This window comes from Symphalangus syndactylus, chromosome 7 (assembly GCF_028878055.3).
Source record: "Symphalangus syndactylus isolate Jambi chromosome 7, NHGRI_mSymSyn1-v2.1_pri, whole genome shotgun sequence".
In the NCBI taxonomy this organism is placed as follows: domain Eukaryota; kingdom Metazoa; phylum Chordata; class Mammalia; order Primates; family Hylobatidae; genus Symphalangus; species Symphalangus syndactylus.
Window position 1 is genome coordinate 107,887,995 of NC_072429.2, and position 72,089 is coordinate 107,960,083.

The window sequence follows — 72,089 nt, forward strand, 5'->3', positions numbered from 1 at the left end:
TTCCTTTACGGCTTTTCATAGCTTAGTAGCTCATTTATTTTCAGCACAGACTAATATTCTATTGTCTGAATGTACCACCATTTATTTATTCATTCACCTACTGAAAGAAATCTTGGTTGCTTCCAAATTTTGACAATTATAAATAAAGCTACTATAAATACCTGCACGCAAATTTTGGGGAACGTTAAGTTTTTAATTCCTTTGGGTAAATACCAAGGAGCATGATTTCTGGATCGTACGGTATGAGGATGTTTAGTTTTGTAAGAAACTGTCAAACTGTTTTCCAAAGTACCTATATCATTTTACATTCCCTCCCACAATGAATAAGATTTTCTGTTGTGCCACACCCTCGTGAGCATTTGGTGTTGTCAGTGTTCTGGAATTTGGACATTCTAACAGGTAGGTAGTGGCATCTCACTGTTGTTTTCATTTGCATTTCCCTGATGATGTATGATGTGGAGCATCTTTACATATGCTATTTACCATCTGTATATCTTTTGTTGGTGAGATGTCTGTTCAGGTTTTTTTGGAGCCCCCTTTTTTTTTTTTTTTTTTTTTTTTTTTTTTTGAGAAGGAGTCTCACTCTTTCACCCGGGCTGAAGTGCAGTGGCGCGATCTCGGCTCACTGCAGGCTCTGCCCCCTGGGGTTCACGCCATTCTCCTGCCTCAGCCTCCTGCGTAGCTGGGACTACAGGCACCCGCCACCTCGCCCGGCTAATTTTTTGTATTTTTAGTAGAGACGGGGTTTCACTGTGTTAGCCAGGATGGTCTCGATCTCCTGACCTCATGATCCGCCCGCCTCAGCCTCCCAAAGTGCTGGGATTACAGGCGTAAGCCACCGCGCCCGGCCTTGGAGCCCATTTTTAATTGGGTTTTTTGTGTTCTTATTGTTTAGTTTTAAGAATTCTTTGTATATTATGGACAATATACTTTTTTTTTTTTTGAGACAGAGTCTCGCTCTGTCACTCAGGCTAGAGTGCAGTGGTGCAATCTCAGCTCACTGCAGCCTCTGCCTCCTGAGTTCAAGCAATTCTCATGCCTCAGCCTCCCAAACAGCTGACATTACAGGTGCGTGCCACCATGCATGGCTAATTTTTGTATTTTTAGTAGAGATGGGGTTTTGCCATGTTGGCCAGGCTGGTCTTGAACTCCTGACCTCAGGTGATCCGCCCACCTTGGCCTTCCAAAGTGCTAGGATTACAGGTGTGAGCCACTGCTCCCAGCCTATTATGGACTATATTCTTTTATCAGGTATGTCTTTTGCAAATATTTTCTCCCTGTCTGTGGCTTGTCTTTTCATACTCCTGACAGTGACTCTTGCAGCACAGAAACTTTTAATTTTAATGAGGCTCAGGTTGTCAACTCTTTCATGGATCGTGCCTTTGATGCTGCAACTAAAACGTCATCACCAAACCTAAGGTCATCTAGGTTTTCTCCTATGTTATCTTCTAGATTTTATACATTTGCATTGTACACCTAAGTCTGTGTTCCATTTTGAGTTTTTGTGAAACTCAATTTGTGAAACTTCACAATTTTTGTGAAGGGTGTAAAGTTTGTGTCCACATTAATTTTTTTCACATTCAATTATCTCCTTAAGTTTGTAACAGTAAAATGTTTAAGTTTTGTCTTTAGAGGCCAAGAGACAAGGCTTTATTTTTGTTACCTTCAACTAAGCAGTGTCTGTACATGCCTCTGTCATCACAATGATCGCACTCTGGCTTAATGATCTCATTTACCAGTTTGTAAGTGGACAATGACAACAGTTGTCCCCTGAAACCCACAAATTACTACAAGGCCTTGGCAAATTACAAACATAATAATGGCTAACACTTACTGAACAGTTACTATGTGTCAGTCCTTGATGTAAATGCTTTAAATGTATTAGCACATTTTCTCCTCACACCAATACCATTAGGTGAGTTCTTATTATCTTCATGTTACAGATGAGAAGCTTGAGTTTCAGGGAGGTTGAGCAACTTGCCCAAGGTCACACAGCTAGTAAATAAAAAAGGCCAACGCCTGAGTATTATGAGACACACGAAGTCAAGGCTAAATGAATAAATGAATGAAAAGAGATAACATTTACTAAATTCTTACTCTGTGCTAAACATAATTCTAGGAGTGTTATGTCTGTTATCATTTTTATTCTTCACAATATTTGTATGAGGTGGGTGCAATCATTACCCTCTTATTTCTTTCAGAGGAGGAAACTGAGCAAAGAGAGTTTAAATTTACCCCAAATCACAAAACTAGTAAGTGATGGGGCCAGGATTAGAATTGACTCCCAAAGTCACGTTTTTATGTGTTGAATGAATAAATAGTTGTTAAAAAATGAATTATAATACAACTTAGTAGGGAATCACACATCTAAAAAAGTTTTCATAGGAATCACAACCCTACAAAAATAACTAATCTCAGAAAATGTCTGACACAACTTTCAAGCAGCAATAAAAAGTATGGTTAGTGGTCTCCACTATGAAATTCTCCAAATAGATGTATGCGTGGCCTAACTGGAGATAATATTTTGGTGCAGCCTTTCTTTTTGTGGCTGGTATCTCTAAAGAAAAAATCCATTTGATTTGGCCTCTCTTGGGAAAACAGATTTGAAAGATTTTTTAATCAATCATGTACAAATAGAAAGTAAATCATCATAGAAAAACAATAGATAATTTTCAAATTTCTTCACAAATAGAACATTCCTATCCTATATCCTCCACACTTCCCTCTTTAAAAATATTCCTCAGCTCCAATCTTCCCTGAAGGAGCAGAAGCCAGAAATAAATGGAAGCAGTTAAATGAGGAGAGAAAACAAAAAGCATCATTAAAAAAAAAAAAAAAAAAAAAAAAAAAAAACTTTGTATTTTCATCGACAGCACTGAGAGGGCAGTTCTCTGCTACCCAACAGCTGCATAATGTTCAACAAAATTTTGCCTGTCTGGATTTATGAAGTATAAAAAATGGCCATCATAAGATCTGAAAATGATGAGACTAGTCCTGAAATCACCATCTCAACATTTAGAAACTGCAGTGGAAAGAAAATAAAAATGATTAAATTTTTTGTGGCAGAAGGTGTCGGCAGGCAGAGCACAAGCAGCCATTTCCACAGGGAAGCATTCGTTATAAGTGCGCCATAGATGGCGGCCAGGAGCAGGCGGCTGGGGCAGATGGGTGAAAGAAAGCTTGCATTACTTTGGTGCCTGCAGAAGAAAGGAAGGATGGTTATATCCTCACTCTAAGTTACATTGGCGCTTTCCATGAATATCAGATCTTGCTACCGCAGTTAGTCCGAGGATGATCAAGCATCTTCCACAGTGAACAGAGGCACTCTGTGGATAATAATTACGCCTATGAGTGAGCACCCCACGTTAAGAACAATTCTGTTTAGCTGATATATATTCTCTTATTTAATCTCAAAAAACTCTGAGTAGGTACTATTACCAACTTCATTGTACACATGAGGACACCAAGACACAGATAATTTAATTATCCACATTAAAACAGGTAGAAAAGTCTGGGATTAAAAGAGAGACAATCTGACTCCAGATACCATAGATACCACCCCTCCCTTTTTTTTTTTTTTTTTTTTTTTTGAGACAGGGTCTTTCTCTGTTGCCAAGGCTAGAGAGCAGTGACACAATCATAGCTCACTGCAGCCTCAATCTCCTAGGCTCAAGCAATCCTCTTTCCTCAGTCTCCTTAGTACCTGGTATGTCCGGAATTGGTGGGCTCTTGGTCTCACTGACTTCAAGAATGAAGCCGCAGACCCTCGTGTTGAGTGTTACAGTTCTTAAAGATGCTGTGTCCGGAGTTTGTGCCTTCAGATGTTCAGATGTGTCCAGAGTTTCTTCCTTCTGGTGGGCTGGTGGTCTCGCTGGTGTCAGGAGTGAAGCTGCAGACCTTCACGGTAAGTGTTAGAGATCGTAAAGGCAGTGCGGACCCAAACAGTGGGCAGCAGCAAGATTTAGTGCAAAGAGCAAAAGAACACAACTTCCACAGTGTGGAAGGGGTCCGGAGAGGGTTGCCACTGCTGGCTCAGAGAGCCTGCTTTTATTCCCTTATCTGACCCCACCCACATCCTGCTGATTGGTCCATTTTACAGAGAGCTGATTGGCCCATTTTGACAGGGTGCTGATTGGTGCGTCTACAAACCTTGAGCTAGACACAAGAGTGCTGACTGGTGCATTTACAATCCTTTGGCTAGACACAAAAGTTCTCCAAGTCCCCACTAGATTAGCTAGACACAGAGCACTGATTGGTGCATTTACAAACCTTGAACTAGACGCAGAGTACTGATTGGTGCATTCACAATCCGTTAGCTAGACACAGAGTGCTGATTGGTGCATTTATGATCCTTTAACTAGACACAAAAATTCTCCAAGTCCCCACCAGATTAGCTAGACATAGAGCACAGAATGATGCATTTACAAACCTTTAGCTAGACACAGAGTGCTGATTGGTGCATTTACAAACCTCTAGCTAGACACAGAGTGCTGATTGGTGCATTTACAATCCTTTAGCTAGACAGAAAAGTTCTCCAAGGCCCCCACCCGACCCAGAAGCGCAGCTGGCTTCACATCTCAGTGGCAATGGCCGCAGGACTTTCCGGCCCTAGCCCGGGCACTCTGGCAGCCCAGAGGGAGCTCGTCCCCCGATCAAGCCCAGCAGGCTCCCGCCGGGCCGCGCTGAGTGCGGGGCCACCAAGCCGGCGCCCACCAGGAACATGCATTGGCCGGCGAGCACCAGTGGCGCAGCCCCGGCTCCTGCCTGCGCCTCTCCCTCCACACCTCCCCGGGAGCAGAGGGAGCCAGCTCCGGCCCAGGCCAGCCCCAGAGAGGGGCCCCCACAGCCTGGCGGCGGGCTGAAGGGCTCCTCGAGCGCGTCCAGAGCAAACTCCCAGGCCGAGGAGGCACCAAGAGCGAGGGAGGGCTGCTAGCTCGTTGTCACCTCTCACTGGGACTACAGACGTATGCCACTACATCTGGCTAATTTTTTTAATGTTTTGTAGATACGGGGTCTTGAAATGTTTCCCAGGTTGGTCTCAAACTCCTGACCTCAAACGATCCTTCTGCCTCAGCCTCCCGTCTTGCTGAGATTAAAAGTGTGAACCACCACGCCCAGCTGAAATCCACCCTTTTAACATTCTATGCCAGAGGAGTGCAAACAGCAAGAGGCTGACCAAATCAGTCCACTGCCTGTTATTCCAGTGACCCAGGAGCTAAGAATAGTTTTTACACTACTTGTTGGGGGGAAAAATAAAAAGGAGATTTTGTGACACATGAAAATCATATAGGTTTCACATTTCATTGTTAATACGTAAAGTTTCATTGGAACACACTGTCTATGAATGCTTCTGTGCTACAGTGGCAGAACCGAGTAGTTACAACAGGTGGAGGGCCTGCAAAACCAACAATATTTCTTCTCTGGCTCATTACAGGAAAAGTTTTCTGAGGCCTTGTTTGTGCAATACTGAGCAAGGGGCTGAGAAGGATATTTCAAATATGCACTACCCGAGTGATGATCTGTCCTTCCACTGATGTCCAGGTGAACCTTCCATTCCACCTACTTCCATCGATCTCATTTTCATATCTTTGCTCTTGTGTGATAATGTGGCACAACAAATTTCTGACCCACCACTGATTAGTTAGCTTATTTTGTCTTGAAACATATGGAGAGAAATATAACTATGATACACCAGCAAAGATGAATGAAGGCATTATGCAAAATTGAATTAGAAAGCCAAGTTTCCCAAGTACAGTTATTGTGACTTGAAAAAATATTCAGACCATTGTTCAAGGTGGAAAGGGGGCATAAACATCCAAAATTTTTCTCTAATTAGATATCTCTCATCAAAGAATAAAAGGTTAAGCTCTTGCCCACAGAAGGCAGTCTCTTCAGCTGATCTAGTCACTTAACTGTCTTCACTGTAGCTCAGCAATTCTCATCTGAGAATAAGAAAATGCAAGTGAGTCACTCTTGCTGAAGACACCTGTGTGCATAAAACAGCAATCAACAAGCAAAAGGGAAAGGTAATTGGGAAAGTAGTGCTTCAGCTTCCCAGATGGCTGTATTTTAAATATTTTAATAAATAAATTAAGTCCACGTTTAATTTAAACATTAGTTTGATAAAAAATTCAGCTGAATACTTCATGCCTGGCTTTTATCTCCCGGAAATCGCTATAGCAACAGCACAGGAGCCTGACTCAGCATTTCCTTAACCACAGTTAAGTGGGTAACCAATCAAAGATGTGAACTCGATGAAAAGACCATAAAATATACATCATTAAACTGGTAAAGCTCTGGTTTTCTCTTGAATTAATATGCATTCCATAAGAACAGGAAGCTAGTGGGTAAATATGATTATCTCCAAAGAGGAAATACTACCCTGTGCTCTCAAGGGGACTCATCTGAATATGTACAGTGGATTTAAAGGTCGACAAGAGCTTGATTCTTTGACATCATGTGGGTTTTTCTCTCTGTTCCTTTATGCAGCTCAACCTCCACAGACTCTCTACTAGCTAGCGGCATTAAGTCTTCAATACAAAAGGTTTTTCCATGATGGAGTAAAGCAGCAAAGGAGAAGTCAAATAGAGCAGACTTGTAGGCTGCCAGTAATGTAGGTAGTGCAGTTTTACAGATGTGATGACATCCCAGGGGCACAACCGGAGGGTCTAACTTCACATTCTTGATCCAGAATATAGCTAAGTCAATCAAGAGAAGAAACTGGCTTCCCTTATGGTTCCTTCAAAATAATTACATAGAAGATATGGTATAGCATGACTGTGAGCTATCTGAACCTTTGATGGCTTTTTCCCTTGGGTCTCAAGAAGAGTCTAAGATGCCCTCAAAATCAAACATTTAAAAATCGAACAACTTCATTTTATAGATGACGAAACTGAGGCTGTAAGAATGGAAGTACATGTCCAGGTTCATCCAGCTGATTTATGGGAGAGTGATGTTTTTATGGAGCCTCCAAGTGTTTCATTTCCATTACATTTACCACCCTGCCTCCCTGCTCTTCCTAGCATGGAGCCAATTGTTTCAAAAGTTGACGCTGGAACACTATACATTCTACTGAACTCTGGGTTGCCAAAAGCTAGCATTGCTTTTTGAAACACATTGTTAAAAACATGTGTCTAGAATGGGAGAAGACATTCCCATGGCTTGTTCTGTCCTGGAGAGGTGGTGAACACTCAATGTAATATAATCGAGACAAGTGAGGCAAGTTTAAAGTTGCTGCCTATGGCATCACCCTTGAAAGGCAGTGAATCAATCAGTAGAAAGTGTTTTGATCTTTGAAGTACAGTAACACTTTAGGTAAGCTAATTCAGCAGAATCTATTAGAAAAAGGCATAATATGGTAGACATTTTCTTTTCAACTACAATAGTATTCCATTATACATACTCAATAGATTCTAGGAGAAAACAGTTGTTTTGGCAGGGTTCAGCATTTCTTCAGTTATTAGGATGTTGTAGAAAAATAGGGAATGTTTATTTGCAAGGTCACTCTCATTACTAGGAAATATGGTAGTAGGGGCTAAGCTGGAACAAACCCACAGTTGCATAAATATGCCCTGCCCTTCCACACCTTCACTTTATTGCACACATTCCTTCCACAGCCTGAAAAAAAATCTCACTTTTCTTTCTACTTTCAAGATTCAAGTCAAGGACTGGCTCTTCCAGGAGCTTTTTTGATCTTCCAAACCAAGTTGGTGGCTGCTCATGTACAACTGAAGAACTCGCTGCATTTCTTCATATTTCTATCACTGAACTTACAAGGTTATATTGTGACTCATATTTTGTGTTTGCTTCTGTCTCCCATTAGACTATAAACTATTTGAGAACAAAGGACTCAATTTTATTTACCATTGCTCCCCATAATACTTAGAATATGCAGGTGCAGCCGGGCACAGTGGCTCACGCCTGTAATCCCAGCACTTTGGGAGGCCAAGGCGGGCAGATCACGAGGTCAGGAGATCAAGACCATCCTGGCTAACACGGTGAAACCCCATCTCTACCAAAAATATAAAAAATTAGCTGGATGTGGTGGCATGTGCCTGTGGTCCCAGCTACTAGGGAGGCTGAGGCAGGAGAATTGCTTAAACCTGGGAGGCAGAGGTTGCAGTGAGCCGAGATCACGCCACTGCACTCCAGCCTGGGCAACAGAGTGAGACTCCATCTCAAACAACAACAAAATAATACGTAGGTGCACGGTAAATGTTCATTATTTAAAATGATGTTTTGTGAATGATACTAATTTTTTTACGGCGGGCACATTCCAGCAGTTCACCAATCTCCTTCCTAAACGCATGCCCTTGAAGACTTTGATATTTTATTCTTTCACATACATTGACATTATTCTTTCATTCTTAAATGGACTAAATCATTTTGCTAAAATTCGGAAGTAGCCTGAATGCTGAAGCTGGCTGTGATTGCCCAGCAGGTTGAAGGTCTCCAAAAGTAGTGCACTTTGCTAGGGATGCTGGGGTGCTGAGAGTTGCACATGTGTTCTTCATCATAGTGGTTTTCAAGCTCTTTTGACCCAGATCCACAGTAAGATATACATATTACATTATAACCATGTAGTTCATAGCTTTAGAGCCAGGCTTCTGGGTTTGTGCCCTGGATCTAGAATTTACCAACTCTCTGTCCATGGGAAGTTGTTTAACCCCTTGGTTTACTCATTTGCAAGTTTGGGTTGGTAATAAGATCTATCTCTTAGGATTGTTATGAGTATTCACTGAGTTACTATACATAAAGTTCTGACAACAATGTTGGGCACTACCTCAGTGTCAATCATTATATTATTCCTTATTTGCATAAGTGAAACTAGAAGTTTATAAAATAATACTCATATTATCTGAAATCTGAAAAAAAAGCATTTGTCATAAAACTTTAAATTGATTTTACAACCCAACATTGAGTCTCAACCTTCAAGTTGAAAATAACAATGCTTATCAATTTCTTATCAAATTTCCAATTTGAAATTAATAATGCTTATCCTTCTCTCTTAGTATATTCATTTTGCTGGAGTTTCGTAAAAACTTGTTTTGCTATAGAATGGGCATAGAGACTATAAAATTTCAGTGAGAAAGAGACAATAAGAGTGGGTGCTTTCATCTCCCTGACTTATTTCAAGGATTTGATGAGCAAAAAAGGAGTTATGGAGTTGGGTGCGATGGCTCATGCCTGTAATTCCAGTACTTTGGGAGGTTTAGGTGGGGGGATCGCTTAAAGCCAATAGTTTGAAACTAGCCTGGGCTACATAGTGAGACCTTGTCTCTACACAAAGTAAAAAATTAGCTGGGCCTGGTGGCGCATGCCTGTAAGTCCAAGTTACTCAGGAAGCTGAGGTGGGAAGATCACTTGAGCCCAGGAGTTTAAGGCTGCAGTGAGCTATGATCACACCACTACATTCCAGCCTGGGCAACAGAGTGAGATCTTGTTTCAAAAAAAAAAAAAAAGTTACCCTATTCATTTCCTTCATCATTGAATAGATTTGAATTCTGTCTTTTCCCTGTCAGTTCTCTGCAATACAATGAGCATGTATCTTCCTGTAGATAGCCCTACCACTTCCTGAAACCATTTATGACGTGGGTACAACTTCAGAAGGCTATGCCTCAAAAACCAGAAGAATTAGAAAACAGTTATTTTCTTCTACTATAATTATAGTAACTGCTAACATTTACTCAGTACCTTCCTTGTGTGAGCTTAGTTCTAATAATTTTAATTCATATTATTCTACTTAATCCTAGAAAAAAATACACAACCCTATGAGATAGCTACTATTATTATTTACTTTACAATGGAAGAAATTGGGGTACAGAAAAGCTAAATGACTTACCAAAGTCCCACAGACAGCAGGAAGTGCTCTAGGACTGATTAATGACCAGTCAGCCTGAATCAGTGTACACACAACTATTCTATGGATTATATTTTAAGTCAATCACTTCGGGAAACCAATTCACTCATTTATACAACATTTTGTACTATACACAAACCACTTTATTTGTGTAGCAATGTGCTCTGTTACATGCTGGAGAACACACAAAATACATTAAGGAAAGTTTGCCCTAAACACAAAGAGTTACTTTCTGCTTTGAATTCTATATATGTAGTCCTTATGTAGATTTGTATGAAAACAAATTTGAGTTTTCTGAACTATAATTTCAAATGGCCCGGATAGCCTTTTGGGTGAAAAAACAATCTGATGTATAGAAGTGCAGAGTGACTCTTTGGGACACAGTAGAACAAATTAGTTAAGTGTATAGATTTTGGTGGCTTTTAATTCCTGCTCTGCTACTCATCAGCTATATAGTGTTGAAGAAATGCTTAAGTTTAATATCTCAATTTCCTTATCTGAAATATGGACAATAATAATTCCTTTGTGGTGTCATTATCAGACTTAAAAGTATAGTGCTGGCCGGACACGGTGGCTCATGCCTGTAACCAGCACTTTGAGAGACTGAGATGAGCAGATCACAAGGTCAGGAAATCGAGACCATCCTGGCTAACACAATGAAGCCCTGTCTCTACTAAAAATACAAAAAATTAGCCAGGCATGGTGGCACGGGCCTGTAATCCCAGCTACTTGGCAGGCTGAGGCAGGAGAATCGTTTGAACCCAGGAGACGGACGTTGCAGTGAGCCAAGATTGCACTGCTGCACTCCAGCCTGGGTGACAGAGCAAGACTCTGTCTCAAAAAAAAAAAAAAAAAAAAAGTATAATGCATATACAGTGCTTAATAAGTGCTCAATAATCAACAGCTGTTCTTGATCATAATCATTATTAGAGATAATATTAACCAAAAATAGAACAAAAAAAAAAGAGTTGACAAAGTATGCTAACATCTTAAAAAATCACAGTCTTTCTGTATTGCATCTTTACAAATGTTATCTTTTTAAATACAAGTATATTAGTAAAAGATAAGTTGAGATCTGTATCTTAAATCAAAATAGATGCCAGATGAATTAAAGAATTAAATTTTAAAATGAAATTGTTGAAATATTAGGAAATAAGATTTGAGGTCTGTAGTGATAGAAGATTAAAATTTTACACTATGTAATAGTAAAAAGCTCCATATTTAAAAAGACAATGATATAAAACCACAGATACATTTAATAGATAATTTAATGGATATATCTTTTATATAATGAGTTCAAATAAATAAGAAAAACACTAGCTTCAAAAGGTAAACATGTACAAATACGTCACATAAAAATATTTCTAAAGCATTAAGAAATGTGAAGATAAGTTGATTTCAATATTATTTTGTCTATTCAACAAAGATATATTTAAGAAGGGAACGTTTTGTGCAGGAAAGGATACAGCATATGAGGAAATAAATATAAGTAGCCACATGATAGATTCAAACCTAACCCCACTGATAACTACATTAAGTGAAAATGATTTAAACACTCTGATTAAAAGTCACATGTTATAAGATTGAGTGAAAAAGTAATATTCAACTATATGTGATTACAAGAAACCCATTTAGAGTAAATATACAGAAAGGTAAAAGGATAGAAAGGAATACAAATGAAGAAACTAATTATAAGTAAGCTAGAGTGACTATACAAATATCAGATAAATAAACTTTAAAAGAAGTTGTATTAGGGATAAAGAGGGACATTTCATAATAGTAAAGGGGACAATTAATCAAGGAGACATTGAATAACAGAGTTCCACAGGACATGGTTCAAGAAGTGACAGAAGTGAAAATAAGAAATAGGAAACTCCACAATTATCTTTGGATACCTCTGCATGATATCTCTGTAATTGATAAAACAGAAAAATCAATAGCAATATAGAATACTTAGCCCTACAATCCATCTTGAACTAATCGACATTACAGAATGCTCTACTCAACCAAAGCAGAACACATGGAGCATTCACAAAGATAGACTATATGATAGTCTATAAAATAAATCTTCATAAGTGGAAAAGGACTGACATCATGCAGAGTATATCTTTTGTCCACAATAGAATTAAAGTTGAAATCAATAACAAAACCCTATATGGAAAATCTGCAAACATATGAAAGTTAAACAGCACACTTCTAAAGACTATAAAAGGAAAACTGGAAAACATATTTAACTGAATGAAAATAAAAATACAACATATCAAAATTAATGGAACTTAAAGTAATATTGGGAGGGAAATGTATAGTGCTAAATGCTTACATTTTAAAAAGAGTTATAAATCAGTGATCTAAGCTTTCACCATAAGAAGCAAATTGGAGGGTGATCAGGGGAGGGAGAGGATCAGGAAAGATAACTATTGGGTACTAGGCTTAATAGCTGGGTGATGAAATAATCTGTACAACAAACCCCTGTTTACCTATGCAACAAACCTCCACTTGTACCCCTGAGCTTAAAAGTTAAAAAAAAAAATACTGTCCCTTTAAAATAATTATTTCTCATATATTTTCTACATGTATGCATAATAAACCATGTCTTCCTCATTTTATATTTGTGTGTTTTGTGAACCAAATATTTTATAATTATCTATTTTTTAAAAGGAGCAAATTGAAGCCAAAGAAGAAGAGAAATAATAATGATAATACAGAAAATAGTAAACAAACTAAAGGTTGATCATTTGTAAATGTCAATAAAATAAATAAACCTATAGCTAGACTTATCATGAAAATAAGGAGATTGCATGAATTGCCAATAGAAAGAATAAGAGTGAACATCACTATACACTGAGAAGATATTATAAAGAGGGAAATGTTCTGAAAATTTAATGCAAATAAACAACATTAGCTAAAGAGGATAAATTCATTGAAAGACAAAGTAATCAAAACTACTTAAGAAGACATAAATAACATGAATAGCTCCAAATAAAAATCACCTTTCTAATTAAAAAACATTTCAACAAAGAAAACTCCATGCTCATATGACTTCACTGATGAACTCTACCAGATATTTAAAGAGGAAATAATACTAATCCTATAAAAAATATTTCAAAATATATAGGAAGTGGGAAGACTTATCAACTTATTTTATCAGGTCAGTGTTGACTTGTTACAAAAAACAGACAAAGACATTATAAGAAAAGAGCTACCTGAAACTGGGTAATTTATAAAGAAAAGAAGTTTAACTGACTCACAGTTCCATATGGCTGGGGAGGCCTCAGGAAACTTACAATCATGGAGGAAGGTGAAGGGGAAGCATGCACCTTCTTCACAAGGTGGCAGGACAAAGAGAGTGAGAGGCAAAGTGCCACACTTTTAAGCCATCAGATCTCATGAGAACTCACTTACTATCATGAAAACAGCATGGGGTAAATCCATCCCCATGATCTAATCATCCCCCACCAGGTCCCTCCCCTAACCTATGGAATTACAATTTGACATGAGATTTGTGTGGAGACACAGAGCTAAACCATATTATTCTGTGCCTGGCCCCTCCCAAATCTCATGTCCTTCTCACATTGCAAAATACAACTATCCCCTCCCAACAGTCTCCAAAAGTCTTAACTCATTCCAACATTAAATCAAAAGTCCAAGTCCAAACTCTCGTCAGAGATAAGGCAAGCCCCTTCTGCCTATGAGCCTGTATAATCAAAAACAAGTTAGTTACTTCCAAGATACAATGGGGATACAGGCATTGGGTAAATGCTCTTGTTCCAAATGGGAGAAATTGGCCAAAACAAAGAGGCTACAGGCCCCGTGCAAGTGTAAAATCCAGAAGGACAGCCATTAAATCTTAAAGCTCCAAAATAATCTCCTTTGACTCCATGTCTCACATCCAGGGAATGCTGATGCAAGAGGTGGGTTCCCAAGGCCTTGGGCAGATCCACCCCTATGGCTCTACAGGGTACAGCCTCCGCAGCTGCCTTCATGGGCTGGCATTGAGTGTCTGTGGCTTTTCCAGGTGCACAGTGCAAGCTATCAGTGGATCTATCATTCCAGGGTCTGGAGGACGGTGGTCCTCTTCTAACAGCTCCACTAGGCAGTACCCCAGTGGGGACTCTGTATGGGGGCTCCAACCCCACATTTCACCTCTGCACTGCTCTAGTACAGGCTCTCCATGAAGGCTCTGCCCCTGCAGCAGACTTCTGCCTGGATATTCAGGCATTTCCACAGTCCTCTGAAATCTAGGTAGAGGTTTCCAAACCTCAGTTCTGGCCTTCTGCACACCTGCAGGCCCAACATCACATGGAAGCTGCCAAGACTTTACATACTGATTCCAGTGACCAAATCTTTGCCATGGTTTCTGTGTCTGAATCTTAACTCACTCAATACACTGCACCACATTCAGCACTTCTAAATCCAGAAACCTGAATAGTTATTTTTCACAGGAACCAGAGTCTTGTGCCAGTGTTCTCTGTTGCCAAATTTTCTACAGCTGTCACCTTTCTGAACGTTGGTGGTTACTTAAGACCCAGTTATTTCAGCTGCCCGGCCCTCCAGCAGCCTGGATTAGCCCACACCACCAATTTCCCATCTCCAGACACCAAATTTTATTGGCATAGCTTAGTGGTCCTCAAACATCATTGTACACACCAAAGCTTTGGCTTCACTTTATGACTAATTAGATAAGAATGTCTGAGAGAGGGACCCACGTTTCTGTAATTTTAAAAACTCTCCAGTTGATTCTGAAATTCAGCCAGGGATGAGAAGCCTGAGAATAGAATGAGGTAAGTGACGGCGCAAAGTGTAGGGAGCTCCAAAAAACTCAGCTATCAAGATAACATTTTACGATATTTTAAATGCAACCTTTAAAAATCAAAATCACTGGAAAATAATCCATAATAAACAAAATATCAAAAATGTAAATAAGGGATTAGCACTTGGAGTCTGAGGCAAAAGGCAAAATTCATAATACTGATCTTGCCTTTTAAAAAAAGAAATGTTCTCCCATTTTTGTACAGCTGTTTGCACATAGGGAGCATTTATTAGATATTATCTGAGTTTACAAATAGAAAACCTACCTTATGAAATCATCCTTTGAAAATATAATTTTGCAAAGAGCATGAAATTGATTGAAAGTTTATTGAGAAGATGAAAGTTGATTGATAGTACCATACTGAATAGGCAAATCTGGGGTGGTAAACTCAGAAATGTAGCCTCTCCAGAGTTGAAAGAACAAGTTTAGGGGTAGAAGGCTGCACGACCAAGGACAGTCTGAGTCAGTGCACAAGGGAGAGCGCCTTTATTAGAAAACCTGCCTGGTGGTCATCAGATGGTTGTCTCATCACCAGTTCAAATGCCTCATGGCCAAAGCTGAATCATAAAATCACTCCCCTGTCTCCCCAAATCCCTGGCCATTTTACACAGCTGACTCTTGTAATATTCCATTACTTCTAGTCAGAATGTCTTCACTTTCCCCACCTTTTAAAGGAAAGCTGTGCTTTTCTTCAAGGCTGTTCTCAGATGTTACGTTGCCTCAGAATCCCTCTCTGTGCCTCAGCTGACTGCCCTGAGCAGCCACAAATGCTTTCCCTTCATAGTCCAAACCCTGCGAATGCACAATTTTAGTGCATATCTCACTGTAACTGTTTACAAACCTGCTGCTCCCAATAGACCACAACCTACTTGGAGGTAAAAAAAACAAAATTTTATGTACTAGCTGCTTGACACACAGTAGGAGCTTAATAATTATGTGTTAAAATAACAGACACAGAAAAGAGACTCTGAATAATGGTCTTGCCTGTAAGTGTTGAAGAATGGCAATAAGAAAAGAATTGGAGTGGAGGTGGAATTGAGACAGCAGGTAGCAGTATATGGGTTCTCTCCTCTCATCTTGACAACTCAACTATAAGACTTGAAGTAAGCTGTTTTTAGGAGGCCTGAAGGCTAACTAAACTCCTTAGGGGAACAAGAGGGGAAGATGGGCTTTACGAAGACTTTTCGAGAGGAATTTTGGTCTGCAAGTGGTGGGGGTAGGGTGCAGTAAGGAGGAAACACCTTCATCTTAGAAAGCACTTTTCATTCTGAAAAGCAGGAGGCTAGACAAGAGACAAGCTTTTCAGAGCAATCTCTGTCCTCTTGGCCAGGGAGAAAGGCATAAGGGATATCCATTGTCCAGCCTCCTAAACCAGGTGGAGGAGAAAACTAGAACTCAGACAAAATTCCTGCTCGGGATAAAAGAATGTGCATTTGGCTGGTGCCCTCCCCTGTCTCTCTCAGGAACTTGGGTTTGATGCAGGGGTCAGAACTCAAATGGTGGCAGAAGGCAGGTATGCATGACTGAGAGATGCTGGGGGTAGTGTGGAGTGAGGAACAGGATGCACGTCCTGCACCAGGGACCCCTACAAACTCCTGATCACAACACCCACTCAGCCACAAATGATTATTTCTGTGAAGAAATGCAAGCCCCTGGTTGCCAGACCTTTCACGTGTTTATGATAACAATCCCTAAAATTTAATATTCATTTTCTCAATTTTGAAAGGTAAAAAATAATAAATTGTGTTAAATCCCTTGGGCTTACCATGTATAGGCCAAACAATACATGTCTGAAGGCTGAACGTGGGCTCACAGGTCATTAATTTGTAACTACAAATAATTGGGAAGGAGAAATGGGTATTCAAGGATTCCTCAATGGTTCAATGGGTGAAAGTCATTCAATATCATCCAGAACTTCACTTTCACCTTCATCTCATTGTTACCCGGCCTTGAGCATGTTTTTGATATCCCTATTGTCCTGTCTACTCAAAATAGACTCTTCCATTGATCTCTTCTAGAGGTTTTGGTGTTTTTTGTTAGTTGTTGTTTTTGTTGTTTGGGTTTTTGTTTTTTATTTTTTTGAGACAGAGTTTTGCTCTTGTCGCCCAGGCTGGAGTACAATGGTGTGATCTTGGCTTACTGCAACCTCTGCCTCCCGGGTTCGAGAGATTCTCCTGCCTCAGGCTCCCGAGTAGTTATGATTTACAGGCGTGTGCCACCACGCCCGGCTAATTTTTGTATTTTTAGCAGAGACGGAGTTTTGCCACGTTGGCCAGGCTGGTCTCAAACTCCTGACCTCTGGTGATCTGCCCACCTTGGCCTCCCAAAGTGCTGGTGGGATCACAAGCATGAGCCACTGCGCCCAGCCTAGAGGTCTATTCTCAATCCACCAGTTACCTTACAGGAAATTTAGCTAAGGGTATTTTTCACTGTCAGTTAACAAAAGTGGAGAAGCATCAGCATTTGATGTATCTAGTTGGCATCTTGAGAAAAGATACATGTTTTCTGAGCTTCCATTTAAAAAATACAGATTTAAGACCAGGCATAGTGCCTCACACCTGTAATCCCAGCACTTTGGAAGGCTAAGGTGGGTGGGTCACTTGAGCCCAGAAGTTCAAGACCAGCCTGTGCAAAACAACAAAACCCCATCTCTACAAAAAAATACAAAACTTAGCTGAGCGTGGTGGTGTGCACCTGTGGTCTCTGCTACACAGGAGGCTGAGGTGGGAGGATCATTTGATCCCAGGAGGTTGAGGCTGCAGTGAGTTGTGATCATGCCACTGTGCTCCAGTCTGGGTGACAGAGTGAGATCCTGTCTCAAAGTTAAAAAAAAAAAAACTATAGATTTGCCCACTGGCTACTTTAGAGAAATAATAATGCTGAAGTGTAATTTTCTTCAAAAGACGTGTCTATAAATTTTCATTTCAGAGGCTTGGTAACAGAATGGCACTAGTATAGATTTTTACTAGATGATTTTTCCACCTAAACTGAGACAAAACATTGCTGGGTGGTTCATGTGATTGGAAATCCAGAGGACAGGTGAAGGGGAAAAGCACCCAGGGCCGATAGAGAGATTCTATAAAGTGGTCCAGAAATAAGAGTTGAAAAACTTAACAGACCCTACGCAGTTTAAATTGATGTTCTGATCTCAAAGAGGCCTTTTAAAAATAATTGTTATAAGCATCAGAGGATTGCAGCTGAAATGGTTTGAAATCAACTTTAACTAATTTTCCATTCACAAAATATGAGAGGAGGAAGCCAATTGTACTGATTCACTTGAGAAACAGTACAAGGGTTTTCATAATAGAGAAAGGTTGATTTCAGCTCAGACAGATATTTCAAGCTTCAAGGGCCGTGTCTAGACTGAGAAGGATTTGCTAGCCCCAAAGTCCTATCAAGCAAGGACTGTAAATGTATTTCAGAGCAGCTCAGGTACTAGAGTTTCTGCAGAACTTAGACGATCAGCAACGACAAAGCCAGCTGCTTCTAGACCCCTGGCTTGTGATTCAGCTTTCCAAATTAAAGACTGTCTCATCAGCACATTTAGTAGTAAATCCTCCAAGAGCAGAAGACTCTGAATCAGTGAGGACTGACTGGCATCTGTGAGTGTGTGTGAATGTATGTGTGTGTGTGTATGTGTGTCTCTGTGAGAGAGCAAGCGAGCGTGTATGTTCTCATTAGGCGACGATCTATGATTTGACAGCCTCACTGCTGCTGCTCCTGCTGCTGCTTCTGCTTCTGCTGCGGCTCTGTGGTTTGTCATTAGTTGGAAAGGGCTGTGGAGGGTTTGGAGAAACTGCAGTTTTAAAGACTGAGCATTGCTAAGTGGTCTTCCTCTCAAATAGAGTAGACAAGATTTTCTGCAAGATTAGAAACTTGGAACTATTACCACTTCATCTACCCAGAAAATCAGGCAGCGCTACAGAGGATAAGGTAAGAGAAGAAATTGTCCTCTCTTGAATCTGTGGGGCAGGGGGCATGGGGAAATGTCATCTTTCAAAGGCTTGCTATTTTATACCAAAGACATCTCACACTCTGAGAGCAAAAGAGGCAACAGCTAAATTTGTAACAAGCTTGATTATTGAGCTTCTTGGCTTTTTCCTCTGGGATCTTTTTCTTCTTTATTATACTTTTGCCAGGCATCTAAGAGGTGTATTCGTATTTATTTTTCAGTTAGTAGATATTGTTTAGTTTTTTTCAATTGGGCACTGTTTCAAAACAAGGAGTTTTTACTGTTTCTCTTTCCTTAAGCATTTTTCTCCATTAAGAGGGAACTGGCCCCTCTTAATGTGAGCTGGTCAAAATAGTTACTCCATTCTACACCAAAGATGCAATAAAAGAAGTTTTAAGAAGTACACATGAGCCCTATTCCCATAGAAAAATGGGAAGTGAAAGGAGTGGAAGTGAGGGTTATTTGTGATTGGGACTTGATCAGAAATTGTAACATTGTTAATGAATATGTACTATGACCCTTCACAGGGGGACGGAACTGCTGCAATAAAGGTGAGCGCTGGAAAGATGTTTTGAGAAGTCAGTGTTCCCGAGAAACTTTAAGCCACTAAAGATGGAAAACGAGACAGTCAATGAACTGAACCAAACACAGCTTCAGCCACGAGCAGTGGTGGCCTTAGAATACCAGGTGGTCACCATCTTACTTGTGCTTATTATTTGTGGCCTGGGCATTGTAGGCAACATCATGGTAGTCCTGGTTGTCATGAGAACCAAGCACATGAGGACCCCCACAAACTGCTACCTGGTGAGCCTGGCAGTAGCTGATCTCATGGTCTTGGTGGCCGCAGGCCTCCCCAACATAACAGACAGTATCTACGGTTCCTGGGTCTATGGCTATGTTGGATGCCTCTGCATTACTTACCTCCAGTATTTGGGAATTAATGCATCCTCTTGTTCAATAACAGCCTTTACCATTGAGAGGTACATAGCAATCTGTCACCCCATCAAAGCCCAGTTTCTCTGCACGTTTTCCAGAGCCAAAAAGATTATCATCTTTGTCTGGGCTTTCACATCTCTTTACTGTATGCTCTGGTTCTTCTTGCTGGATCTCAATATTAGCACCTACAAAGATGCTATTGTGATATCCTGTGGCTACAAGATCTCCAGGAATTACTACTCACCTATTTACCTAATGGACTTTGGTGTCTTTTACGTTGTGCCAATGATCCTGGCTACCGTCCTCTATGGATTCATAGCTAGAATCCTTTTCTTAAATCCCATTCCTTCAGATCCTAAAGAAAACTCTAAGACATGGAAAAATGACTCAACCCATCAGAACACAAATTTGAATGTAAATACCTCTAATAGATGTTTCAACAGCACAGTATCTTCAAGGAAGCAGGTAAGCAAAACTGAAACTCCAAGTCAATAGAGGAAATATGGGATAGAGTTCCCTGGAGATGGGAACAACTTTGCCCTGTTTAGCTGATGGCGAAACCAAAATACAATCATGCAAATGTTTCACAGTGTAAGCTTCTGCCTAACATATTAAATCCATCTCTAAAGCAACTGAAGATCGAAAAATAGATAGGGAAAATTTGATAGCACATCTGCAGGTATCAGTTCAGGTGCTATTAAGATACAAAGAAATATAAACAGAAACTCTAGAAATTCACCTTTAATATGTTTGTGCCTCTCTGGAAATGTTATCAGACTATTTGGACAATTTCTGGCTTCTGTAGTAAAGAATTCTATTGCATGATAAATAATTATCTTTAAAAATTCTATTGCACAACAAATATTTGACAAGACAGTTTGAAAATAGGTTAGTTTTAAAAAATGAAACTTTCTTTGCCATTCTATAGTTACTCACAATGGAGACATATACCTGAGAAAGGTTCCTGGACTTATTTTTGGTAGTCTTAGTGGGGAAAGATTCTATCACCCTCTCCTCCAGCTCCCTACACAGTGTCCCAGCATGCAGAAGCTGAAAATGCACTTTGCTCAGGAAATGTTCTAATAAAATAGACAACATCAAGCTCAATTTTTCATAAAGAATGACTGAAATTTTTTTTAAAAATCGGTTTTTTCCTAAGCATACCTAAAAATTCTTTTATACTTTCAGGTCACCTGAATGCCCATATAATTAGTTGAATAGTGGTTTTACTAGTGAACCAAGTGCAAAACTTTATTTCAGTATTTTTGAAATGATACAAGAATAAAATACTTTTATATCATTTACACATTTATCTATATTTATACAATTGTTCTAAGTTACTTACAAACTTAGCTTTAAGTTTCTTTTCCTTCTTTGTTAAACATAATGAACAGATGATATCTATTCTCATAGCTGAAAAAGAAAGCTAAACTTGAAATCAACATGCTGATACTTTTAAATGGGTTGAATTTTCTCATATTTCTTGAAAAGAATATAGTTCTTTCTGTGTACATAGCTAGAAACTGAGTGTACTTTGTAAAAAAAGTATACCTATGAATCATTCACACGGTTACTTCATAAACTCTAGCTGATATATGCATTGTAACTGGACACAACGAAATAAACCGCTAAAAATTTTAAGTGTTTTAGACATGAATAATGAGCCATAATTAAAGGAAACATATACTGCATTTTAAATGGTGCTATAATACTTGGTTTATATAATACTTATTATTAAAGATAACTAGATGACAGAAGAAAGACCTAAACAACTATTGTCAGCTCTTAGATTTCTTTTGTCTTGGATCTAGCAGTGAGATACCTAATATAAGGCTTATTTGGCCATTTATTACCCAAAACTTGACTAATGGAAATCTAGAGAGATCTATTGACTATCTTCCAAGACAAACGTTAACAAATGTAATAAGAAATTAAAGAATATGTACATCTCAATTAGACACCAGACATGGGTTAATGTCTGCAACAAGGAAGGTCAGGGAGTAAATTCATTCATTAGACTCCAATTTGCATTCCTGTTATAAATTTTTAAAACTTGTTTGTCTTGTCTAATGTCCTTTGTTTCCATTACAGTTATTAGTGCCCATCAGCATTAATATGCTTTAATTTGCTAATTATGTTACATGTTCACAGTCTTATTTCAAAGCTGTTACCGGTAAGCTGTCTTTACAGAGGCTATATGATAGAAGAAAAAGCCAAAGACTTGGCTCCAAACAACCTTGGGCTTAAATGCCAGGATTCCATTCAAACTCTATAAACTTGGATAAGTAGAACTCTGTGAGCCTTAGTTTTGTCATCTGTTAAATGAGATAAATAGCAATATCCAAGATCAGTGTGAGGATCCATGAAAGATGCCTAAAGTGGAGTGGTGATTAATGCCTGAGTGTTAACTAGCCTCCTTCTTAATTTTTAAAAATATATTGGCAACTGTGAGGGAACTACAGGTTTTTCCTTAAAAAATACACATTCACTGCTTTAACAAAGATTACTTGTTGAACAAATGTGTATATGACATGGTAACTTCTTTAAGGAGTTTTTTTAAACAATTAGAGCATTTGGAAACACATTCTGAGCATTTGGGATTGTCACATTAACACCACTGTCAGCCTCCAAGAATAAGGAATGAAGTTCCCTTGTTGCAAATACCAATAACACCCTAATTGAGAAACATGGAGTGACATATAAGCCAATAGGAGTGTATTTAAGTAATGTGTCTTGTAATTCAACCCTGATTATAGATGGGATGGGAGTTCAGAGAAAAGAAGGAAAATTACCGGGCTACAGGTATCAGAGAAGTCTTCATGGAAGAGGTGGCATTTGAGATGGCTCTGGAAGGATGAAGATAATTTGAAAAGTAAAAGTCAAGAAGGACAGTATTCCATGCATAAAGGACAAGACATAGTGGCTGGGATGAGAATGGCATGGGTTTGGAGAGGGGCCAAGAAGGGGCACACAGAGTGGGACTTATGGGATGGAGCGACTTAGTTGTCTGAAATGAATGATGCATTTGTGGGAGTGGTAAAAATTAAGACTAGATTGATGTGTGAAAATGAAAGAAGAGAAAGAGAGAGACAGAGAAGGCTGTGGAGGATCCAGACAATCAGGCAAAGAAAGGAATTTGAACTTAATGCAGAGGCAACAAAGAATGTGAGTGATGAGCAGGGAGCAGCAATGATGAAATGGTGTTCAGGGATGAGAAATCTGACAGCTGTGAGGGAGGCAGATTTGAAGAGAGAGAGATTGGTGGAAGAAAGACCACTTTGGAAGTTGTTAGTAGTGATACAGGCATGAGTCAGTAAGATCCTTTATCAGGAGAATTTAAAGAGTATACCAGAAAGATGTTTCAAAGAAAGAAAGGGTGTGATGTGAACATATTAGACATAAAGGATGAAGAAAGGACAATTCAATATGGCCCCAGGATTCTGAGTCCGGAAAAATGTGGTGCCCCGATCGGTGGGAATGAGAACAGTGAAGGGGAGCCAGTTTTGTACAAAATTAGTGACCTGCTTTTTTCTTCTTCCAAAATAGTTATTTTCTTAAATCTTTGAAAGGTTCAAACCTCCACCTTCTATAGCCAAAGGACTTTAATTTTAATATTTTCTCTGTGTTTTTTTCTTTTAGGAAAGTTTAATTTACAGTTTAATAAATACTCTTCTGGGTCAGGTCTTTCTAACCAAGTTCTTAAATTCAAATATGCATAGCCTAAAAGAGCCACATTTAAAAAGGAAGCAAAAGAGCATTTACATATAAGGGACAAATGTGAGCTTTTTCCTTGCTTATTTGTTTTTAACTTTCATTCTCTATGCAGAAAATCCAGGCCAAAATCTTTGTTCTCTTTTATTCAGGGATTCAATTATATTTTAGGAAAACATCTAAATGTTGGGTAAATTCAGTAATTTACCCAAACTTATGGCTTGGAATTGTGTAAACCAAAAGGATTATCTCACTGACTAAATATATTGCTTTTATAGTTGGTTGTTTTAATATAAAGAAGGCATTGTTTAAATTATCATATTTGTCTCATTTCAGCTCTATCTACACAATGCCTCAAGAGTCCCTCAGTTCAGTCAATTCAGGGGTTCAACATTATGTAGATACAATATCTCTATCATTGACTGTGTATTTCTATGTAATTGATTGGATTTTTGGTATTTTGAAAGCACAGAAACACCTGAACATCTTATTAAAATGTAATATCAATAAATACATTCAATTCAAATATGTACTTTCTACAGGATGCAGAAATATGCAGAATATTTTATAGACTTATAAAACAGGCTACCAGTTTTATTTTCAATGGAGTTGCTTCAATATTTTTCTTAATTCTTACACAATAACTAGTAGAGAAACCATGTAACATAGTCTTAATAGAAGCTCTAAGAGTAATGGCAGAATTTTTACTATGGAATTCACTTGACTCATCAAGCCTTAAAAATATCAGTCTTTGTTTCCATGAAACTATTAAACATCTAGAAGAAATATTGGTAGCCCAAGAAACAGAATCAACTTTCCTTTTTATTTATTATTTATTTATTTATTTTTATTTTATTTATTTATTTTTGAGATAGAGTCTCCCTCTGTAGCCCAGGCTGGAATGCAGTGGCAGTATCTCAGCTCACTGCAACCTCCACCCCCAGGATTCTAGAGATTCTTCTGCCTCAGCCCCCCGAGTAGCTGGGATTACAGGTGTGTGCCAACACACCTGGCTAATTTTTTTCTATTTTTAGTAGAGACAGGGTTTCACCATGTTGGCCAGACTGGTCTTGAACTCCTGACCTCAGGTGATACGCCAGTCTCGGCCTTTCAAAGTGCTGGGATTACAGGCTTGAGCCACCGCGCCTGGCACAACTTTCCTTTTTAAAGTAATGCACGCCTTTTGCTGTTATTGGTGATAATGACAATGATGCTATAAAAGCAATCATGTGTATTACGGAAAATATAGAAAACTAGGAATAGGCAAAAGCCATCTCTTACCTCCTGACCCCACCTCTCAAAGACCAAAATCATCATCATTTTGTTATATTGCTTTTCTTATGTTTTCACTGGATCTTTTTTTAACACAATTATAGTCAAATGTATATGTAGTTTTGGCTTCCTAGTTTTCCACATAAAATTTTGGAAATAATATTCTCAAAGAGAAAGCACAAGGCAAAGCAAAAGAAAATGATCAGGATTAAGTTTGTTCCTCTGAGCCTCAGTTTTCTCATCAATAAAATAGGAAAAACAATGACCTCATAGTGCTGTTGCTGAAGTCATATGAGATATATCAGACAAAATTCAGATTTGCTTTCCTCCCACCTGTCCAGCCACCTACTCTTCCCACTCTCTTATGTGTCTCAGTGATCCCCACCTTGCTGGGCACCCTCCTGACCCTCTTTAAGCACTCCTCAGTCATACAATGCTCATGGAAAATGAAGACACTCAGACAAAGAACTGGCTTCCATGTGTCTTCCCTCTTCTCCCCTGCCTCACTCCAACTCCTACTTCTAGTGCTATTTACTTTTTTTTTTTTTTGAGGCAGAGTCTCACCCTGTCACCAGGCTGGAGTGCAGTGGCGTGATCTCAGCTCACTGCAACCTCCACCTCCTGGGTTCAAGCAATTCTCCTGCCTCAGCCTCCCGAGTAGCTGGGATTACAGGCACGCACCACCATGGCCAGCTAATTTTTGTATTTTTAGGAGAGACGGGGTTTCACCACGTTGGCCAGGATAATCTCGATCTCCTGACCTCATGATCCGCCCGCCTTGGCCTCCCAAAGTGCTAGGATTACAGGCATGAGCCACCATGCCCGGCCTATTTACTTTTTAAAGAATACATGTTTTGGGTTATGAATGAATGTTTAATTAAATTGGGGGAAGATATTGAACAATAATGACCTACTGCAAAATCTTACTTAACGTTGACCCAGCTCTAGCTTTAGAACTTTTGCTTTCCCTCCAACTCATTTAAAAAAAAAAAAAAACTAACAAGATAGTTACTGACCAGCCTTCACCTGTCTAGAACTTGGGGTATTAGTTTGCATTTTGAAGAATTCATGAGAGGCTACGTAAAACCTGTAAGACGCATAGGAAAGGAGGCACAATGTTGGAATGTCAGGCAGTAGGGCTGGCATTCGGGACCATAAAATCTCATAATTGTAAACGTAAGCAGCTGCCAGCTCCACCTACATCTAAGAGAACCTTTACTCAACAGACTCATTCTTCTCCGCAGGTAGCTTAATCAATGATTAAGCTCACACGGCAAATTAATGATATTAAACTCTTCAACATTAGGCCTAAATTAGAGGTTTCCCAAGAGTACTGAGGCTACAGGCTTATCTTTCATTTTCTTTTTTTTTTTTTTCATTTTTCAAATTTTTTTGAGATGGAGGCCTTGCTCTGTCATGCAGGCTGGTGTGCAGTGGTGCAATCATAGGTCACTGCAACCTCTACTTCCTGAGTTCAAGAAATCATCCTGCTACAGTCTCCCAAGTAGCTGGGACTACAGGTGCACACTGCTGCGCCCAGCTCATCTTTCATTTTTAATTGTGTTATTTATTCCAATGTCTGGTTTCAACTATATACTTAATAGTGTAAATATTTCTAAGTTCAGGAGAAAAATGTGTAATTTTTGTGACAGCTCACAGCTAAGTGTGCCATTTTATTTTTATTAAAGAATAGTTTTCTATTTTCTGATTCACATCCTGTATAAGATTTTGTACATATCCTATAAATTGACTAATAATCTCCTAAAGTTGTGTGTTTTGTGCGCTTTTAGATAAGTACACATTGTTTATTCCTAATTTTATATTTGCATAAAAGCTGCAAATATAAAATTAGGAATAAACAATGTGTATTTATGAATAATTGAGCCGTAATTTCACTAGCAGAAAAAAATAAATTATTCTATATGCCTACAAAAAAGAAAGACCTATGCTCCTATAGAATTCAATCTGATCACACAAGAAACATCATAAAATCAGCTAAACTTGAAGATGACAAACTACTTTATACTTCTTTACATAGCCTCTCATTAATTCTTCAACATGCACACAGATACTCCAAGTTCCAGACAGATGAAGTCTGGTTGGTAAGTATGTTCTTAGTCTCCTTTAGGTTTTTTTTTTTTTTTTTTTTTAATGAGTTGGAGGAAATAGCAAAAGTTACAATGCTAGAGCTGGGTCAGTGTTAATCAAAATTTTGCAGTAGGTCCTTCTTATTCAATATGTTCCCTAATTTAATTAAACATTCATTCACATCCAGAAAGCCCCTAGCACTATCCTAGGTATAGAGGCTACAGGAATAAATAAAGACAAACTCTGTCTTCAAGGAGCTTAATATGGGCCATGTACACAAATAATTCTGAGCATACCACTACATTCTATGAGAGAGAACATGGCATCAATGACAGGAGAAGGAAAATGGCGGAAGGCTTTTGGAGTACATGGTATTTGAACTGGACCTATAAAGGTGGGATGAATGTCTACAAGCAGCAATAAAGTCAGAGAGAAAAGAAGGAAAGTTCAACAGAAAGGGCGAAGTAGATGGGAAAAGACTGGGCACGTTCAGGGAGGGAATAATCTGGTATTGTTGAAGCTATGGAAGGGAAGTGTCTAGAGGAGGAAGTCTGAGCCAGATTGTGGTCCTGCTACACCTAATTCCCGCCTCTCCTCCCCATCCTGTCCCTTGTCATTCTACATACTTTCTTCTATGCCCATGCTTACAACTTTCACCTGAGTCTTCAGTGTATAGCTTCAGAAAAGACAGCTCCCGACCCATACATACAATTGCTTTTTGGACATCACATAATTACATCAAATCCAATAGGTCTAAAACAAAACACATTATTTTGCCTTATAAACCTCTACCTCTTTCTTTCTTTCCTATATTAGATTCCCAAACCAGAAACCTGGGGGTCCTTCTAAGTGCCTTTTTCTTCTGTTATCCCCCTCCCTCCATAGCTAAGCAATAGCCACATCCTAGTGATTCCAGCTCATTATTCTCCTGTTGACCTACTTCTCCACTCGCACCACTGCTGCCCTGGTTCACCGCCTCTCACTGCCCTATTTCACTGCACACCTTACCAGCCTCTCTGGTTCCCATGGCACTCTCCTCCAAATCATTCTGCATATTGCTCACTAAGGGATCTCTCTAACACAGAGATACTATCGGCACAATTTTCACAGTCCCCTGAGCGCTGGAGTTTTAACTCCTTAGCGTCACAAATAAGAGCTTGTCCCTTTCCTACATTTTCAGCTTCCTCTCACGTGGCTCTCCCAACTTACACATTACGCTCCAGCAATTCTGAATTATTTGTGGTTCTCTGAACCTGCTGCGTTCTCTCAGCTGGAACACCCTTCATCTGGCAAACTCCCAATTATCTTTCAAGTCATAAATCAAATGATGCCCAGCCACCTCATCAAGCTTTCACTGAATTTCTCAGGTAGACTTATATAGCTTCATTCCTAACTACATATATGTTAGGTGTTCTTCCTATGTTTCCACAGTACTTTGCATACACATGTGCTTTAGTAATTCTTGGTCCTCATAATTGGTAGCATGTCTTCCCACTCTCACTAACATCCGAAAGAGTAGGGCCTTGTATTCTGGTACCCTCAGCCCTGCGTTTGGCATATAGTAGGTTCCCCAAAGTGTACACACTCAGTGGTGTGTAGCTGCCAAGGAGTACAGGCTTTGCAAGAGCAGGTGATTAGTCTCACTCCCCAACTCTGCATTCAGTGCCGTCACACTGGTGGCTTAAAATTGGTCATGGTTGAATTACTTTACAAAATCAGCAAATATGGCAAGCCAGGGTCCCCTCTTTTTTTGTGGATAGATGATTGTTAAATACTTATCGACACACTTTTGTGTGTGTGTGTATGTATATATACAAATATATATGTGTGTGTGTGTATATAATATATATATATATATAAAACATGTAATTTTACAAATGTAGTAAATGAAAGTGTGAAAGAATACATTCATACAGACTTAGGGGCTTGGTCAAGTCCAACACTCTATTTTGCTTCCTGAAAAATTATCCTTTACATGTGACATATTCTTCTCTGATTTTAATTAAAATCTCCTTGTCTTTTATTAAATCCTTTCTGAATTCCCAAAATAACAAAAGTGCAACTAGCCAGTATAATGGCGATTGTGTTAGTGGAGAAGATGTTTTAGGAATATTTCCCCCTCCAAATAGGACAGGCTGATTTGGAAACATGGCAAACTTAGATAATTGACTTCACTGTACAAGAACCTGTTGGCTTTCCCATGAACCTTTAAATTCCCTCCACAATAAAAGAGCTACCTTGGACAGAAGGCATAGAGAGGCAGAGAAATGACTGCCCAGGGAAGGGAAACAAAATGAACAGAGGTATAAAGATGAGAACAAATCCATCTGAGTGCCCATATGTGACTAATTTTCCTTAAACAGTTTTCACACATCATCTTCTTAAAAATACATATATATCTCCAAGCTTCTCTGAGGGCTTTCAGCACCCTTTAAAATATGATCCTTTCATTACTTTTCTGTCTTTGTTCATCCATTATCTCTTCAATTCAATAAACATGTATTGAGCACCAATTTTATGCCAGGTACTGTCTAAAAAGAACCAATAATACTCTCTTCTGGACCATTCAGTAGAATATGAAAGATCCACATTAAAACACAAGATTAAGCTGTGCAGTGTACAGAAGAGATGAGAAAGTGGTATTTATTGTACGTAAGGTTGAAGAGCAAGCCCCCAGTGGGATACAAGTAACTCTCAGGCTTGAAAAATGAGTAGGCATTCACCAGGCCAACGTGAAATACAAGAAGACCTTCCAATCTGCAGAAGTAGTCAATGAGGCCAGAAAAACAAAGCCCAAGACCACCATCAACACTTGCCTTCTCAGTTTTCTCTTCAAGCTTTTGAGCAATGCCAGAGAATATCACATTCTACAGACAATAGTTTCTTCACTCTTGGAGTTTCCATTCCAAATGGGCCCTCAGGGATTTCTGTCTATCCATTTGCAGAACGATAACTAGTTTCCTCTTTTTATTCCTTAAATTCCTATTTCAAAATTCCCTACTGTCCTCATGTCATTATACATGGAATTCTCTCCTCTGAAATTCCTCCCACATCCAGTATCTCGCTTTTATTTTTATGACCACAGTTCCAGTTCCATTGTGTCCTCTCTGCACTGTAGGCAAGAAGGCTGATCTCCTGCCTTGCCACATGTGAAGAAGCCTCCTTCCAATCCCCCTGCCTCTTTTTTTCTTCTTTTTTTTGAGACAGTCTTGCTTTGTCACTCAGGCTGGGGTGCAGTGGCTTGATCTCGGCTCACCGCAGATTCAACTTCCTGGGCTCAAGCAATCCTCCCACGTCAGCCTCCTGAATAGCTGGGACTACAGGTGTGTGCCACCATGCCTGGCTAATTTTGTTCATTTTTGTATAAAGATGAGGTCTCACTATGTTGCCCAGGCTGCTCTCAAACTCCTGGGCTCAAGGGATCCTCCTACCTTGCCCTCCCAAAGTGCTAGGATTACAGCCATCAGCCATTGCATCCCCCAACCCACACCCTGCCTCTTGATTGCCCTCCTCCAGTTCTTCTTCCAGGTGCTTGCTGCTAGAATCATCTAAAATGCAAACTTGCTACCATTGCTGTGCTGCCTGAAATCCTTCAATCTTCGCATTTTCTATATGTTGAAATCCCAAGTCACTATCTTGGGATAGTAGGACATTTATGATCTGCTCCTTGCTTACTTTCCCAAACTCATCTGCCCTCTGTCCCCCAACACAACCTCATACAGGCAATTTCCGTCACTGTTACACTCTCTTATGCCTGCCAGCCAGCATGCAGACTCCTCCAGTCTTGAGCACTCAGTAGCCCCTTATTTGACCTGTTTCTTTCTATCCTCCCTGTGGTAGGTCACCTCTCAGAGCAGGCTTTCCTGACCACCACTGGCAGGGTTTGGTGTTTCTCCCTTCCCTTTATATCACTTTGTGCATTCATCTGTATGGTTCACCATTTTGCTGTTAATAATTTTTTCAAATGCCCCTTTCTCTCAGCAGATTGTGTATCCCACAGTGGCAGAAACATGATCCTATTTATTGTTGTGTCCACGGTGCCTCCATGGTGCCTAGGGACATATTGATAAATTACTAAACTAGTAAAGCCTGGATATACAGCATAAGAACATGGAAGAATCAAATATGACTCTAAAGATGTTTTTCAGGAAACAGAAAATGGTAGAATTATTGAAAGAAATGGTAAGGGAGAGATGTTAAATAGAGAGACATTAAGAGGAGGAGATTTATGGAGGAGTTAGAAATATGGGATTGGAAGTGAGTGGTCAGTATCAGGTAAAGTGGATTTGTAAATCAATATAATAATGGAAAGGTGTGGTGGGGGTTGAATTTTTTTTTCCAAATGTTGAAAATATAATAGTTTATTTATTCCATTACAGATTGTGACAATTACCCAGATGCTTTTTGTTTTGTTTTGTTTTGTTTTTATATACTTTAAGTTCTGGGGTACATGTGCACAACATGCAGGTTTGTTACTTATGTATACATGTGCCATGTTGGTGTGCTGCACCCATTAACTCATCATTTAGCATTAGGTGTATCTCCTAATGCTATCCCTCCCCCCTCCCCCCACCCCATAACAGTCCCTGGTGTGTGATGTTCCCCTTCCTGTGTCCATGTGTTCTCATTGTTCAATTCCCACCTATGAGTGAGAACATGCAGTGTTTGGTTTTTTGTCCTTGCGATAGTTTGCTGAGAATGATGGTTGAATTTAAAGCATGAAGAACAGACTGACAAACACTGAAGTCTAGAAGAATATTTACAAATAGGAGGCTAAAATGGGATGGGAGACTTAGCTAGAAATAAAAGGACTTATTTTCTCCTCTTGGACGTGGCTAGAGGGCCAAAGACACGTTTTAGTGGATTCTCTCAGTTGGGGGTAAAATTAAAGAAAAATGAGCCAAGGAGCAAGGGAAGACGCAGTTAAAAGAATAAGTTAAAATAGTAAGTGGATTTATCTAAAACAGAAGTCATGGTCTTGCCACTGGAGTCAGACACAACACTTGAGAGCTGCATGGAAGTACATGAGAAGAACCTGAATAAATTTAAAGCTAAATTAGCTCTGAGAATTAAACAAGGCCACATACATATGCACATTGATTAGGATGCATAATGTGAACCACTTGACAGCCATATTCAGTTGAAATAAAAATAGATAACATTTCAAAAAAGAAAACACTGAAACCTTTCATAAACAACACTGGTGACGTTTGGCTATAACCCTTGGATAGATTGCTCTGAACATAATTATATAGTAGCTACAAGAAAGTAAAGCATCCTATGCCTCTCCATTCTGGGCCTTTGTTGTTTGAGTTTTATGAAGATTTATGACTATGGGGAAACTCAGCATATTTTCTGTGGGCAGAAGCTCTTAGCTTAGAAAATAAGGAAGTGGCTCAGTAAGAGAGGTGGCACCATTGTGAGAGTGAGAGAGGACAGAGGCAGGGCAAATGCAGAGCACTCCATGAATTTTTAAAGATCATTTTTGTGTAGTCAAGTGACTCAAGCCCCTGGCAATGTGCAGAACTGACACCCTGCCACATTTCCTCTGATAGGAGTGCGGCTTTGTGACTAATTTTACTTGACAAACATTTGAAAGGTTATGCAAACATAAAATTCAGTAGGGGAGGGCAGGAGAAAGTAATTCACTGGTAGATTTTCTGTTTTACCAGGAAAAATAGGAATAGGCTCAGATTCAGAGTATATTTACAGGAGAAATATTTAACTAGAGACTATAAGGGGCTAGGATGGACCTCCAGGGATTTCTTTAGGAATCAACTGGAAATCTCTCTGAATAAGTTAAAAGCAATCGAATCAATACATTGGCATAAAACAACTGCAGTGCACAGTAGAGGTGCTATCCTGGAATTAAGCATGGTTTTTTTTTGAATTCCAAAATAGTAATTCTATTACTACAATCCCTTCCAGCATGTTATATTATATGGGACAGGAAAATGGTGAAAGTAAGAATCAGATAGATTCGGACAGATTTGCATCTCCTCACCTATGATTTAATTAAAAACATAGTAAATGTCAGGGACTTTATTAGCCATTAGGATACAAAAATGATTAAAACAAAGCTTATGCTCACAAAAACGTTCACAATCTAATAGAGAAGACAGAATAGTAAGCTGATAAAGTCATAAGGAAACAAATGTTATCATGGTAAAAACACAAATTAGTGGCACCTGATCTACATGGCTTGAGGAGAGGCGGGCACCAGAAAGGCTTTCTAGAAAGGAGCACTCAAGCTAAGCATTGTGGATTCACAGGCATTTTGTAGGTGAAGGGAAGGAAGATGCTTTATGTACTAGGACCTACACAGGTGAAGACCAGAAATCTAGAAATAAAACAATCAGTCCCGAAAATGGCAAGTAGCTCCTTAAGTCTGGGCAACGAAAGATGAGCCTAGTAAGGTAAGCAGAGATCAGGAAATAAGGCCTTTATTTAGTATATATATGAAGGATTTGGACAAGCTTCTAAAGGCTATGGAAAGATATTGGGAGATTACAAGGCAAGGAGTGTTATAATCAGAGTTAAGCTTGGGGAAGACCACTCTGTCTTCAATGTGGCCAAATAATTGGACCAAAGTCAAAGCCATTAGTTAGGAGAGGACTGGAAGAATATGGGCAAGATATGAATCAATCTGGAAGGGCCTAACAGAATAAGGTAAATAGCATTGAGGATAGGGAAGAAAATGATACATTTGGAATAGAATCAATAGAGTTGGTGTGAGTAGATGTGTAGAAAGGGGAATAGAAAGGAGTCAAAGTGACTTTACTTGAACCATGGAGAGAGAAAGTGGTGTGACTGTTGAGAGCCTGAATTCCAATTTCACCCCTTGGAGCGAGAGCCAGGGTTGGCTGCAGACTATGTGATGTGAACAAGTTAACTTACAACCTTGAGCCTCATTTGCATATCTATAAAAAGAATGATAACAGTACCTATCTCACAAGGTAGTTATTAGGGTTGAGTGCAAAATTTCATATACAGTACTTCTCACAGTGCCTGGAACATGGAAATAATAAATGTTAGCTACTGTTGTTATTAATTGAATAGTATAACTTATGTAAATGTTGACAACATTGGAGAAGAAACATATTTCAGTAGGGTAAGCATGTCAGGTTTAGCTTTGTCCATGTTGTGCTTGAAGCGTCTATAAAATGCCAGGATACAAATAGAAATATAGATTTAAGGCTCAGAAGAAACATATAGACTGGAGATATAGCTTTAGGATTAATTAGTATAGAGATGGTTTGTTGAAGACACCAGAGTAGATGTGATCACTAGAGGAAATTTTGTAAAGTAGAAAAGAAACCCTGGTGTAGCTAGAATTCTGGGAGAATGAGATGTAGAGCCTTTGAAATAAATAGAGAAGGAATATTCAGAGAGGGAGGAGGAAAATCAGGAGAAGGAGTCACAGAAATCAAAGAAGGAGACTATTTCAGTAGTGGTCAATGATAAATGTAAAGATAAGGACTGAGAAGCACCCAGTTTGTGAATGCAGTTTCCATAAGGTGTTGGGGAAACAAATAAGGTTGAATGATGTTGGTGAATGATGAATGGAGGAAAAACTAAAAGGAGGGTAAGAATATACTGCTGTTTTAACAAGCTTCATTATGAGAGAGAACAGTAATAACATGGAGAAACAAGGCAAGGTATTTTTGTCTGCTTTATTTTGCTTTACTTCTTAAAATAGAAGAAATCTACGTCTGTTTACATTTTGATGGGAAAGAGCTAGTAGAGTGGAAGGAATTATTTGTAGATACACAAGCAAGACTTGATATTGATGGTGCATGATTCCTGAGGAGGCAAGAAGGAATAGGATAGGGCTCATCTTTCTTTTTCTTGTCAGAAAGGATTGTGTCTAATTTCCTGATCTGTCTGCAGCACCTAGCACAGTATCTGGTACATGGACGTATCCAATACGTGTTTGTCAAACAAATAGATAAATGAGTGAATTAAAGAAGAAATGAATAGATGCAAAGAAAAGAAATAAGGATGATCGTGGTTGCAGATTAATTTTAAGTAATGAGGAAGAAAGTTGTGAGTTTAGCAAGTTGGTCTCTATTTTTTCAGTGAGGTAGAATGGAAAGTCATTGATTGAGAATGAGGGTAATGGCAAGGAGAAAAGGCATGGCTGTTCATTGTGGGAAATGGGAGAAGTAGGGATGGGTAGACTACTGACACAAGTTCCATTCATTTTTTTAAAAAAATGAACTGGTGTGGTAGTAAATTACAGCTGATCTGAATTTCTTTGTGACATCTAAACACTTTCCAGTAAGTCTGTTCTGGGACTCATTCCCAATAAACCATATTTAGACGAGCCACTTTATTAGCCAGTAGCTAGCTGGCATGGTCCTCAAGGTTGTTTCCTTTGCTGTTGCAGCCAGTGACACACTCACAACAGGTATGATTTCATATTTAGCACTCTATTCCCCTTCACTGAGGCAAGGATCTTATAATTAAAGGCCAGACTGAATCATATTGGATGCAAATTCACAGGGCAGGGATTTCTTCATTTGCCAAAAAATTCCATCTGAAGCCCTAATTCCAAATCAACAGAAGCCAAGTGCCTCAGTACATCCCTTACTCAAAAACATGTGAACAAGGCCAACTTATGAGTAATAACTCTGTCCTCACAATCTTAAACCAGGTCTTTCCTTTATCAACATTCCCTGATGACATGTCTTATGTTCACAGTCCACTTTTTTTCTTTCCCTCAAATATCTTGGCTGTTTCCACTTTATCTTTAAAGAATTCTAGAAACACATTTAGAAGCAATTCAGTTAGCCTTGTGACAAAAGCAACACACTCCATTTTGCACACAGTTCTTGACTTTATTTTGCTACTGACTTAACCTCAAAGGAATGTAATAGTGTGAGGTACAAATGCTCTTAATAAACAGGATCGATCAAGGGTGCTTGACTCTCCTTGTTCATGTGCAAGTATACTGGGTTTTTTTGTGCCTCACTAAAACTATCAAGAGTACTAAAGGCAAAGGCCAGAAAGGCTTTCTCTATCAATCTACCACTCTTCACACTTGAGCATCATGCAGAATGTTTGGTTGTTCCTTAGGGGAGCTCTCCCAACTCAAGAAGTCTGTGTCAGCCACTCGAAATCCAATGCAGACCCAAAATTGAGGCAGGTGGAAAACTGCCTGATCATGGCTTTTAAGCTAATGAATAACAGTTTCTGTTGCTTGCTCCTCCTCAATTCCATCCACTTCCTCAGGATAATCAATCGGGAAAGGTTATTTAATCATACCAGGCTCATTGTTCCCATCATTAACATGTTTTAAATCAGACCAATGCCCATGCATATACCACAAGTAGAGAAAGCAATCTTGATTTTTTAAAAAACATGAACACTGAGGCACCAGAAGAAAGAAAATTCATGTTCTTATATGCGTTGTTAGTCAAAAAACAGAAACTTTTGGGCTGTGATGAAATGAATTATCATCTCAAATAATTTTTAGTGCTCATTAGAAAGATCTTGGTAGCCTTTAAGGAAGGTAGACTAGACTTTTGCAAACTGATTCCTAAATATAAGCCCACTGCCAGGTAGCCCACTATCTTTAAAGAGTTACAGTGGAAAATTATTACAGTCGGAATTCTACATATTCAGTAAGATCATCTTTCTTCTTCAGGTAAAGTGACCAAACACAATTCCAAAAATTAATGCTAGAGTCAAGTTGCTTAGTAACAGTGAGCAATATAAAATATTCTTTCAAAAGCACCAAAAATTTATCATAAAGACAACTTGAAAAATGATGATTAGCAAGGAAAAATTCACAAAACCATTTTTCCCAAAGAGAAATAGAAATGTCTGCATTCAGAAGTAAAACATCTTGGTAAACTGTTATGTAGTCATGCTAGGGGAAATGCTATGCACAAAAGCCTTTGGAATGAGTAGCGATTTCCTTGTATACTACCCGGCCAATATTTTATATTTATTGCCATGTTTATAGTCACTATGAAGATTTGAATGTATTGTATTTTAATACCTTGTAAATTTATATATTGCAAATTTGTTGTTGTCAACATTTATTTCACCCAAAACCCCTGAAGAACAGGACATTTCCCCGTCAGTAGCAGAGGTACATCCCAAGACAAATTCTAAAAATAAGGCAACATCGCAGACTCTTCAGAGAGCACAGAGAGTTTTGAAAATCCCCCCAAGTGATTTCTACAACCCTCACAAAACTTCCCCATCCCAGTTCAAGCATCACTGTTTAAGTATTTTAGCTTAAATTCTTCAGTTAATATCACATTTGGTAACTGGGCACTGGGGCTCATGCCTGTAATCCCAGCTACTTGGAAAGCTGAGGTGGGAGGATCGCCTGAGCCCAGGAGTTCAAGAGCAGCCTGAGCAACATAGAAATACCCCATCTCTTGAATAAATATATTTAATGCAACAGATTACATGTCTGATTATCTAACAACATAATCCAGAAAATAATCTGTCCCATTTGCATATGTGTCCATGTGTTAATTAACCTTTATAATAGGTAATATTACTGAGCTGTTATATGTGCCAGGCATGGTGGTGCTAAGGGATTTTCACACATCATCTCATTTGTATCTATGACAAGTGTAATTTATCCTGTGATTTTTGAAGATGAGTGCTATAAGATTTAGTGATATTAAGCTCATGGTCACCCATTCAAAAAATGGAAGAGCAAAAAGTCTAATTCCTAGAATCTAATCCAAAGTCTTTGATGGCAACACTATTTTCTGCTTTCTCCCACACTTGCCAATGGTACGAACTCTCAGAAATGAGGTGCAGAGATACAGGCTATATCTGCCCAAGAAAAAGGGAACATTGTCTTACATGTGTGACAACTAAATTCATTCATTCATTCCACAAAAATATGTTGAATACTTGCACATTTCTGAATCCCAAGTACTCTTTTAGACCTTGGGAACACAGCAATGGACAAATATGACAAACATTCCTGTTGCATGGAGCTATCTTTCTAAGGAGAAATGGGGAAACATGGAATAAAAAAAAATGCCCATATTATATCAAGTTGTGACCTGTCAGACAGTAGAGAAAAATCAAGCAAATAAGGGAAATAATGAAATGCTGAAATGAGAGGGGTCTAATTTAAATAGGGCAGTCAGCGATAGTAAATAAACAGCCCATTTTCAGAGCATGTTGTTGTATTGAATCCATATGTTTTCCTAATTAAATTTTTAGTAGAACTTAAAAAGCCATGCCTGTTCCCTTATTTATTGACCATGGCTGCTTTCTCACTACACTGGCAGAGCTAAGTAGTTGTGACAGAGATTGTATGGCCCACAAAGGCTAAAATATTTACTATCTAGCCCTTTACAGTAAAAGCTTGCTGACTCCTGAGCCATTCCTAAATAATTTATTTGTGAAAATAATTATACACTTAGTACATGTACTGGTGTATGATAATCGCTCAATAGCTAAATTATAAATACACATTAAATAAATGTTTGCATTCCACAAAATTGCCAAATGCAGGAAAGATCAAGCTTATTACAGGCAGCCTAAACTAGCAGCTAGTGCATCCCCTGCCTTCATTTTAACTCTTTATCTCCTAAAGAAAATACTTTCTGTGTTATATTGGAGCCTGCTTATTTCAGGCTTATGTTGGAGCCCTAAAAATACCAATTTATAATCTAAAGATGCAGAGTGGCATCATGAGAAATAGCCTTCTACAACTTCATGAGTGAAGTAGGAGCAACAAAAGATTGAATGTGACAGCTGACAGATAGGACAGAGCGAGAATACCTGTCAAACTGAGCTTTGTATCTTTTGGAGGCAAATCCCATTTTAGGTTGGTATATATTAACATAGTGCCGATCAATATTCAGTAATAGGAAATAAACTTAGCATAAATCATATAGAGTTAGCATTCCCTTAGCTCTTTATTTTTCCTAAGTTCTTCATAACAAATAGCCAATAATTCTTTATTTCTACAGAACAACAGACTGTTCCCCGAAAAAATTTTCTTCACTGTAATTGCATTCTGCTCTATCAATCATGTCCTTTTCCGAGAAGGAATCTTTACACATTGATTCTAATTTTTAAATGCAAGTATTTTTGATGCCAAACTTGTTTTAAAAGTTAGAGATAAAAATATGCAATACATATCCTGCCCTTTTACATACCAGGAAAGAAACCAGACACGATATAATAATGACATTTGTGATTAGGAATGGAAATGTAAAATGGCAACATGGAACTCCACAGAGGCAGGACTTAGACTAGCATTCATGAACTGTTTTTCTCATTTGTTTATTCATTCATTTCCTCAATGTTTATTGCACCTACTAAATGCCAGAGCCTCATGTTGCCCTTTGCAGGTAGAGGAGTGGCAACCCTCAAGGAGGCATCATTCTATGGAATAATGAGAGACAATACATAAGTAAGCCAACGAAGGAACAGGATCCTTTCAGCTTGTGACTATTAGCACAAATGAATAAACATGGAGACATGAGGGAAAGTAACTTGAAGAAGGATTAATATCTACCACTCTCCAGAATTATTAATGTCTCAGAATCTGTTTTTCTTCAATTATATAATAAAGAGAATGGAATACCTGCCTCAGAAATACTATAAAAGTTAAATAATTCAATAAAGTCCCTGGTTCTGTGTTTAAAATATAAAGTGTTCAATAGGATATTATTATTATTTATTATCAAAGGCTTTATCTGTCATTTGGTTAAATACCACACCTTTCCCCAGTGATGGGAAATCTCATCCCCTTAAATTATGGAAAATTAGCTGTCTTTTATTGAGAACCATACCCTATGCTGGTGCATTACCTAAACTACCTCATTTATTCTTCATACCTCTTTGTATTTCACAGACGTATATACTGAGGCTTACAAGGGTGAAATGTCTTATCCAACGCCATACAGATAGTAAGTGGCAGAACTAGATTTAGATTCCAGCTAGGTCTGCCTGCATAGCCTGTCCCCTTCATCACTATACTAATACTACAAACCAACCCTGACCATATCATCCAAAAGAAACTCTGATGCAGTAATCATCTGTGTTGAATGTTGGAACTCATAGCCAGGGCCAGCATGGTTTGTAGGCTCAAATTATGTTTTTAGTCAAGTAGTGAAGAACCAGATAAGTGCAAAGAAACTCCATTCAGTCTGCTAGGTTAACACAGAGTGATAAAGCTGGCACCTCTTATCAAGGATGCAGATTTCAAGACAAGATAAAGAATATAACAGCCCCTTATATTAGAAAGGTATAGTACATATTACAATGTGTTTTTATGTTCTCCTTGTAATGAATCCTCCTGCCTATATTTTCACACATTAAATGCAGACATTAAGGCTCAAAAATCTTTGAGTAGCAATGGTTTGTAAAGCTGAAACTTAAAACCAAGGCTTCTGATTTTGAGTAAAATGTTTAGTTGATCAGAAAGCTAAAATCAGTGGAAAAGGTTGAATTTATGGTTTGCTGAAGGAAAGAAAATGTGCCTATCCCTTGGCTGACTCTATGAGTTCTTTTAGGACAGCTAGAAAATTAGCTCTGTAACTCCAGGCCTGAGCATAGTACAGGCTGTCTCCCTTGGGAGAGACACAGGTGGAGAAGGAGTCCGATGCCTCCCAGGTGCTCCCAGCTCTACGATGAGGGACTTTGTCCAAGATTTTTAGAAGCAAGACAACTAAGTGCCCTCTTAAAAATCTGGGAGCTCTGAGAATTTCACTTCTACTTAAGGATCACCATCACCTCTCTCCTTCTCCGTCATTTGCATTCTACATTTTAAAATATCCCCTTTGATTTCCCAGCCCCTACTGGGTAAGCAGCTGAGGAATCACTTATCTGTGTCTCTGTTTACAGTGTCACCCTTACCAGGTGTATAGCCAGAGAAGCACAAGGGAGAAAAGAGGCTGTGAAATATCTCCCTTGGGAAAGATCAGTGTCTTCAGAGAAGTGTTACAGTTAGCAGCTCAGAGCCAGCCAAGATGCCCAATTAGAATTCCTAAAAACTAGTTCCAGATGAAAATATAACCAGGAGAGGTAATCATATACCCTAGAGAGCAAAGTTAAGAAAATTAAAGCAAGCTATATTAGGGCAGACTTTTCCACAGGCTTAGCTATTTACCAGTAATATACCTAGAAGAAAGAATACTCAGAAAAGGCTAAATAGCAAACTCAGCCCATGGCAGATCAACGGTAGCATTTTTCCAGCATGGCTCATAAAAGAATTCAAAATGACATTTTATTTTCTAAATTTAGATGTTACTGTAATTTGAATCCAAATTCTGCCAGGTGAGTTTTTCTTTCTCAGTGTGTTTTCAAATATTCACCTCCTGTGAACAAGAAAACATCCAAGCAATAGGAGAAAGGCCAACCTCTCATCACTCATGATTACCAGACTCCACAATCAATACTGAAACCTTAGCACTACAATAGTTGCTAGTATTGCAGGAAGTCTTACATCTAATCCTCAAGTCTAGATGCAAATCTTACCTAGCACACAGCTGTTTTCCATTCTTCAAAGAAGAACCCTGAAATCAGAAACATTTAAAAAATATGTTCCATAAGGACTTAGTATCACAGTGTGAATAGGAATATCTTTGTTAGGTGCAATAGGCATAAACTCTTGTGTAGAAATAAGACTTAGTTTTTCATTCTCCCTGCTCCCCTCCCACATATGACCTCCACCAATTCCAACCTTTAAGCCCAAGTTTTGTTTTTAGGTTTTTCAAATTTCAGGAAAAATATTCCTTCCCAAAATTCAATGCATAATAGTAAAGAGAAAAAGATGATGTTGGAGTCCAATATATCACTTTGATATACCAATGCATCAAAAGTGTGGCTTTTGATCACCAGCATATGAACTTTCTGACATCAGTCTTATCCTCTGTAAAATGCAGATGAAAAGTAGGGCCATTAAGGTTAAGTATAATAAAAAAAAAAAAGTAGGGCCGTTATGAAGAATATACCAAGCACCTTGCCTGGTGCATACTAAATATTTCATATATTTTAATTATCTTTCTTCCTTTAATCTGTGAATTCCTATTACTTAGATTAGAATACCTTCAATTTTCATCTAGTTTTTTCCATTCTAGATTAAAATATGTTCAGAAAGCACTGCATAGTTCCTGTCTCATATGGACTGTCATTGATTCTCAGAAAGCAAGGCTCACTATCACTTGGAGCCTCTCTTACACTGAGAAATGTTGGTGCAACTTAACATTGAACCCCAGTTCCACTAACCAGGACAGCTCAAAGTCCCATCACTTTTCCCACTCTTCATGTGTGTGTGCCTCTCTCTAACTTTCTTCTTGAAAGAAAGTACAAGGCTTTGTACTTTGAGGGTTCATCCCACATCAGAGTGAGAAGCAGAGCTCTGTTGATTTTCCACTGGAAGTACCTTCACATTTGCATTTGGTTATGCTAAGTTATTTTCCTAGAGAATTGAAGGTGTCACAACGGAAGGGTCATGTCATGTTCTACATAGCTTTATGTCATCCTGTAACTCCTACTGTCATCTGTGCTATGATATCCGTCTGATGACAGTGTCAGCTCATGCCCCTACTGGTGCATGCAGCCCCTCTGAGATATAGTTTCCTGTCCCCTCAAATGTCTTGCTCATAAAATAACCCCACCTATCTTTCTCAGCACACTCTAGAATTGTGAATAAAAAACTTTTTTTCCCATTTCACTGGATGTGCCACACTTATAAACTTATATTTTAAAAATCCTGTCTGGGTACAGTGACTGTCACCTATAATCCCAGCACTTTGGGAGACCAAGATGGGAAGATTGCTTGAGCCTAGGAGTTCAAGTTTACAGTCAGCTATGATTACACCACTGTACTCCAGCCTGGGTGACATCGATACCTTGTCTGTGAGAAAAACAAAAATAAAAATCCTATGTCACTTTTTTTTTCTTTAGCCCTTCTTCTATTTCCTCAAGCCTTATCAGATACAACCAAAGTTTCTCTATTGTGAATCCCTGCTAATATTTTCTTGAGCATTTTTAATCAGAATAGAGACCAGAAAACACTCCATAATGCTTGCCAGAAAGGCTATTCTGAATGAAACATTTAGGTTCAGTACTTGACAAGAGAAGTCAAGAACCTATGCATTAGCATCCCTGGGTGGCTTCTTGGCAAGAAATCCACAAGTAATGCACAACACAGAGTATGTCAGTTCATAGTCTCCCCACCATGAATCATCACTCAGCCTTTATTCATTTTTATTACACAGTAACTGACAAGTTAATGTCAAGCCCTTTTGTAGCCCCATCATTCAACTTTTAAGCCCCATCAATGATCTCACTCCATGATATGAAGCACCCCACATTGATTATAAATGTCTTTTAAAAACTGAATGTCAGTTGGGTGTGGTGGCTCACGCCTGTAATCCCAGCACTTTGGGAGGCCAAGGCGGGTGAATCACTTGAGATCAGGAGTTCGAGACCAGCCTGGCCAACATGGTAAAACCCCGTTTCTACTAAAAATACAAAAATTAGCAGACACGGTGGTGCACGCATAGAATCCCAGCTACTTGGGAGTTGAGGCAGGAGAATCGCTTGAACCCAGGAGGCAGAGTTTGCAGTGAGCCAAGATCACACCACTGCACTCCAGCCTGGGCGACAGAGTAAAACTCCATCTCAAAAAAACAAAACAAAACAAAACAAAAAAACAAAAAACTGGATGTCCAGAGATAAGTCAAAACAAAACAATAATCTGCAAGAAGAAATTCCCTGAGCTTCCAATTAGTGTGGAAGCTCAGCTAAATTCAGATTTGTTTAGTTATCATGTCAAGTTCATTCAGCTGGCCCAATTATTGTAACAAAATTTAAATAGTCATTGATCACTTTGCTGAGGGCCATCTGAGAGTAAAATATTCCCAGTTACAGGACACTTTGTTAATATTCAGAAATACTGGAGAACATGGGCAGAGTCCAAGCACAGAATGTATTGTTACCCTGTGAAGAATGGCATTCGAATATTAAAGACTAAATGTTTTGTATTCATTAATAAGAAAATATTTCCAGGAAGAAGTATATTTATGAAAATGAGAGTATTCCAGCCAGAAGAAATACAAGAACTAGCATATTTTTGCTAATTTAAAGAATTCTAAATTGATGCATAACTCCATAATTATATTTTAACATTTGTGAAAAATACGTATTTACTCAATAATAATTTAACTGTGCTTTGAGTACTTATGTGCCGGGCATATGTACTAAAGACTTCTCCCAACCTTTTGTGCAGTAGAGATGAAGTGAAGGTTTTTTGTTGATTTACTTTTGAATGAAGCCAAAAAAGGGTTTTGGCATTATACAAAGTGGGATCCAAAATTGATGAAGAGTCTATTCACAAATTAAAGTTATCTGCTTATAATGCTCTTGAAAATCACTCATTATAAAAGAGATAGATAGTCTTCAAATACAAGTTTAATGATAAGGTTGTCACCACCTGGTATATGACTTTGCTTTTTAGTACTAACAGAGCTTTTTCACAACTTAAGATTGCCCTGGAATTTAGATAAGCTTCAGACAAAAGTCATATGACCTGCTCAGGATCTTCAGAGGCAGAATAGGACTGTGAATCCAAGATGCTGAATGCAAATTCCAACTCTTTCTTCTATACCTACTACATATTGTCATTCAATAAAACACAGAAGTACAAAGCCACAGCCTTTATCTCCAAAGCAAGAGTATCCAGATATTAGCAAGACCCATGAGCATGCACAGAATTTTTTTCTGAATCATATATAGAATCAAAATTCAGAATTTTTTCTGAATCAGTACAAAAATTTTGACTAGAACTTCTAGGGAATTGAGGTATGAATCAAATCCTTAAGATTCCCTAGGCAAACTAATAAGCTAATCTCCAACAAATAATCAAAATGTCCCCAGATACTATGTAACCAGAACCTAATAAATGGCATACTATTAACTAGGCTGTGGCCAAAGAAATAAAAGTTTTCATTTTTAAAATTTGATTATTTTTGCATTTTTAATTTTCCTTTTTTCCCTCCCAGGAAATAGATGAGTATGAAGGAGTTCTGTCTCCCTTGTTATGAAATCTTTCTTCTTCCTAATCAGTGCTTTCTGAATGTAGCACTCCTGTTCGGGGCAAAACCCCCACGATTCCATAGTTACTAATGATTTCTGGCAACAATATTATGTCTTTCAAATAGTTCATAAGCAATATTTACAGTGATTAAAATTCTTCAACTATTTATGTTGATTTTTGTGATTATCTGGAAAGAAAATGAGAGCTACACTCAGAAAACCTTGGTTCAGTAGCTAGCTTTGATACTTACATGTATAAGCTGTATTGCTTTATTTCTCTGCTTCTCTAAGCTCAGCTTTTACTTTCTCATCAATGAAATGGTAATGATAACACTTGTCCTACAAATTTCAGAGGAATATGAGCTCAAAATGGTTCAATTACAATAAAAGAACTTTGTTAATTTCAGAGAATTCAGAAACTTTCAGAACTCCACTCAGGATTTGGAGCATTGATGAGAAAGGTGTCATTGTCTTATGCATTTTCTTGATCTCTTAAATGTGTGACTAAGAAATAAAAGAGGCAGATATTTTAAAAATGATTTTGTGGATATGCTTAAGATGAGGCCACCCCCACACTGTGCACTGGACTATTCACTATTCTAGAACAGTTTCCCTAATTGTCCTCTTCCAGTAAAATTCTCAAAAGATATGTTTACTACCACTAACTTCACATCTTCTCCCATTCTGGCAAGCCTGTTTGGAGCAGGTTCAAGAGAGAATGGTTGATATGTTATGTTGAGAATAGCATGTCACTCCTGTGGCCTTCCTCTCAAAAATTCATAACTCCAGTCTATGAGAAAAACATCAGCCAACCTCAACTTAAAGTGCATTCTGTACAATACATAATGTGTTCCTCAAAACTATCAAGACCATCAAAACAATGAAAGTTAGAGAAACTCTCCCAGCCCAGAAGAACCTAAGGAGCTGTGACAACTAAAGATAACGTGGTATTCTGGATGGGATCCTGGAACAGAAACAGGACTTCGGGTAAAATGTAAGGAAATCTGAATAAAGCATGGAGCTAACTAACTCCATATAAAAATTATTGACATGGATTTACTAATTGTGACTTATCTACCATACTAATGCAAGGGGTGAATAATAGAAGGACTTTGGTGTGGGGTATATAGAAACTGCATTGTGTTTACAACTCTTCTATAAATCTAATACTATTCTAAAAACAAAAAGGCAATATACAGATGTTAGCTAATAGTTTTGGAACTTGTAGTAAGAGTCATAGCAGTAGTTACAATAATAGTAGTTAGTAATAGAAGATTCATAAGCATGCTAGAAGAGACAACCCAATTAGCCTGTTTCTTCCATGCAGCACACATAGGCAGGGTTGAAATGCATATATAGCCCTCTTGAGGAACTATAATCTTAATTTTAGCAATAAGAAATCTGTCCAATTCACATTTATAAAAGATAACTCCCTGAATAGGATGCTTCTCTAGAGGCTTTATAAAGATGACAAAAGGGTGTGTTGAGAAGGACTGAATCCAAACTTTTGTGAGAGGTTTATGCCACTTATTCTACATATTTAAATACAGTGTAGACTTAAAGACATATAGCAGAGTTTGGTATCAAACTTTCCAGCTGATATTCACAAAGAAGATAACACTTAGCTAGAGTGGCCAAGGACAAGGCATCAAGCCTAGACCCTCCTGTTCTCATCTACCCTTTTCCTCAACTATCTCTGCCGGCAAGCTCGCTCTCTAAATACTAAATTCTAATCCATTAATTTTTGCAATCTCTTTTGCTTGCCTTCAATACACTCTACAAAAATGGCTACCTGCTTCTGTGTTGACTAAAATGGCTCCACAGAGCCGACATTTTCAGAACTCAATATGCCTGTACCCCTTTTCGCAGCTGTATCTCTCTTTCTGTAGGGAAGACAGAAGGAATGGAAGGCAAGCACTCCACGGAGTGAGACATCACTTTGTCATATAAAAGTAATGGCTTTGTAGTGGTTTCCACAAGATTACTAGAAAAAGAGATACTGCCACTTCATTACATGGTCTGCAATTGGAATTTGCACATTAAATTACTTCTAGTCCCATGATATACCCACTGTTACACTTCCAGATTGTCGCACATACTTATCTCTGCAAGAACAGTCTTCTCGTCTCTCTTTATCTTAAGATTTTGACTGGACCAGAAAGCCCCTGCTAATGACTTCTCAACCCCAAGTTTATATCAAGGGTTCTTTTAGAACCAAAACACTCCTCTGTATATTAGCAGTTGTCACATTGTATTATAATTGTTCATCAGATTTAAGGTACATGAATGCATTTCCATGTCTCTCTGGATCACTGTCAAATCAAGAATCAGAACATTGACTGATACACAGTAGGGATGCAAATGCATAACTTACAATGGATGGATAGATTCCTTCCCAATCGAAAGTATAGTATAAGATCATTTTTACTCAAAGATTGTGTCATGCTATTTCTCAAGGACCTTTAAATCTTAGGGCACAGGCTGCTGTAAAGAAGCTGGCTTTCATATCACCATACACCCTATGCGCTACTCTGTCAAAAACGTCAATGCTTAAAAACAATGAGGTTCTTAAGATGTATTTCAAATCTACATTTATGTCACATTCTCAGGATAAGGAATAATAGCGGAAATAAAATTTCAAAAACCACGATGAAATTACATGAGTATAAAAGACAATCTTCAAGATATTTCTTTTCTAAGTGTTTGTTCTTTATACTGAATAAGAGCTGTTAAAATCCAAGCTACAGCTAAGGTAAAAACTTGTGAACATTTAAAAAAGTGATTAAACTAAATAAAAAATTTGAAATTAACTAAAAAAAGGCATGAGTAGGATTAAACATACTCTCTGAAACCTCACAGGAGGTATAGTTTCCTCTGGGTAAATACTAGAAACATCATTTGTTCCTTTTCACATTTCCTTAACATTTAACAAAAAATTGAAATGTATTAAGGACTCATTAATTGACCTAATCTCCATTTAAGAGAGTTTAAAAATTTTAAATAATATATTCTTGCAAAAACTCTCTAACAATAAAGCAGAGTATTAAAGCACAGTAAATTATCATGGTTACATATTATTATTATTATACTTTAAGTTCTAGGGTACATGTGCACAAAGTGCAGGTTTGTTACATATGTATACATTTGCCATGTTGGTGTGCTGCACCCATTAACTGGTCATTTACATTAGGTATATCTCCTAATGCTATCCCTCCCCCCTCCCCCCATCCCATGACAGGCCCCTCCCCCCTCCCCCCACCCCATGACAGGCCCCAGTGTGTGATGTTCCCCTTCCTGTGTCCAAGTGTTCTCATTGTTCAATTCCCACCTATGAGTGAGAATATGTGGTGTTTGGTTTTCTGTCCTTGCGATAGTTTGTTGAGAATGAACAAACTCAAAGAACATGAACTCATCCTTTTTTATGGCTGCATAGTATTCCATGGTGTACAGGTGCCACATGGTGTTTGTTGAGAATGAACAAACTCAAAGAACATGAACTCATCCTTTTTTATGGCTGCATAGTATTCCATGGTGTATATGTGCCACATTTTCTTAATCCAGTCTATCATTGATGGACATTTGGGTTGGTTCCAAGTCTTTGCTATTGTGAATAGTGCTGCAATAAACATACGTGTGCATGTGTCTTTATAGCAGCATGATTGCCCTGGCCAGAACTTCCAATACTATGTTGAATAGGAGTGGTGAGAGAGGGCATCCCTGTCTTGTGCCAGTTTTCAAAGGGAATGCTTCCAGTTTTTGCCCATTCAGTATGATATTAGCTGTGGGTTTGTCATAAATAGCTCTTATTGAGATACGTCTCATCAATACCTAATTTGAGAGTTTTTAGCATGAAGTGTTGTTGAACTTTGTTAAAGGCCTTTTCTGCATCTATTGAAATAATCATGTGATTTTTGTCATTGGTTCTGTTTATATGCTGGATTACATTTATTGATTTTAGTATGTTGAACCAGCCTTGCATCCCAGGGATGAAGCCCACTTGATCACGATGGATAAGCTTTTTGATGTGCTGCTGGATTCGGTTTGCCAGTATTTTATTGAGGAATTTTGCATCGATGTTCATCAGGGCTATTGGTCTAAAATTCTCTTTTTTTGTTGTGTCTCTGCCAGGCTTTGGTATCAGGATGATGTTGGCCTCATAAAATGGGTTAGGGAGGATTCCCTCTTTTTCTATTGATTGGAATAGTTTCAGAAGGAATGGTACCAGCTCCTCCTTGTACCTCTGGTAGAATTTGGCTGTGAATCCTTCTGGTCCTGGACTTTTTTTGGTTGGTAGGCTATTAATTATTGCCTCAACTTCAGAGCCTGTTATTGGTCTATTCAAGGATTCAACTTCTTCCTGGTATAGTCTTTGGAGGGTGTATATCTCCAGGAATTTATCCATTTCTTCTAGATTTTCATTTGCGTAGAGGTGTTTATAGTATATTCTGATGGTAGTTTGTATTTCTGTGAGATCAGTGGTGATATCCCCTTTATCAGTTTTTGTTGTGTCTATTTGATTCTTCTCTCTTTTCTTCTTAGACCTATGGTTACATATTTTAAACTAATTCCTTCCATGCCTGAATGTATTCAAGTTTTTTCTTAGGGCCACTTTGTGTCACATAGTGCACTAAATCCCTGAGAGTAGGGAAATGAAGAAATTTACCCATACCCTGAAGGAGTTTACTATTTATTGGAGAGATGAACAAGTATAGGTCACTGCAATGAAATGTTTGGGAATGATGTCAAAGTATGCCTGGAGGCACTGTGGAAATGCACAGGAGAGATACTAACCTTGAAACAGGTTGCTCTTTTCCAACACAATGAAAGTTGCTCCCTTCACTGACATTCAGTGAAAAGAGGCAAGTAGATGTTAGATGTTACTTGTGGATTCAACATTTTACCTAACAGTTGTAGGGAAAGATAAAGGTAGATGAAATTCAACCTTTCTTCTGAAATTTAGCATCAGTAAGTGTTGTTTGGTTTATAATTGAAGAAGTTAAGTGTTTGGGTGATCATAATGGAAATAACATAATAGAAATGTTACTGAAAACGCAAGAAACGTTCATGGAAAGGGCAAAGTATAAAGGAAGCAGCATGACCTTTGTCTTAAGTAGACAGATTTGAATCACAGCTCTGTCACTTACTACTCATGTGTCTATAGACAAACCATATAAATTACCTAAACCTCAATTTCTTCATATGCAAAATGAAAAGAATACTAGCTTACTCATGGAATTACTATAAGCATTAAATAAGATAATGTTTATATGGCATTTTTCAGATTACCTGGGCAATCTTAAAGGACTAAAATGTGATGGTATAGATCTAATTGTAAATTAAACTAGGTATTTCAATGTAGGATGCTTTACCCCTGACAGGGAGTCAGAGAATGTTGACAAGTGTGAAGCAGTGACCTGATTTCAGAGTGCCTGGAGTACCAAGCAGAGAATAAAGGCAGGGATATGGTTCATAATGACAAAGATCATGGTGATGATGACAGTGAAGATGATAATCACTACATCTCCTTCCAAAGCTTAGAACATTTATCATTTTGATTTCCTATGACCAATTATTTACTTATATATATATTTTAAAGTCTACTTAGGAAAAATCATGTTTCAGTTAACCCCTTTGCTAAGTAGACCCTCTTTGGCTCTAAAAGAAGTCAGAATCTCTGGAATGTCTTACTTGGTATTATATGAACCAATGTGAAATCACATATTCTCACTGAACAATTTTTCTACTCCTAGTGGTAAAATATGTAGCCTTAATATCCCACATGCATTGAGTCAGAATGAAGCTCAGTGACCAGTGAGCAATCTGGGATATTGACCTCATCCTACCTATTGTCTTACTTCCTGTGCATTGCTTATACTTAGGAGTGGCTTCAGCATTAGGTAAAATTCCAGCATTTGCTTTCTCTCTCTTTCACTTCCCTTTAACCTGAAAGAGTGCAAAAGCTTTGAATTCAAGCTCACTTGGATACTAATCCCGGCCCCAAGACTCTACAGCTTCCACCAAAGTACTTAACAGCCTCTGTACCTGTTTTCTAATTTGAAAAAGTAGTGGGTACAATACCTATTTTAGGAGGTTTAAAACTTCTTAAACATGATAGCAAATAACAGACACCTTGGATAGTGTCTGGCACATAGCAGTCACTAAACATTCAATAAACACTGGCTTTTTTGCATTATTCTTTTCATGCACTGTTACCTCATTTGATTTAGGAGGGCAATGTTGGCTCCATTTTACAGATGAGCTATAAGATACGTTAAGATAATTTCTTAGGCCACACATAGGGTAAGTAAAGAAGGGATTTGACCCTAAGTCTCCTAATGCTTGCCACAGACACTTTTGGTGCCCTGTGTTAATATCCTCTTACAAGACTGATTTCAACCATAGCTGCAGTAGATGGTTCCTGCAGTGGGAAATATCCCACTTCAGGCATCCACTGTACCATTTGTCTCTCCTCTTCTTGGTCTCAAGTGTCTCTCTAAAGGCCCTAGGAGTTTTCAGGCAAGAGAATCCTGGAAGTACACAGGAGTTAAAGTCCTTAACAATATCCTTTAATGAATGGACACTGGCATTCATTCTCTTACTTCTGACAGATAATTCTCAATTGCATTACTTGAGCCAGAGTTGGCTACAGGGGGAGCTATCTCAATAACACACCCTACTTTGGCTTTTCCTTGTCTATAGCATTCTAATTAATAACCCTTAATCCTGCTTCCTGTGATCACCTCCCCAATAAATGATCTGCACCTAACTCCTTGTCTCAGACTACATTTTGGGAACTAAAGGTTTGGGTGAGAGAAGAAAGGGTGTTTTGTTTTGTTTTGTTTTCATTTGTGTTTGTACGGCATTTCTCTCTATTTCTCCCTAGGTCACCAAGATGCTGGCAGTGGTTGTAATTCTGTTTGCCCTTTTATGGATGCCCTACAGGACTCTTGTGGTTGTCAACTCATTTCTCTCCAGTCCTTTCCAAGAAAATTGGTTTTTGCTCTTTTGCAGAATTTGCATTTATCTCAACAGTGCCATCAACCCGGTGATTTACAATCTCATGTCCCAGAAATTCCGCGCAGCCTTCAGAAAGCTCTGCAACTGCAAGCAGAAGCCAACAGAGAAACCTGCTAACTACAGTGTGGCCTTAAATTACAGTGTCATCAAGGAGTCAGACCATTTCAGCACAGAGCTTGATGATATCACTGTCACTGACACTTACCTGTCTGCCACAAAAGTGTCTTTTGATGACACCTGCTTGGCTTCTGAGGTATCCTTTAGCCAAAGTTGATTCATGAATTAGAAGAAAATGGATGACAAAGAAAATGAGAATCTGTGCAGTCATCAACAAAAGGGAGAACATGGCCAATAGTCATATGTGAAGACAAAGCAGATCAGTCTTTGTCAATGCTCTAACAAGTCCTGGCCTTAGATACTTTAACCCATGAGGATGATTCAGACTTTCCTTCTTACAAACTAGTATCACTAAAAATGGAGCAGATCTGTGAAATAGCTAAATGATGGAAACTTAAAGTTTAGCCCTTTTCATTTAACTTAAGAAATTCACCATATTTTCTGGACTTATAGAGTTTCAATAAAATCTAGACATCAATTTACATTATTCATAGTAACCTTATCAAATGTCACTTTTCAGGTCCCCTAATTTATTTATACATTCGATAATTTGACAACATGCAGATTTTTAAATGTTTGCATTTAGTATTCATTTTAACATAGTACAGGGCTAGTTCATGAATATCTGAAATTAAAGGGAAAAATATTACAGAAACATTTTATTTATTGAGTAAAAATAAGATTTTAGACATACATGTTAACTGTATTTTAAAAACTGCCATAATGTTTATAAAATTCTGAGATGATTTTTATATCTTAGAAGGTAGATAATCATCATTCAACTTTAATGTAAAATAAACCTCAAAATATCTGAAATTATTAATTAAGGAGAAATGTAGATTTTAAGATAAATCCAACTCTTATTAACTCTTCCAGCCTCCCACATGATGGGTGGAAAAAGGTAAAAACCCAGATTAAGTAACTGTGAAGATACAAACTAACATACAATTAAATTTGAAAAGTATAGTCAAGACAAAAGTATTTAGAATTAGATTTTGCCTCTTCTCATGATGCTTTTAAGCAAGAAAATCTTTTTGAACATTCTTGTTTATAAACTACTCAGCCATGTCAAGCAAATCATTCAAGCAAAATCTAGCTCAAAAGTCTGAAACATTCTCAAAAGCTTCGTTGTTATTCTAAGTCAGCCAAAATCCTGGTATCCCTCTTCCAGATGAAGAGCTCCCACTGAGAATTGTAGTCTATGGATTTTACTTTGGCTGCAATTGTCTTTCTTTCCTATCTGCTTGTCGTTTGTAGGTTCTTTTTTTGTTTTTCTAAAATGCTAGTGATATTTTATTTACAGATTCTAAAAGCAATGCAAAATTCTGCTGGCTTTATTTTCAGCAGAGTTAAAACTGATTTCATCATATTATCAGTATGTCATCTTTATATTTATGACTGACATCTGCTATTCCAGTGATTATTGGAGACTTGTGAATGAATCTGTCCAGGACACTTGTCAGTTCCTACCTGAATCTCTTACCTACTGAGATTTGGCCAACCAGAATCTCCAAGGGCAAAAATTGCCCTTGGTGATGGTTCAGTAGTCACTGATTTTTAATGAGTAGATCAAAAAGTACCCATACCTTTACACGCCCGTAGGCTGTCATTTTCCCTCTCTAGCCTATATCCCTATTTTATGGACTTTTCTAGAACCTAATTGCTAATAATAATTAAGCCTCCCCATCTTCTTAATGAAGAATACACCATTCTACTTCTGAAACTTGTTTTTATGTGCTGTTTCATGGAGACTCTGCTATCCAGAACCTCATTCTAGAGTATGCTTTTTTTTTTTGAAAATTGGCCTTATCTACTCCAGCAAGACATTTTTATCCATTACTATAACAGTAAATGAATGCAAGCAAATATTTGCAGGAAATACCCTAAAACCCTACCTGTATGAGAGTAAGCAATCTATGTTAACTGACTTTTCGTTCTGGTATAAATATTAATCTTGGCATCGTATAAATAGAGCACCATAGTGACCCAACCCCGAATCACACAAGCACATGTGTGTTTATAAACACATACCCACATGTTCATAAATTGGTAAAAAAGGGGACTGGAATATATGAGATTTTTTCATTACAGAAAGGAACTAATATCATTGAGCATCTACTATGTCTCAGGTATGCTGGTAGGTAGTCAATCAACATTTTCTTCATCACAATTTCACTATGGCTGTGATTTCTCTGATGATTAGACCAGTATTCCTGTGACCTAATTCCTAATCAATAAAAAGTTATGGGTTTTGCAGAATGATTATATCAGGTGTTAAAAAATACAATTAGTTTAACATGATATACACAGAATACAAAGATGTTCTTCTTATCTTTGGAAATTTAATGTATGGGCTGAATTCTTCCACTTTAATTTTTAAAAAGTTATTTCTCAAAAATCTGTTAGTTTTAGACCACATGGGAAATCCATAAGAACTCAGTTCATAGTGTTTTAACTCTAAAGCAAATGCCATTTTAAAATTAAATGTTCCTATGTAATGTCCAATAGATATTTGAATTTACACAGAAGAGATATAACTTTTTAAAATATTCTTTATCACACTATACTCAATCATAAAATATTTCCATAAATAATCAAAACTTAATATACCACCAAATGAGAAATAAAGAGCTAGATTAAAATTTGCTGGTGAAATGAAGCAATGTTATTAACAGCCCTCCTTAATAAAAATTCCCTGTGTTCTTTTGTTACTTCCAATTTCATTAATTGCTGAGGGTCTTTGGTTAGATCTCACACCTGAGGTAATTGAGTAAAGGGCACAGATCATGAATAAAATGAACAAACATAAATTCCCTCTTAGGACCTAAGGGCTGTGAGTATATTTCTAGACCTTAACTTACAAGGCAAATATTCTAAATGCTGAAGAAAAATAAGACAAGTCCAAACTCTACAGTCATTCTTAAACAAATTGAATGTACAGAACAATATACCGTGATAATATACCAAAATAAATGGCTGATTTGGCTAACCAATTAGCAATGTCAAAGGAAAAGCTATAGCCATAAAACTTAGTTTAGTGCAACTAAGTCTTAATGGATATTTGAAATGTTTTATTTTCAGAAGGCTCTGTTGGAATAATAAGAATAATAAGTCTTAGTAAAAGTTGGGTTGACACAGTTTTGGTTGGCTCTTCAAGAATAAAAGAACTTGTATCATTCTAAACTATGTTAAACCTGTAAACATGATAAAGAGAAAATATTAACTTTCTGAAGGAAAAGATTTTATGTGGTTAACCCATCAATGTATAAATTCTATAAATATTATATTTAATATCATCTTTACTTCTCAGCTGCAATTAAAACAGGGATTGGAATATTTATATATGAAGTAGGGAAACTCAATGTGAATGAGAGTACACCTAAGAGGAACTAGTCAGTTCCAGAGTCAAGAAAAAATGTTTTCAAATGTTTTAAGTCACTCATTCCCCTAGGGCGAAGCAAACATGAATATCTCCAGCAATTTATTTTTTATGTATCCTTACCTGTCTACAATAAATAGCCATCAAAACCAAGATTTGACTGAGTCAACAAGCTTTCAGAATAATACACATGAAGAAATCTTACAGAGCTCTGTGGTCATAAGTATTTTTCTCTCTCTTCCCTCTCCCCATCAAACTCTCATCACTCCACAATCATCACTTTCCTCATAGCAGGAAGATTCATCTAACTTCATTAAAGACTAAACCTGGACATGAAATATCTTAAGTAAAAATACAAAATGTTCTTTCAAACGTATTTATGTATAAAAATATGTCATTGTTTTACAAACTTTCATTTTCATGAAATCACTTTTAAACATAGAAAAACTGATGCTTTAAATTAGAGTTCTCTTTATGTCCTCATTGACATGGTAGGAATCATGTACAGAGTTGAGAAGTTGGCATTTTAGAGGTTTCGGTCAGAAACTAATCAAAAAACACTCAATATGTGCAAAATTGCTGAAGAAATTTGTTTCAGCAGACAAACTCTCCCCTTTCTTATGAAGCTCACAATCCTACGAGAAAAAGAAGACCAACATGACATCACCTGAAGATATAACTGTTTGGCAATATTTAGAATACAAATCTGAGATGTCAGAAATACAATTTAAAGAAGCAATTGTTAATGGTCCATTTGAAATATCATAAGATGACTTTTAATACAAGGATCAATTTTACATATTCTCATTCTACTTTATGGACTCTAAAGAGAAGTATCTGTTAACTTAATTCTTCACTGATTACACAGGAAAATAAGGTCAGATAAGACCCTGTACTATTTTTCTGATATGTTCAGTCTATAAGTATAATCTCATCACTCAACAGCAAACCTCATTTACAGGAGTTTCACATCGGAGAACAAATTTTGTTACTGACATGCTTAACACCAAATGATGACAATGCTGACATAAACTAAGTCTACAGGGTTCTGCTTCTAATATTCAAATACAGTGCTCCTCCGTATCGTCCGGCGATCCATTTCAAGACCCCTAGTGGATGCCTGAAACCGTGGATAGTACCAAACTCTGTATATACTACGTTTTCTCGATCTGATAATCAAGATGGCTACTAAATGACTTGCAGCAGGCAGGCAGAGTGCACAGCATGAATACACTGGACAAGGAGAGGATTCACATTTTGGGTCAGATGGCACAAGATTTTATCATGCCACTCTGAATGCCTCTCAATTTAAAACGTATACATTATTTATTTCTGGAACTTTCCATGTAATATTTTTGTGTAGAGATTGACTGCAGGTAACTGACACTGCAGAAAACCAAACCAAACTGTGTATAAAGGGCAACTATTGTAATCCTCTTTTGACAAGAGGGATCATGAATGTCTGTGTACAATGTTGTTGGGTCTATTTACATTCTTCTACACCAAGCACATTCATGATAAAACCAATATAAAGTTATTAATCCATATTTTGGAAATGACATCTGGAAAAATAAGAGCTAAATGAAGTAGTACAGCTAAGACAGTACATTGTCCAGAATTTTCAAACCTGGATGCAGCAAGGAAACAAAGGATAGTTTTAATGGCCAATAAACAGTGAATTCACACTGATTGCCTGCCTGGCCTCACGAAGAAGCGTCTGAGTTAAGTCCATACTACAGGCTCTCAACTGGAATAATGGAAATGAAAGTACTTTGTAAATTATAAAAGTTAAAAGAGTGGGATAAAGAGTGGAGTCAACTGGAGCTCTTTCAGTGTATTTGAGCCCTGAAGCAACACCCATAAATTGTTATTTCATTCCTCACAGAATAATGAACTTAATTCTTGTGCATGTGGCTGTTCTCTGACTTCCAGAAAAGAGAGAGTATGAACTTCCTCAAAAATGCTATGGACTGATATTGATAAAGATGGAGGCTTTTGAGAAAAAAAAAAAAAAAGAAATAAATACAAGGGAGCAGAGTAAGACTCCATCTAACCAGAGATCTGAATTCAGAAGTCAATAAGAACATTATATTCCTGAAATGGCACAAGATGCCCTAGTAAGGAGGCCAAGTATTTAATCCCTAGCTAAGAATAATAAAACATTCCTGCTTTCATATACATAAGAGTTACCTGGGAGCTTATCTTAAAATGTGCTTTCTTTTGGTCTTGCCTTAAAAAATTCTCATTTATTAGATGATTTTGATGCCTATAGTCTTCTGAGCACACCTTGAAAATCACTGAGTTCAGGCCCTCAGATAGAGCCTTCAAGGCTCTTACTTATTACATAATTCTTAATAAGCAACTAAACGGAAAGATCCTTGAGGGTATGTCTATTTCATCTTTGTATTCCACAAATTATCTAAACTATTATTTAGTTAACTATTATCTATTGGATGATACCCCTAAATATCTGTAAAATGAATCAATCAATCCCAGCTCAGAAATACATTCTAAACTTTTGATAATACCCAATTTGCCTATAGATCTATCTTCACAATCAGATAACTCATTGTGCTTGTTTTATTTTTTAAATAGTTTTCCTGGCTCATTGAAAGGCACTGCATGAAGTGTGCCAGATGATGGTCAGAACAATCCCTTATGTATGTAACATGCATGACAATTTCAATGGTACTCTCATGTCCATCATCCAATTTAATAATAAGAAAAAGGAAGACTAAAACATTGTTTCTGCTTTCAAGGAGATTACAATTTAGTGATAACATATTAACACAGAAACATGCCAGAAAAAGAAGAACACATAATTGGAAGCCAAATTGTATGATTTCAGACTATAAACAGCTTAGTTCTTCAGAGGGAAGGGGGCTTCCGTGGGGCTTGGAGTCATTAAGGAGGGCTTTGTAGAGAAGGTAGAACGTCCTTCAAGGATAGATTTGATTTAGATAGTTAAAGAAAAGATGAGCCGTGTGAGAAAAATAAGATGAGTAAAGAAAAGGAGACATAAATAAATCTTAAAGCAGGGCTCTTGATATTAAGAATGTATATCCAGAGCAAATCCAATTCATCAGGGATTAAGGAAGGCAACTAGTCCAAAAAAAAAACCTGACAAAGGAAGTAAGGGATCAACCTGTACTTATATTTGGTGAGGAAATGTTCACTCATACACAAGAATATGAAGTAGAAATGTATATAAATCTGCTATGTTTATTTTCTAAACTTTGTGAATTTCATTATCTATAGAGAATACAGTATACTATTTGTCTTATGTTGTAATTCTAAAAGTATCTTATAGTCCTAATTTTCCAAGTGAAAAATATATGTATATTTTTTTCTATATTATATTGTCATCATATATTTAAAATATTTATATATGTGTATATTATTCAGGGGTCCTAAAAGACTCTGGATTTATCCAATTATGCTACATATAGAGATCAGAGCTAGCTCAGGGACCTAGGCCCTTCATGAACCTAAGCTTCGACATTAAATATGAAACTGAGAAACATGTAGTGATTAGCTTCAGGCTACTGTGATAACATCGTTGACTTGCATGTTGCTTATGACGTGTCTTGGAATGTTTTGGCTTCCTTCTATCAGCTTTAGAAAGTTGTATGCTGACTCACTTCATCATTTGGGAATTAATCGTTGTGTCCTTGTGGGGCAAACATTCTTTTTTAAGAAAGTGCAGTATTATGTGCTTTACTGTGAGAAACTGTGTCTGTTCCAATATTGTATGGTGAGCAATAAAGCACCAAACTGAAAGACCTGGCTCTTTAGCTTTCTTTTTCTTCCAAATTATTTCATTTTTGGTGTGATTGGACCTTAAATCACTTGCCCCAAAGACTTCATTTTAATTCAGTGCCACTCACATGTACCATTGGTGGTTTTTCGAAATAATGGTAAGTAATATACAAATAGACATTTTAATTTTAATAATAAATTGAATGTGTCCATCCCATCCACTCCACTTAACTTCCCATTCTACTGATACATTTATTCTAAAAGGTGAGATAACGTAGACGAATCTATACAAATAAACCAGTGGGGTAGTAGCCACTTGCAGTTCCTCATGCCACATCTCCTCTTTGGTCCCATAATTTCAGGACAGCTATGGTAGACCATTCCATATACATTGCCATTCTCTCATCTTCAGCAAACTAAAGTAGCAGAGTTCTCCCAAGCTGTGTTACATCACTCCGTATAAGCACAGGTAGCCAAAGATTTCAAGGGAGTTAATGCCTCTAGGGACACCAATCAAAAAGTGGGAAATAAAAACCAATAGAAAAATGTTCCAGGCTCTTATCTTCTAATGGAATATTTCTGAGGCATCTTCAAAATGATTCTTCAAAAGGTCCTCAGCATTACTGAGCCCCCATTCTTCATACTGGAATCCAACTCACATACCCTTCACCAACTTTTCCTCCTTCCTTGTCCCACTTCTTGAACTTCCTCACTTTCACAAAGTTGAAAATATTGTAGGTTGAAGATGCATTTAATACACCTAAACTAGTAAGCATTGTAGCTTAGCCTAGCCTGCATTAACCATGCTCAGAACACTTGCAGTAGCTTATAGTTAAGCAAAATTATCTAACACAAAGGCTATTTATGAAAGAGTGCTGAATATCTCATGTAATTTATTGGATACTGTACCAAAGTACAGTTTCTACTGAATCTGTATTGCTTTCATACCACAGTAAAGTCAAAAAATCATAAGTATTATGAGTCAAACTATGGAAAGTCAGGGAACATTTGCATTTCCAATCAGAAGTTGCTTTCTAAACTATTGAAGAAGTAACATTGCATATGTATGTCATTTAAAATACTTTTAATATAGCACAAATTTCATGAATTGCAGAAAAAATAGTTGTTTCTCTATACTCCTGAACCATAAATGATCTTGTCATTTCAACTCAACTTTGTTCAAATTCTCCCCTGTGTAATTTATAAGTATTTTACTCTTAGAATATAATAATTACATCTGTAAAATAGAGATAGAAACACATCTAATTCATGAATGAATTATGAGAATTAAATTACATTATATTTAAAAGTAGTTGCAAGATATAAGGCCCATAGTTTGCACCCAACATTTCCTAACAATTACTAATCAGACTCAATAAAAGGAATTCCAAACGTCTGAAGCCATAAATACTCTGAGAAATGCTGGGTACAAGGCACCTTTCTTAGTGCTACAATAAGACAAAAGAGGAAATAAGAATTGTCCTCAAGAATCTTACAATCTGGCTGAAGAGACCAAATACAAACATTTTAAATTTAGGTAACAGTACAAGGTTTAACCAGCAGTCTAAGACACCAAGAGAAGAAAAAAGGAAGTACCTGATAAATTCCCCAATCATTAACATAAACAATAATGGTCATGAAATTTCAGAAGAGAGAGATAAATTACTCCAGTCTAAACTAGTATCTTACTATTTTACCTGCTACAACAAAATATCAGAGCAGGGTAGCTTATAAACAACAGCAATGTATGTCTCACAGTTCTAGAGTCCGGAAAGTTCAAGTCCAAGTCACTAGTACATTTGGAGTCTGGTGAGGGCTGCTTCCTAGGTTCACAGATGGTGCTTTCCTGTTATGTCCTCACATGGCAGAAGAGCCAAAGGAGCTCCCTTGGGCCTATTTTATAAGGATACTAATCCTGTTCATGAGGGCTCCATCCTCAAGATTTAATCATCTCCCAAAGGCTCCACCTAATACTGGCACACTGGTAATTAGATTTCAACATATGAATTTGGTGGTGGTAAGGAGCCACAAATCTTCAGATCATAGCAGCTAGCAAGAAAAGACTTTGAGGAGGCAGTGAGATATGTGCTGAATGTTAAATGGTAGTAAAATATGAAAGGGTACAGAAGGTATGGGGTGGAGTAGACAGAAAAGGAGACATTCAAAAAATGCCTGGAGCTAAAGCAATGAGAAGGAATAAGATGGTGTGGAGACAGACAAATGAGATAGAAACTGGAAACTTGTTTACCATAGAATATCAAGAGTGGAATAGTCTAAAGTCAGGTAATGCTCATTAAAAAAAGGAAATTTAGGGCCAGAGGCAGTGCTTACTCTTGTAATCCCAGCACTTTGGGAACCAAAGGCTGGAGGATCACTTGAGCTCAGAAAATTGAGACCAACCTGGGCAACATAGTGAGATCCCATTTCTACAGAAAATTTAAAAAGTTGCCAGGTATGGTGGCATGTGCCTGTACACCCAGCTACTCAGGAGGCTGAGGTGGGAGAATAGCTTGATCCCAGGAGGTTGAGCCTGCAGTGAGCCATGATTGCACCACTGCACTCCAGTCTGGGCAACCAAGTGAGAACTTATCAGGAAGGTAAGGGAAGGGAAGAAGAAGGGGAAGGGGAAGGGAAGAAATTAAGAAAAAAAAGAAAGAAATTTAGTTGGGCTATGTCTTACTTTCAAACTAAGATATTTTTTCTGAAAATATAAAGCATGATAATAATAACACTTTTTTGCTTAACTTTTTTTCTGGTTTAGAATAATGGTAGTAGTATCTTGGCAACTTTTCTGTAAATCTAAAATTTTTCCAAAAGATGTTTACTAAATAAGTAAATGTTGGTAACAGAAGCCCAAAAGAAAAGTAGTTTGATCTAGAATATTTCTCCTATAAGGCCCCAGATTATTTTGGCACTAAAGTTTTTTTAAATTAACCAAATGGCAAAATTATTTAAATTCTCTTTTCAAAATGACTAACAATGTTCATAATTCTTAAATCATAATTCGAGTGCAGCAGGGCTTTTATTGCAAGGATCTTTTTGAATGACTATCCCTTGAGTCAGTTTCATATTTTCTTATGTAACAATATAAGCCAGAAAAGTCCATCTCAACCCCAAATACACACACACACACACACACACACAAACATATTGCCAAATTACAGAATTTTCAGAAGTATAAATCACAGGAAGCAAAGGGTCAACACAAACATCTTTCTTTCTTCACTTCATACACACATTTACTCATCAACTAAAATATATAACCTACCTACCACTCATGACTTCGGTTATGCCTCTCCAATATGAAATGGACACTAATTGACTCCATTTCATTAGCAATTTCTAATTTCATTTCATTAGCAGTTCCTAATGACTCTGGCTTTGCCAAGTTATCCTCAGAGAAACTCCGTCACCGATAATTAAATGGATTTCAACTTTTACCCTACACTCCATACCTTGAATGTTAAATGTCTCATGCCCTTGGCTATTATGACAGGTGACATGGTTGTGACAACTTCTAACTTTTAAGGAAGACTAATTCTTGAGCTGAAAAAACTCTGAAAAATAGGCAATAATACCAACAATTAGAATAGTTGTTTGTTTAGCTTCTAAGTCCTATTTGTCATGGTTGGATAGATGTGTAGAAAACTATTTTGAGACATTACCCCAACAGACAGATAAAGAGAAGAAAAATAGAATTTTAAAAAGATCAATGAGAAGTCTTCCAAATAGCATATTCTGGGTTAGATTTATTGGTGGAATGGTTTTTAAGAGTTTAATATTCAATATTTCATGTGAGTACCATTATTTCATTCACAATCAGTCATTTTCTTGGGAAGGAATGCAATTGGCCACCAGAAGGATCTGAGACAATTGAAAGAATCTGTCCCTTTGCTTGGAATATTGAACACATTTTTTTAATGCCAAGATATTAAGGATGTGAAAACACTGATTTCCATGGCCAGGTGGCAAACTACAACTTGGGCAAATTGGGTGGTTGCTGAGTTTGCCATTACTTCTTGATCATCTAGGCTATATCTCATAATGCCCTTCTGCTTGCTGATCAGAAATGGCAATGAAGATGATTAGTATAAAATGCTGTTCTTTAATTTCTTATGTCAGTTGCATATATTTGGGATTTTTATCAAAATTTAATATTGCCATGGATTATGATTGACATGATATAGTCAAATAGAAGAGCTAGAGGGTTTGGGACGTAGCATCAAAACTGCTGCCTACATGAAGCAGACACTAAGAAGAAGGTGTTGAGGTGATGGTCATCTATCTGTGGAAGTAGAGAAAGAATTCAGTCCAATAGGGAAAATGTCAAACACATAATCAACTGAAGGCAACAAATAAGTAGTCAGATGGAGACCATTTATAATTCCAGGGAATTCTCCAAGACTAAACAGGGTCTGTGCTTAAAATAATTGACTGTGCCTTCTGAGAATGTAAAATTAGTAAGCATTTCTGTCTTGGTTTTATTTATGTGCTTTGTATAGAGGTGATGTCTAATGGCCCTCTCTTCCTCTCCTTAGCCTTGAGTTTTATTCTCCTCTTCCAAACCATCTCAACCCCTATCTCATGCCCAATATACAACTCAAAGAGGTAAAACTTGAAGATGGGGGTGAGAATATTTGTTTCAAACATTTCTTGGTAATAAAATATACCAAGCATTTAATAATTTTCTTTTCTTATATTGAGTCAAAAGTGCCTGCTCCAAAACCTCTGGGACAAGCTGCTGCATCAAAATGTCATAGGAGCTACAAGCTTATTTACCATGATGGCCTCAAGGCAGCTTTACAATGTCTTCTGATCTTTCTCATCATCTTTCTCTTTCTTCTTCTCTACCTCCTCCTCTACCATTATTTTCTTCCTATTCATTCTCTTTCTGATCCTTCACAGAGTGTTATTTATAACACGGTACTAAAACATCAGGGAGGGAAAAAGTGGGCTTATTAATAAGAGATTCTTCATACTTTAATCAAGCAATATTTTCCTAATTAGGGAATATTTCCCAGAAAAGATTCTAAAAGCTTATTCAATTTACCACTGCTTTGACCAGAAAAAGCAATCAATGCTAGAACTTAAATTTATAATTTTTAACATTAAAAACACATAGACATAAAGCTACACTTTCTCTGTATCTGTTATTGCAGATTGAAGATCTTTATTCGATTAAAGATTGACTTTATATATTTAAGGAGGATTAATGGATAGATTGATGAACAGATAGATAGAGAGATAGAGAAATAGATCAACCCAGCCAGAAAGGTAAGCAGATATTATTTGAATATTTAAGTTGCTAAGCAATGACTTAAATGCTCTTTAAAAATGCTTTTAGGGTTACTCTTGGCACACTTTTTCCTCCTACTATTCTCACTACAAGTTCACTTTCTAGAAGTCTCATCCAAACTTCCACAAGTTCCCTTTCAGACATCCCTCATCTTCCACTCTCACCCCTCTTGTTAAAAAAAGGCAACTTGGTCGGGCGAGGTGGCTCACGCCTGTAATCCCAGCACTTAGGGAGGCTGAGGCGGGCGGATCACCTGAGGTCAGGAGTTCGAGACCAGCCTCAACATGGGGAAAACCTGTCTCTACTAAAAATACAAAATTAGCCGGGCGTAGTGGTACATGCCTGTAATCTCAGCTACTCAGGAGGCTGAGGCAGGAGAATTGCTTGAACCTGGGAGGCGGAGGTTGCAATGAGCCGAGATAGAGCCATTGCACTCCAGCCTGGGCAACAAGAGTGAAACTCCATCTCAAAAAAAAAAAAAAGGCAACTAACTCATTCCATACACTATCATCTGCCAGAAGCAATTTCTGCATTTGTTTTCTATTACCCCAGTAGGATTTCACATTCTGCAAGCTTCCATTTCTGAAACAACACAAAACAAATAGAAAGTTTATCTCATCAGATTTTAGAAAAAGTCGTCAGATGCAAATGTGCTGAAATAATGGAAATGCAGTGAAAAGAGTGATCTCTGCCAATAATTTGGCATTAATGCAAAGTGCCCTAAGGCAAAGTGTAATGCCTCTGTTTTCAAGTGAATTGAAATCTGAAATCCCAAATACATATTTGTACTGTGTGAAATGGGAGGAAATGTAGTTTGTATTCCCCTGGACTTCAGCAGCCTATGGACACAAACTAAGTCACATTAGGGTTAACATGCAATTTCACTAGGTGGCTAACCTCCCTACCTAAAACAGAGAACCTCAGCTTCCCCTTCAGATATTTCCTGCAGGGTGGGTATCACACTGCTCAGGGCTTACCTTGTTCTTCAACCTGAGCCTATTTTTTGACTCAAAGCCACAAAAGGATAGCCTTCTTGCTGCCATGGCTTCTGGTTCCCCTCATGATAATGCAGCTTTGCCCAAGGAATCATCTCTTCTGACTTCAAAAGTTGCAAAAATTTACATTGTCATAAAGAACTGCACTTATTTCCCTGCTCCATGTAAATATCCCCTATCTCCTATGTCATATCATCTTTTGCCATAACCTTGGTTCTAATGTCACTGCTTTTTCACTGTGTGTAAGAATGACTCTCATGAAAATAGGCTCTCAGTTTCCACCTGCAAACACTCTCTTGCTAGAAGATCAAATCCAGCCTGGGTTCACCCTGTCCTCTGCCTCCTCCACCTCTGCTCTCAGACACTCAATCACAAAAAACTTCCATCTCTAGCATATCTTCCCCCCAATATAAGTCAACTCACAAAGGTAAATAATGGCAGGCACTGGCTAGCCAGAACAGCAGACTGAATTGCAGTATCAGTTCAGTGAAAATTACAATTGTATTGAAAACAGGCTGTTTGAGAAACAAAGTAGATGTGCTAGTTTCCTTCTTTTTCGAACATGGAAGAAGAGTAAATGTCAACGGAAAGAAAAACTCAAGGGATCCCTAGCTTACTTCATATCTGAGTTCAACCCTACCCAAACAAGAAGTACTAACACCAACTAACATCAGATATCATCACTTATGGCTTCAGAATGTCTTTCAATCAGCAACAGCCTCAAGCATTCAGATGACATGAGTGAGGGGCAGAGCCAGAATGAAACAAAACATATTTGGTTGTCATTAGACTATAAATGACTAAAAAGAAAAATAATCTACTTAGTGTGGCCAACTAACATCTGATAAAACTGAGGTGGAATTTTGAAATCAAACAGGGAGATTTAACTGTTAAGATCCTAAAAGCAAACATATTCACTGGTCTTTATTCTGCCTTCCAGCTGTTATTTTGAAATCCTGTAGACTGGACTGAGATTACAAAGCATTCTACCCAACAAACCTAGACCTGCTGACTTTTTTCTTTCATTTTTTTTTTTAGCGCATTTGGAGGGAAGCCACAGAGTCCACACTCCACTTTCCACAGCCGTTAACTGATGGATTCACAAAATTCAATTTTGTGGTGAAAGGCAGCAGCCTTTCTCTCTCCATGTTTTAGAGACCATCAAATTATTCATTCTCTCCTTTCACAGTGATCTCAGAAGCGAGTAAGTTCTAAATCTCCACCTGCAGGTAAATAAACAGAACTTTCATAAGCAAATGAAGAATGCAAACCAGAAGCTTAATCTTGGTTTGTACATGCAAATCAAAAAGCAGCAGCTCAGCCAGGCTTCCTGAACCCAGTAAGACTAGAGTCAAGTAAACATTCTTTAAATGGAATCCTGGAAGCTTATTTCCCTCTTTGTGTATTACCTCTCCTGGAGAAATTTCTCCAGCAATTAAAGGTGTCAAATTCATGCAGAGTGCCTGTTACACAGAGGAAACTGCACACAGAAAATTGGGAGACACATCGCAGCATCAAGTACTGTAATTAAGAAAATTGTTTTTATGCTTTTCTATGAATATGAATGACTGAATAAATGACTGAGCACCACCACAGCCTCTTCATTACTAAGAGAGCCAGAGACAGAAGAGGCTCCTGGGTCTTCAGGAGATCTGAGAAGGGTTAGAAGGAGGAATAGGGTCAGAAGCCAATTGATCTCAGTAAAACATAGGAGCCTGTACACTTGCAAACAGAAGACAAAAATAAATGAAATGTGCAGCACAGGTGCAGGTGCTGAAACATAGCCTGAGTCAGAGATAGGAAATAAACTGTCACAGCTGGAAGGTACCTAGGAAAGGCATGGGATCTATACTGTGAAAGTGGACTGTCAACTCCCTGACCTCAACACTGCTCTTGATCCTGCTCTTAACTCCTACCCTACTAGGAACATTTACAAATTTCTCTGTGTTCACCTCTTTGTGCTTCTCCAGAAATCAAGGCTGGTGTAAACTGGAAGTTCTAAAAGGCTGAGAAAGAAGCAGAGAGACACTGAACTGGGCTCTCAGAAATGCCCCATGCCTACCTAGCAGAAATGGGGAAGGTCTTGGTCAAGAGTCACCTTTGGGAAAGCATGGAGGAGGAACTAAAGGCTGAAAAGGGGGATTTGAGAGGCAAATGGAACCCAACATACCAGGGGCAAATGAACAGCCAAGGAAGAGGAATTAGGGCCCCTTACTTGGGTATTGTTTGCAACAAAAAGGAATAGTTGCAAACAATAGTCCTTGGGAATCCAAGTGTAGAATTTAGATGAAGCAGAATATGAAAGACATACATGCCATCTGCCCTTTCAATTTAGGACTGGCCAGCTCCAGCATATGCACCGATTGAACCAGTTCTGAATGACTCCATAGCTACTTCTTTAAAAAAAAATTCAATAGTTTTTGGTGAACAGGTAGTGTTTGGTTATATGGATAAGTTCTTTAGTAGCGATTTCTGAGATTTTGGTGCATGCATCACCCAAGCAGTGTACACTGTACACTGTACCCAATGTGTAGTCTTTTATCCCTCATCCCCCTACCACACTCCCCTCAAGTCTCCAAAGTCCATTGTGTCATGCTTATGCCTTTGTGTCCTCAGAGTTTAGCTCCCACTTATAAGTGAGAATATACAATGTTTGGTTTTCCATTCCTGAGTTACTTAATGGTGTCCAACCCCATCCAGGTTACAGTGAATGCCATTATTTCATTCATTTTTCATGGCTGAGTAGAATTCCGTGGTGTATACATATACATACATACACACATGCACACACACACACACACACACACACCCATTTCCTTTATCCACTCATTGATTGATGGGCATTTGGGCTGGTTCAGTATTTTTGCAATTGTGAATTGTGCTGTTATTAACATGCATGTGCAAATGTCTTTTTCATATAATGACTTATTTTCCTCTGGGTAGATACCTAGTAGTGGGATTGCTAGATCAAACGGTAGATCTACTTTTAGTTTCTAAGGAATTTCCACACCGTTTTCCATAGTGATTTACTAGCTTACATTCCTATCAGCAGTGTAAAAGTGTTCCCTTTTTACCACATCCACGTTAACACGTTATTTTCTCATTTTTTAATTATGGCCATTCTTGCAGGAGTAAGGTGGTATCACATTGTGGTTTTGATTTGCATTTCCCTGATAATTAGTGATGTTGAGCATTTTTTCATGTTTGTTGGCCATTTATATATCTCCTTTTGAGAATTGTCTACTCATGCCCTTATCCCCCTTTTGATGGGATTACTTTTTTTTTCTTGCTGATTTGTTTGAGTTTCTTGTAGATTCTGGATATTAGTCCTTTGTCAAATGCATAGTTTGTGAAGATTTTCTCCCACTCTGTGGATTGTCTGTTTAATCTGCTGATTATTTCTTTTGCTGTGCAGAATCTTTTTAGTTTAACTAAGTCCCATCTATTTGTCTTTGTTTTTGTTGCATTTGCTTTTGGATTCTTTCTCATGAAGTTTTTGCCTAAGCCAATGTCTAGAAGGGTTTTTCCAATGTTATCTTCTAGAATTTTCATGGTTTCAGGTCTTAGATTTAGGTCTTTGACCCATCCTGAGTTGACTTTTGTATAAGGTCAGAGAAGGGAATCTAGTTTCATTCTTCTACATGTGGCTTGCCAATTATCCCAGCACCATTTGTTGAATAGGGTATCCTTTCCTCATTTCATGGTTTTGTTTGCTTTGTCAAAGGTCAATTGGCTGTAACTATTTGGATTTAGTTCTGGGTCCTCTATTCTGTTCCATTGATCTATGTGCCTATTTTCATGTCAGTACTATGCTGTTTTGGTGACTATAGCCTTATAGCATAGTTTGAAGTTGGGTAATGTGATGCCTCCAGATTTGTTCTTTTTGCTTAGTCTTGCTTTGGCTCTGGGGGGCTCTTCTTTGGTTTCATTTGAATTTTAGGCCTGTTTTTACAGTTCTGGGAAGAATGTTAATGGTATTTTTATGGGAATGGCATTGAATTTGTAGATTGCTTTTGGCAGTATGATCATTTTTACAATATCGATTCTACCCATCCATGAGCATGCAATGTGTTTCCATTTGTTTGTATCATCTATGATTTCTTTCAGCAGTGTTTTGTAGTTTTCCTTAAAGAGGTCTTTCACCCCTTGGCTAGGTATATTTCTAAATATTTTATTTTTGCAGCTAATGTAAAAAGGGTTGAGTTCTTGATTTCTCATCTTGGTCGTTGTTGGTGTATAACAGTGCTACTGATTTGTGTATATTGATTTTGTATCCTGAAACTTTACTGAATTCATTTGTCTGATCTAGGAGTTTTTGGATGAGTCTTTAGGGTTTTTAAGGTATGTGATCATATCATCAGCGAACAGTGACAGTCTGACTTCCTCTTTACTGATTTGGATGTTCTTTATTCCTTTCTCTTGTCTGATTGCTCTCGTCTGCTGTTTGAAGTGGTTGGCTCATAAGATGGCAACCAGCAGCCACTGGAATAACATGGTCTCTTGTTAATATCCAGAGGAGGAGAGAGAGAGGAATCACTGTTCAAGGATGGAATATGTCTTTCACATTAGTCTGATTGAGCCAACTAAAGTCAGAAGCCCATTCCAACATCAGTAACAGTAGTGGCCTAAGAATTACCTGGGAGTAGCTTACATATATAGAAAATTGCAGAGTCACTGTTATATTTGGTGCAACTTGGGAGAGCAACTTTCTAAAAGTATAAAAATATTTCTGTCATCAGTATGCAAGTAGTAAGACCCAAAAAAAAATGGCTGTATTGAGTTTATAGATTACTGAATCAGTGTCAGTAGTGTCGAGCCAAAAGTTACACTCCAGCTAAATTCAAAATACTCCCAGTGCACTCACACAAAGATTTCATCTTTTAACTTTTCCTTCATTGTGTGTGAGCTGCCTACAGTGAGGCTTTTAGGCCCCTCCCTCATGAAAATCAATTGCTGGTGACTCTACCCTGTCACAGCTGCATGCCCATGAACTTAACTCCCCATGTGTACACAGATTTGGTTTCCATCTGGGATCCCCACTAGGTTAGCAGCCTCCAACATTAAAAATAGAATTGAATCTGAATGATTCAATAGACTGCATATAACCAAGTCTAAATGATTGTAAATGATTGTTCAAGTTAAAATCCATTTCCCAAATGGTCAAATTGATGTCATCTGATTAAAGTATGCCATGCTGGACTTTAAAGGCCAGTTTCTTATAAGACTTTGTATTTAAGGCAATGAATTGAGTTTATAAATCTTTCAGATGTCAGTTGCCTGAGAGTATTAGCTTCTGAGGGTTAGTTTACATTACACATTCTCCAGTTCATAGACCCATGCCAACTGGAGTCAGTGAATGTATAAATAATGAAAGCTCATTTATTAAGTAATAATTTATTAAATACCTATGATATTCCAGGCACTGTACTAGGACAAGGCCATTCCATTCTCAATTGTGAATTCACATATATTTAGTTAACACTGAAATAATTTTTTTTTAACATAGAGATCTGCAAAGTGCTTTGGAGCCATGCAGACTAAGTGGTACATTCTTTCTGAAGATGTCAGGACAGCCTTCACAGAGAAAGCAACATTCAAGAAAGGTTTTTAACATGAGTAAAATCTTAAGAAAGAGAAAAGAACCAAAAGAAAGTATTTTCAGGAAAAGAGAATTTCATGGACAAAAGCATAAGATATAAACAAGTATAACAATTTCACAGAATGTTAAAGGGCAGAAAATTTGTTAAGATGATTTTAGGAAAGGAATAGATAGGTGATGTGGAAATCAGTAAGCAACTGGATTGAGATACTAAAGACATGGGTTGGAATTTTTATTCTGTCACTTAATATCTAGGTCTCTCTTCAACTGTAGATTATGGATGTTAATCTACCTTAACTGTTTCACAAAATAATTGCTGACCATGCTGCAGCAGGTAGAACCCTTGCCTAAAGATTTAGCAAATACTGATTCTCCAAACTGTGACACTGGCACCTAAGAGGGTACCTTGGTGGGATCAATCCCAGCCATCCTTTCATCTACTGTGAGGAGGGATTTGGACACTAGTCTGTATTTATGTGTTATGATACTTTGCACCAATACTCAACAGATACAAAGGCTGGAACATTTTTGGAATAGTTGATTTATTATTAAGACAAAAACAGGTAAAGGTAATACTTGACTGAATCCTAGACATGGTTAAAAAAAATCTGTATGACAGTTTAAGGCCACTTCAGAAAATTTGAATATGGAGTCAATAGTACTGTATCAATGTTAAACTTTTTCATTTTGACAAATGTACTGTGGTTATTTAAGACAATTTACATTCTTAGGAAATGCATGAGGAAGTATTTAGGGGTAAAGGAGCATGATGTCTTCAACATACTCTCAAATGGGTACAATAATTTCTTGTTCTCTTCTTGCAATGTTTCTATAAGTTTTAAATGCCATTTTAAAAAGGAGAAAAGGTGACTAAGGTTTCATACCATCCAATAAGCCATTAATTTATTTGTCATGTCCACCTGGGGACAATGACAATAGAAGTGACTCCAAGGGAATTTTCAGAAACTACGAAAGAAGACACCTCCTTGGGCAGGCAAATCTTTGATCCCTTCACAAGTTGATAGCTGCCCACAACATCACTACTACTACTAGTGTTAATTCTGTATGCCTTGAAAAATTGACTGAATTTTTGATATAACCTAATTCTTACTGTGAATTGTTACTCACTCAGTTTGAACTGAATTTTTTTTTTTCAGATTGGTCCAAGCATCCTTATTTGAATACACTTCTTCCCCAGATTCCTGGTGTTTGATTTCTTATTAAGTGATAAGACTTGCCATGAACTAATCTGCCACTTGGCAG

At 37.8% G+C, this 72,089-nt stretch overlaps 1 protein-coding gene across 2 annotated transcripts; it reads left to right on the forward strand.

Annotated features, from left to right (window-relative positions):
• Positions 1–18,306: 18,306 nt before the first annotated feature.
• TRHR (thyrotropin releasing hormone receptor) lies at positions 18,307–58,232 on the forward strand. Of its 2 annotated transcripts, XM_063642925.1 has the most exons (4): positions 18,503–18,602; positions 19,149–20,022; positions 51,548–51,934; positions 55,318–58,232. In XM_063642925.1, exons 2-4 carry the CDS (start codon positions 19,234–19,236, stop codon positions 55,339–55,341), a joined length of 1,200 nt encoding a protein of 399 aa, XP_063498995.1. In that variant the 5' UTR covers positions 18,503–18,602; positions 19,149–19,233; the 3' UTR covers positions 55,342–58,232. The 2 variants fall into 2 exon arrangements, with proteins under 2 accessions (XP_055143044.1, XP_063498995.1); XM_055287069.2 differs by having other exon boundaries at positions 18,307–18,602; positions 51,548–58,232.
• The last annotated feature ends 13,857 nt before the right edge of the window (positions 58,233–72,089 follow it).

Excerpts from the sequence above, each read along its gene's own strand:
- TRHR (XM_063642925.1), top strand. The coding sequence starts at position 19,234 with ATGGAAAACGAGACAGTCAATGAACTGAACCAAACACAGCTTCAGCCA. Across the intron at positions 20,023-51,547 it reads CAGTATCTTCAAGGAAGCAG|GTCACCAAGATGCTGGCAGT; the intron begins GTAAGCAAAACT and ends ATTTCTCCCTAG. Across the intron at positions 51,935-55,317 it reads ACACCTGCTTGGCTTCTGAG|CCATCAAAACCAAGATTTGA; the intron begins GTATCCTTTAGC and ends TACAATAAATAG.